The sequence below is a fragment of the Cydia strobilella genome, chromosome 14 (genome assembly GCF_947568885.1).
Source record: "Cydia strobilella chromosome 14, ilCydStro3.1, whole genome shotgun sequence".
Lineage (NCBI taxonomy): Eukaryota > Metazoa > Arthropoda > Insecta > Lepidoptera > Tortricidae > Cydia > Cydia strobilella.
The window spans coordinates 3,780,429-3,852,517 of record NC_086054.1 but is presented as its reverse complement, the minus strand read 5'-3'; the positions used below and the strand labels follow the sequence as shown (position 1 = coordinate 3,852,517).

Here is a 72,089-nt window from a genome sequence, read left to right as displayed (position 1 = left end):
TTAATCTTAAGTAGGGAGTATTTAGCGTCAAGAAAGGGAGTAAGACAAGGAGACCCCTTATCACCTAAACTTTTCATAGCCGTACTTGAAGAAATCTTCAAAAAAAAAATCAACTGGAGTAACCAAAGATTATGGATAAGTGGCAAATATCTCGGTCATCTCAGATTTGCAGATGACATTGTCATCTTTGCCGAGTCATGAAGGAAACTGGAAGAAATGATGCTATCTCTGGCAAATGAGAGCATGCGCGTCCGACTGTACATGAACATAGACAAGACTAAAGTGATGCCCAACTCTAGAGCTTGGCTAATAAAAGTTGATGGAAACAAAGTGGAGTATGTAAATGACCCTATTTACCTAGGTAAACAAGTGTAGTTCCATAAAAAACATAACGAAGAAGTTGACAGACAAATAAACAACGCGTCGTCGCGGGCGTCGTTTGCGAGAGAGGGGCTGCGATCCTCGCTCTGGGTCGTATCTGGTTCAGCAGGTATCCATTGCAGTTCAGCGGGGAAACGCAGCGGGAATAATGGGGACCTTTGAGCCAGGTACGATCCAGGGCGGATTATTTTAGATTTAATTGTATAATATTAATTATTGAAATTGTATATAGATTATTTTTATATTTTTGAATCAATTGCTATTTTTTATTTCTTAAAAGTTGATTTAATTGATGACTGTTATTTTAAATAAAAGGAGATTCACCAGTTCAAACACCTCAAAAAAAAAACAACATGGAGAAAATACTGGTCTCAAAACGAAGTACGTACTTAAAGGTGACTATCATCCAAAGTTAAAAAAAGATAATAATAGACACTAGCATATTACCTTGCCTGGCATATGGTTTTCAAACTTGAACATTGTACAAGTACTTACAATCAAAAATAAAGATACTTTTCTGTTAAGTAACTGTCATTGTTCACAATTTTTACGTAGCTTGCACATGTTTTGTAAAGTCAGTTGCTTCTTGCGCACAACGTGTCTTAACCGTCGCAATCATGGTTCACGGCAATTTGTCATCTGGTGCGAAACCGATTAATAACTTTAAGAAACGAAGGATATAAATATTAGTGAAATCTCGGAAGAATTACAGATTACGGTAAGTGAATATATGTTTTATTAATATAGCCAACTACGCGGTGCAAAGTTAAATACTTACGTATAAAAGAGGGTTGCAAGCAACATATTTTGATCATAAGTGATTATTGCATTTTTGTTAGATAGCTTCAGCACGCCGCTGGCTTAGTCGTCACGACGAAGAAGGAAGTTTGGAGAATCAACCCCGTCCGCAACCGCCACGCGTTATTGATGGCCAGCGTTTGGAGCAAATGAACGCCACATATGAAGAGCATCCATTAAAGCCTATTCGGCAGTTTGCGGCGGCATTCGATTGTTCTCCGCAAACCGTGCGAAACGCTCTTCATAGGCACGGCATTCGTCACCACCGAAAGCCGGCAAAAAAAATTGTTTTTACAGCAGTACAAAGACAGCACGCGTCAATTTCGCTCGAGCTATGAGGGATTTTGATTTTACACATGCCATATTTTCCGACGAGAAGTCCTTTAAGTCGAGCCAGGTGGGTTGCCCGAATTTATGGCCTGGGCCGGGAGAGCTCGTATATTTACCCGAGGGGACCAATAGCGCGAGTTATCTGGAGGTTCTGCAGGACACAATAGTGCCGTCAGTGAGGACAGTGTATCGGGAAGAAGACGTGCCTGAAGTAATGTTCATACACGACACCTGCCCTATACACAAATGTCACCTGATGCAAAATGGGCTTGAACAGAAACCCAGTAGCATAAAAGCAATACTATTGCCCTTGCGCTCTCCCGGATCTTAATCCCATTGAAAATTTTTGGTCCGTAATGGGGGGATACGAGATGCGAAAAGACCAAAAACGCACACGTCGCACATGTTAACGAGGTGTGGGACTCGTTGCGCGGATCAAATTTGTGCGAATGAAAATGAAAATATTTTATTTCATTAATAAAATGTTACATTACAAGGTAGTAGGTTGGGACTTCCTTTTAAGTATATTATACCTGTATTAGGAAGCCCCGCTCCTCCGTAGCAACAAGTAATTTTTAGTTTAACAAAAGCAGAAAGAAAACTTAAGCTAATACAATTTTATCTACATTAAATGTGTGTGTGTGTGTGTGTGTGTGTGTGTGTGTGTGTGTGTGTGTGTGTGTGAGAGTGAGTGTGTATGTGTGTGTAGGTGTATGAGATCGTGTGAGTGCAGGTGGTGAGGTGATGTACTAATCGGCACTTCTTATATATAGGTACTGTAAAGCATAGAACTATGTATCGTACTTTTCTTACACAATAGGTATTTTCTTATACAATAGGTACTGTAAAATGTCATATTTTCTTACTTATTATATTAAAACTGATAAGTAGGTACTTTAGAGTTTGAGTTAATATCAACTTAATTTAATATATCAGAGCCTCTGTCTCCTCGTAGTTAAGTATTTTAAGCCACTCGGTTAATATTTTTTTACATTTAAATAGTTGTAAATTGTATATATTTAGTATTTTGTTTATTTTATTGTACACATATGCAGATTGCGCTCCAAATTGTCTCTTAGCAAATACAGATTTTGTAGTTGATATGGGGGCAACATTATGTTTTCTTCTACGATTTAGCAGCTGTGGGTTAAATGGTAATGTTTTATGTAGTCTCGTTGTTAGACTCAGTACATACAGCTTCCTCATTGTTAGTAAGTCACTTAGGTAGTAGAGGTCTTTCGTTGGGAATCTGTATGGGTTAGAGTACATAACCTTTAGTAAACAACGTTGCCCCCTTTCAACTTCCAGAAACTTGGTTTTTGCTGAGCCACCCCACACTGATATGCAGTAAGACATTACTGATTGAGCTAAAGTTATATATAACTGATTTAATAGATTTTTTGTTGTAATGTGTCTTAACTTTTTGAATAGCCATATCAGTTTTCGTATTCTCATATTTACATATTCAGTATGAGTATACCACGACATGCGCTGGTCCAGCATTACACCTAGATATTTCGTGGAGTTTACTTTATCAATTCCCATACAGTTACATGAAGGAAGATTAGAATTATTACAAGTATGAATTTTTAAGTTAAGATTATTATTAGGTTGTGAGCTGATATATTTAGTAAAACATATGTAATTTGTTTTATTAACATTAAGAGTTAGAAGGTTCGTTTTTAGCCAAGAAGCCACTTTACTGAGTCCTATCTCAGCCCTTTCAAACACAGACTCCCAGGATGGACCTTCAAATACTATGGCAGTGTCATCGGCGTAAGACAAGATGTGCCCACATTGTATTCCGAGGTTTGTCAGGTCATTAATATAGAGTAGAAATAATGTAGGCCCAAGGACAGAACCCTGGGGGACGCCGAATGTTATGTCTGCCTCCTGGCTTATAAAGTCACCTATCATAACTCTCTGGGTTCGCCCCTGTAAATAGTCACTTAGCAAATTTAGTGGAGTACCTCTTATGCCAGCTCTCTCCATCTTGTGAATAAGAGTGGGGAGAGAGACGGTGTCAAATGCCTTCTGCAGGTCTAAGAAAACAGCAAGACACTTGTTTCCCTTATCGGTCTTATCAGCTATTAGTGTAGTGAGTTCCAATATTGCATCTTCCGTAGATTTTGATTTGCGAAAACCAAATTGTTGATTCGATAAAACGTTGTATTTGTTTAGGTATGACATAAGGCGGTTGTTAATTAATTTCTCAATAACTTTAGAAATAGCTGGTAAGACCGATATGGGCCTGTAATTATTAACGTCATCAATCTCTCCACTCTTATGTACCGGTGTAACTAAAGATCTCTTAAGCGGTGTGGGAAAAACTCCATCCTTAAAACAGAGGTTAGTAAGGTGACTAATTACAGGGGCAACCAATTTAACAGCTAGTTTAAGAAATTTGGTTGTGATGCCGTCCCATCCAGGGGCACTGTCCGGTCTCAAGCCCATGACAATGCTGCATACCTCCTGCGGGTCTGTGTCTATAAGGGCAAATGAAGACGTTGTCCAGGTGGGGGTATTGTCTATCAAAAGATCTTGGGTTACACCTGGGTCATTATTAATAATGTTCTAAGCCAAAGACCTACCCACATTAGCAAAAAAATTATTAGCGAAATTAACTGAGTCTACAGGACATGAATTAATGGTTAATAAATCTAGGTTTGAAGTTTTAGTAGATTTATAGTGAGTAATTTCTTTAATTTTTCCACAATTTTTTTGAATTTTTACAAGCATTTGTTAACTGTGTTCTTTCATACGTTTAATCTTTTTTAATAGGTTATTGCAGTAATTGCGATACCTTTTATATGTGACCTTAAGGATCTCGTTAAATGGTTCCATCCGTGTTTGTTGTTGTAGCCTATTCCGGTTTCTGATACATCGTAGTAGGCCAGGAGTCATCCATGGTTTTATTATGCGCTGTGTTCTAAACATAGATTTTGTAGTTTTACTCATCTCAAGAGCATGTCTTAACTTTAGAATTAATTGGTCGGCCACAAATCTTGGGTCATTACTAGAAAGAAGGGATTCAATGTTTTCGTTCGATAGGTTTTTGATTGCAGTTTCATAATTTACAGATATAATTTTTTTCATTATTTGTTCGTTTTGTTTATTGTTTGTTAATGTTAAAAAGGTTGTTAAGTGATCTGTTATTGATGTGTTTAGAACAGCGCAGTAAGCCGAGTATTTGTAATTATTAATTTTGATCATGAAGTGATCTAGGCAGTTAGTTAGCCTAGTTGGGAACGTGTGACCAGCTAGGATACCATGAAAAGAGAGCATATTTAGGTATTGTTGTCTATTTAGATTTTCATATGTCGACTCGCTCTGCCTAGGGATCAGGTTGATATTTATGTCACCAGTTATTATTATATTAGATGATTGATAATTGTTAAGAAAGCTATTTAAGGAGTTAATAAAGTTTGAAGCGTTGAGGTTAGATGGTGACCGGTAAATACCTAAGATAGTACAATCATTTATTATGATTTGGATACAGGTGGAGTTTTCAATTTTTATTTCTTTTAGTTTAGCTTTTAAATTATTTTTTATGTATACTACTACTCCATCGTTCTGGTTTTGATTAAATTTAGTTGCCAAGCTATCGTAATTGTTAAGAGGGGGTAAGGGTATATTGGGGTTAATACGACACTCAGATAAAATTAAAATATCAACCTCAAATTCCAGTTCAGAGAGAGTCAACATTAAGTCGTCAAAATTTCCATATACACTCCTTATATTTTGGGACACTAATGTTAAATTTGAAATCCTCACGGGTACATATTTTTTGAGGTCCCTAAGGTCACATTGTACAGATGTCGCAACCTCGGAGTCGTCAATTTCATTTAAAATATTATTATCACAGTTCATAAAAAATAACTATAAAGTTCGATGGGTTTGCTGTAGTGGTAGGCTTGTAGGTATATCTTGTAGAAAAGAAATTACGACCAATTAGCAGGCTATTATAATTGTTATTACTACAACCATAGGCCCAGACTGGGGCCGCGAGCGAAACCCTTGTACCTTCGATGCGGAGGAGATGCGATGCAGTCATAGACGCTGACGGGGCACTAACAAAATATTAACCGTGCCTTGCACGGTGTATCAGTCGTGTTTTATAACTCCAGAGGGCCATCCCTCCATATCTCTCCAAACTCCTGCATTGCAGCTTGAGGAACGCTATTTTGGAATAATACACTGAATGTTGGATGGTGTATCAGTCGTGTTTTATAACTCCAGAGGGCCATCCCTCCATATCTCTCCAAACTCCGGCATTGGACCTTGGGGAGCGTTATTTTGGAATAATACACTAAATGTTGACATGTCATTTTCTTGAAAAACACTTTTGAAAAATAAGTCACACCAAATACGAGTAGGCCCCAGCAACGCCCGTACTATAAACGCATATTGCTTGTGTCAGCGCAACTTAACATTGTATAAAAGGTTAGGCATTATCAAATAAAGGTTCTGTTACTACTTGAGACTCCATCCATACGTGTGTGTAAATCCTAATTATGAAACTGTGGATTGAAGGCAGGCTGTTGAACGTGGTAGGACCGGTTAATGTGGTCCGAAGTTTTTTTATAGCCGTAGACACAGCAACGGGCAATAGATCGGTCATGGCCACTTCAAACATGACGATGACCGTTGCAGTCCCGCTGCATCCGACCCACGAAGTTGCAGTCGAGCAGGCCCCAGCAACGTCGGGACCACCATCGCCACCGCCACCATACTCGCCCCCCACCCCCAGGTCGCCTCCGTACCCGCCGACTTCACCCATGCCCGTCCATGGTACTGCCATGCGCTCCAATAACCATCATCAATAATAATTTAACGTTAATGTAGAATTGCTTATCTGAGTGGGGCGGAGGCGGCGGACTGATACTGGCTGCGAATAAAAGGGAGGGAGAGCCAGTTAACCCTTTAATTCGCAATGCCAAGAATACTTTACACCAGAATCAAAAAAATATTGCAACGTAATTTTCACTTAAACCCAGTACTTTTTTTAATAAAATGATAGATTGAAACCTAACGCATCTTTGACGACTGAAGTCATTGCCAAGGCACACGTATTTTGACAATTAGTGGCAAGATTGTGCAGCGACAGCAATCGACCGTAGGACGTAAGATAATTATAAAATATTTAAAAATATTTATACCTATAATATCTATTGAAATACTATTACAACGTGTTATTGAGGGTATGTGCTTTATGTTTTTATGTTTTTCTAACGAAATGGAAACTTAACTAAGACAGGACCGGGTTACCATTATGCGTGTTAAGAATGCTTAGCTTCGCGAGATTCTTAGAAATATACTTAGTGTAACGCATGTTAAGCATTCTTAGCACTGCGCCGCTATTAATAAAGTACATTATTGTTGGGCTGTTAAGTAATTTTAACATTGCGAAGATAAGGTTAATGTGAGAGAAGAAGCAACATACACGGCTTGATGGATTCAAAGGTGGTAGGCCGCCAAAATGGCCGTTTCGCAGCGAGCTCCTCCCAACCCAACGTGCAGGATCGATAGCACACGCGTTTAGGTGACGCTTGCACAATTGCACATCCTTATAATCAGAGGTACTGACCACCGTGCTTCCGCTTACCCTCTGCTAATTCTGAGTAGAATATAGGTTTAGGTAAGCGGCGATCGTCCATTCGGAGAACATGCCCACACCACCTGACCTGACGCTGCATGAATAGTGTCTCCATGCCGTACATCCCGGGAACGATGCAGGACCTCGTAGTATGGAACCTGCCATTAAATCCTAAATATAGATCTTAGGCATCTTAGGTGGTACGTGTCTAGTCTTTTGATATCTGGCTTTTACAGGCACCATGTCTCTGCGCCATACAGGAGGACTGGAATTATTAGGGTTAGGTGGGAGTTTGATATTATGGGATCAGTTAGTCGCCGGAAATTGGCAGCGCCGTTGGCAATGCGAGATGGTATTTCTGAAGCCAGTGTTGTCTTGTCGTATTATATAGTGCTCCCAAGATGATCTAGTGGTTTCCCATCTAGATTCAGCGGTGTTGAATCAGATTCAACTCCCCGGGGTAGTTGTTTTAGGATTTGCGTCTTGGAAGCACTTTTTACCAGGCCGAATTGTTGCCAAGAGCGATTTAATGCGTCCACGTAGCTTTGGAGATGCGCCATACTGTCAGACATAAGGCATACGTCGTCAGCGTATAGTATCTCTAATATGGAGACTTATCGCACTTTAGACTTCGCCCTGAACCTCGATATGTCAAAGACACCTTTCTCAGTCCACACATTTGGTTGCTACAGACTTTAAAGCGTCTCTCATCACCACTGAGAAGTATATGGCAAAGAGTGTATTTTAGGTCCCATGACACATCCCTGCGTCACTTCGCCTGTAACCTGGATCTCCTCAGACAGTTCGTTTTCATGTTGAACCTGTGCATTCATACCATCGTGGAATTGGCGAATGAGGTTTACGAACTTCTTTGGATTTCCAGATTTTCGTAGAACAAGCCATAAGGCTGCGAGTGGGAGACTACATACGACGATACTTAAAAGTCGAAAAAGCCCGAGTCAACGTAGACTACCCCCAGACCGTAAAACAGTATACAACGCTCATATGGAAGTAGATGTTGATTTAGCTGATATGTTGGTGGCCCTATATCGGTCAAATTTCAAAACCAAGCGCTACTATATGGCTATGTTTTCTCAAGGTCCTGGACGTATATGTAAATAATGTCTGGTTGTTGTATCGGCGACAAGTAGGAGCTACTGAAAAGACTATGCCACTAAAGTACAACTACCATTGGAGCTTCTACAAAAACAGGGCTGGGCCGTCCAATGGGATTGTACCTGTCAGAAAAGCAACAGTAGTTCCAAGACCTCTACCTGTAGTTCAGTATAGGTAATAATACACGACACTTGCCAGTGTACACCTCATACGGAAGATGTAGGTATTGCAAAAAAGGATACACGAACATTGCTTAAAATGCAAATTGAGATTATGCAGTAGGAAAAAGAAATTGTTTCTACTCTTTTCATGCTGCACAATAAAAACTTTTTATATAAAAAGTATAAATCTGTTATTTATTTATTATCTCTAAACCATGCGCAATGTCAAGAATACTGGACATTGGTGGCAAATGGTCATATGGTGAAAGTCGGGCAACGTCAAGTATTCTTAGCATATGTTTTCTAGAAGAACATATACAAAATATTTTTATTTTTATTTTTCTGTAGTTTATATTACCTCTAAGAACTCATTTAAGTGCTTGAAACCAGAAAATAATAGAAAAAAAAACTTTGAGCATTAAAGGGTTAAAGAATCATTCAGCGGCGAGACTCGGGCGAGTGAACATACGTAATCAAATAGTGACGTCACGTAAAACTTGAATACCTAAAAACGTTAGTGTTTAAGTCACGTGATGGCAAACAACATGTTTTCGACACAAAAAAGGACTCAGAACTATGCGAGGGCCCGCTAACATTGTCGGACGAAGAGGAACCCTGTATGGATGGGTCACAAGAACCCCAGGAGGAACATCAGGTGGAAATGATGGCGAATACCCAAGCAGTGCTGGAGAAACCGAAGAAGATGTTTCAAACAGCGATAGCGAAGAATCAAACATCGAAAAAGAAGGGCAAGAAAACAACAGAGGGTGTTCAAGCGACGACAGCGAAGAAAGTAAAGACAGTGAAGCAGAGTCAACTGTACGGTTGGTTGAAACAATTCTGGCACAGCCAATTGATGATTGTAGTGATGAACGAATTCCTGAAAAACGCCAGAAAATGGGCAATGGAGAATCAACGAAGCGATATATACAAAATTACGCAATGCCTAACGAAACAAATGAAAGCATTTATAATATATCTCCAGGACAGGGACCTGATCCAAGACGGCGGTTTAATGACAGTGTCATTCGAGATATACGACGAGTGGGCTTTAAACGTCGAATTATCCATGACATATTCGAGTCTCCTGGAGATGGATACGGTGACAGATTTAGACGAGGTGTACTTCTCCCTCTTCAGCAAGACTGTGATGGAATTCGAAGAAGCACAAAAGGACCAAGACGAGGAATCGTGCTCATCGCAGAACATGAAACCCACATGCATGTCGTCCACGATTGCGCCTGGGTATGGCCACCAAAAATTGTACATTTGGAAAACAGTCAATGTCCCTCTTAGTTAAATAATTATAACTTTCATGTATTTCTGTTTTATAATAACTTGTAAATACAGCAAAATGTTTTATGCATATATAAATGGAATTTAAGTTAGTTAACGTTTGCTGTAATTAATTATTAATTTTTTTTAAAGGTTAATTTTTGCGTTCATACAAAAATTCTGTGTCCCACAACGACATCTCGCAGATTGAAGTTAGAAAAAATATAAAATTTGTTTCTTACCCTCTATAGGTTCGCATTGGCTAACGTTGTTCACTAAATTTGCTACTTTTCTATTGATTTATTTTAATAAAATAACGCAATAAAGTGTATCAAAAGTAATTTCAAACATGTGTCTCACTTTTCGTTCTTGAATGATACTTCACGTAAGTTATCATGTTACTATTAAACTAACAAGAATCCAGGGCCGCCAACACCTTTATTGAGGCATGGCAACACCACACTACAGGTTGTCCAACCTACGGAATCACATCCGCCATTTTGTTCACGACGGAATGTCAACAACAAGTTGCCGGTGTGTTTGTCCCGTTAGTATTTTACGTTTTGTAAAGTGAATATCCAAGGTAAGAACACAAGTTTATGCATAATAATAAATTGTAGATGTAGGTAGACTATTAGATTAACGAATAAATGTATCCAGTGCTTTCTAACTTCAAAACTATCCGAATGTATAATTTTTAAGGTTATGTCTACAGCATTTTCGATTCACGAATGATACCGTGTGTTACTATATGTGTTACGTAACATTCGTGATCTGTTGTTAAGCTGAGTGTGCACAATAGAAACGTAGGGACTCGCTACTAATAGGGTATGTGACAACAGTGGAAATAAATTGTTTTTTCATTAGCAACTGGTAAACATTACGAATATACTTGGAAAGTATCAGTCTTTCATTTATATTTGCATTTCTTATATTTTTAAATTCGTAAAAACTAACAATAAGTCGCTGTTTTGTTGTGACATCACGATACAAATCCCCTACAAATTCCATACTAACTGAGCGTTTTGACGTTTCATAAAAAGAAGCTGATTTGATTTTTGTCGAATACCGTAGGTATTGGTATGACTACATTTTGTTAGATGATTCTGTGACAATTTTTTTAGTTTTATTAACCTTTTGACCGCCAAAGACGGTAAATCACGTCGTCGACATTTTGTGCCACTCACGCCGCCGACGTCATTTGCCGTCCAAACTTAATTTATCAAAGACTCTTTAATAAATAACTATATTTCTTTGTTTGTATTTGCATTATTTTATTTTGCCCTTCTACTTTATTGTATAACTTTATTACAATTCAACTATGAATAGAAGGTTAAAAAAAAACAACATTATGTTATAATACGACTTACCCAGTAAATAGCATAGCTAGCCACGCCAAAAACGGCACTTGACGTCGCCTAGTGATGTGACCGAGTCATGGAGGAATAATATTATTATATGAAAGTAACAATCTCCTAATAGAAATCGTTTCGCGCAGTTCCGACAAACACGCTAGCGCCATCAATAATAGATATGGCTTAATCCCATACATTTTGTAATAGGAGTTGTTTTTGCTAAAATAACTGCTATTTGTGCTGTTACGGTACTTGTTTTCGTGCTTAATTTAAACAACTTGGTTTGAAAGACGGTACTGACCTTTTGTGATAATGTAACCCCTTATGCATTTATTTTATTGTAACGATACTGCAGTTTGCTAATTAGTAGGTAATAATAATCGACAACGGGTTTGCACATCTCTGAGTAACGCGCGCTTATCAGTGTTCCGTGCGCCCATGACGGCACTTCACGTCCGATGCCTGACGTCACCACCAAGTAGTGATGTGGCATTATTGAGAGATTTGAGTGGAAGTTACAAGTACATTTTGATATTTAAATACGTTATTTAAAGGTTTTTAGTAGAGCTAAAAGCCAGAATTATCTAATATTATATTGTAAAACACCTGTGTAGTGGTTCTTCTAATCTAAGTATGTCAAAAACGAAATCAGTGAAAATATCGATATCCTGTTTTGTAATCACTATTGTTCTCTAAGGTTTTATTTTGCTTCATTGCGGTGTCACGTCGAGTTACGTCAATGCTTGGCGTTCAAAAGGTTAAGCCTAGCTTGACAATGAATATAATTATGAAACGTCACTTTTTATTCGTAACCGACTTCAAAAAAAGGAGTGCTCTGTTTGACCCATATATGTTAGCGATTATCTCAAAAACTACTGGTACGATTTCAACGATTTTTTCACAAATATAATCTATATAGGTACACACTTTCTCCTATAAGTATATACATATTTATTTTAAAATTTATCGTTTATTATATGTTTCCTTTTATTTGTTTCTTTTGTGATGCAATAAAGAAAATTTACTTACCTACTTTACTAAACCTCAGAAAAATGTTAAACATCCAAACCTAATACTGTACTGCAAAAATGCAATCCCTGATATTGTAGTAGTTTTGTTAAAGGGTAGAGTATTTATTTAGGTCAAGACTTCTTAGCTCAATAAAAAAAAATATCATGCAGTGCATACTTTCAATTTAACTTAAACTTTTAGATGCCGTTCACGTCGGCGGAGAAACAAAAACGATATAGAGAGCGAATGCGAGAAAATAACCCCCAAAAGTTTGAAGAAGCTAAAGCTAAAAATGCAGCGCAGAATAAAAACAGAAAAAAAAATTATGAATGCACGGAAAATGAAAAAGAAATTCTAAGGAAACAATGGCGAAAAAGAAAAAATGCACAAAAGAATAATAAAAATGGAGATAGTAGAAAATCTCAAAGTGATAGTCACACTGATAATGCGGAAATTGATACAAGTAAATCTATTATTAAAGCAAAACTAGCAGAAAGAAAAAAGTTCATGAGACATTTGGCTATTGTGGAATCAGACTATCAAAGCAAAGTCACCGATATGAGAAAAGAGTTGAAGAAACTAAAAAAGAAATGTAACCGTGTACTGAAAAAGCAAAATGAATTAATTGAATGCATAGAAGAACTGAAGGTGAAAAACCTGGAATTACAAGCAAATCAAGATCCTACAAATACAATGCTAGATGAAAATGAAATGACACCATTGACTAAGACAGATAACTTTATAAATACGACCATACCCAATATTTCTACTCCAGAAAAACAAAAAGTGAAAAAGAAGATTTTTAGCTATAACGTTTTAACTAAAGCTATACAAAACACTTACGAAAATTTAACAAATAATAAAGAAAGAAATATTCTTAAAAGGGTTGTTGATAACGAAATCACAGTAAAGTACAAAGCCAAAAGTGCAACTACGACTGCTTTAGGATTAAAAGGAACAGCTCGTCACAGAAAATACATTTTGAGAAAAAATAGGACGATTGTAGCAGAAATAAAACAGTTCTATGAAAGAGACGATGTTACTCGGGCAACAGCAGGAAAGAATGAAGTTAAGACTGTCAAGAAAAACAAGCAACCGCGACGCTATTTATTAAAATCGCTGAAGGACCTCTATAAAAAGTATAGAGCGGAAGGTGGCAAAGCAAAATATTCTTCATTTAAACAGCACAGACCGTTCTACGTTTTGCCTCCTAAACTGTCAAATAGAGAAACGTGCGGGTGTATAAAGCACGAAAATATAATGAGAAAAACTGATAAGTTAAAAAGTTTAGGAATGATTCATACCAAAGATATAGATGAAATCTTGATGAAAGTACAATGCGACTTAAATTCTAAAGAATGTGCTTACGAAAACTGCATCACATGTAAGAATAAGTCTATTGATTTTAACTGGGATACTCACTTGTTACTTATGAAGAATTTAAATTGGAAAACCATGAATATTTTAATAAAAAAGATAATAGAAAGACAACCACTAAGAAGATGGCAAAGAAAGAAATAAGTGAAACGTTGGAATCATTAACAGAAAAATTTAACAAAGATCTTGACATCATTAGAAAACATATTTACAACATTAAACACCAGTATATCCAATACACATCGTGCATCAAAAATTTAAGGAACAATGAAGTCGCTATACACATTGATTTTAGTGAAAATTATATGTGTAAGCTCTCAACGGAAGTTCAGTCTATGCACTTTGGTGGATCAAAAGCCCAAATAACTCTGCATACTGGAGTCTTGTACACCAATGAAACTAAACAAGCCTTTGCAACCGTTTCGCCCATAAATGAACATGGTCCAGAGGCGATATGGGCTCATCTAGAACCTATTCTCAACCATGTCAGAACAGAGTTTCCAGCTGTTACCGCTGTACATTTCTTTTCAGATGGGCCGTGTACCCAGTATCGACAAAAAAAGAATTTTTTCTTGTTTTCCAAATATACAAAAGCACTGGGATTTCCACATTCAACGTGGAACTTTAGTGAAGCTTCCCACGGCAAAGGTGCTGCCGATGGGGTCGGTGGTGCTATAAAACGTAGACTTGATAACTGTGTTGCCCAGGGCACAGATATACCAAATGCCGAAATAGCATATAATATCCTCAAGGACTCAGACAGTTTGATAATGACCTTTTATATTTCAGAGACAGATATAGCTAAATACTTAATATTGGATGCCTTGTTGCCAGTACCACAAACAATGGCTCTACATCAAGTAGCTAACATGACGCTGCCAAATGCTATAAAATATAGATGTCTGAGCTGTTTTTGTACAAATTTACTGTCACCTAGGGGTTATTGTGAATGCTTGGATGTTAAACACCATTTTCTTGTACAGACAGAAAACCCTGAAAAAGAAGTTGAGATCATAAATAGCTCAAATCAAAATAATAAAGGAAAAGAAATCATTACAAGAAAAAGGCGAATTTCAGAACTAAGTGAAAAGACAGATTCAGAGCAGGAGGAAAAAGAAAACACGAATCAGACAAATAAAACACAAAAAAGTAGTAGAAACAAAAAGAAGACCAAAGTAACAATATAATCTTGCGTTCTATGGGAATTTGCAAAATAGTTTATTGAAAGCCAAGACAATCGACAAATCATTTGATTTGCTGGACATGAGTACAGACCATCCTATGCCATCTACGTCAGGACTATGTGAAAGTCGTAAAAATACTACAAATACAAAAAAAATATCTCGTAAAACTCAATCAAGAATTGACTCTGATGCAAGCAGCACAGAAAATGACGAAGACTATTCAGTTCATGATTCCTCGGAAGATGGGGTATTTATACATACTGATGACGAGAATTCCTTTTTAATCAATATGAAAAAAGATATCAGTGGTGATAGCACATTTAAAAGAGTTAAGGAAATTTCCGAAAATTACAGCAAAGTACAACTCGAAAAGACTGAAAAAGAAAATAGCAAGATTGTGGAAATTATGAACACTGAACTCCCGAACACCGAAGAAGAAAACGACTGTGTACTACCAAACACCGAAGAAGGTAACTGTCAATTTCCGGGCACCAAAGGAGGAAAAGTCTGTGAACTCTCGAACATCGAAAAAGGAAAAGACTGTGTACCAAACACCGAAGAAGGTAACTGTCAATTTCCGGGCACCAAAGAAGGAAAAGTCTGTGAACTCTCGAACATCGAAAAAGGAAAAGACTGTGTACTACCAAACACCGAAGAAGGTATCTGTCAATTTCCGGGCACCAAAACAGGAAAAGTATGTGAACTCTCGATCATCGAAAAAGGCAAAGACTATGTACTCCCGAACACCGAAGAAGATAAAGACTGTCAACTCTCGGGCACCAAAGAAGGAAAAGTCTGTGAACTCTCGAACACCGAAGAAGAAAAAGACTGTAAAATCCTGAACACTGAAGAACGCAAACTGTTTAATGTAGGTGACAGCGTAATTGTTAGGTATTTCCAACGACAGTCTTGGAAATACTATATAGGGTTTATTGAAAGCCTACTGGTTGATGACGGAGTTAGATATTCTATTCTGTTTTTAAAAACAATTCATAAACCGACGCTAAAATTTGTTATTACAAAAAAAGACCGAGATATTGTGCCCGATATTTGTGTCGTAAAAAAGATAGATTTAGATTTTTTTGATAAAAAGTATTCACTTAAAAATTTAACAAGTGACCAAGTGTATTTTGTTTAATATTTTTAAGTATTATTTACTCAGTCTTGGGCCTACGTGTTACAATGCATATTTTAATTCAATCGCGTGGTAAGTATTGTCTGTCTATGATTTTTGTAACTGTGAAGACGATGCACTTATGTCTTGAGACTAACCTACATTTTTTCATAATTTTGCTAAGCTTTAAAAAAATATTAAGTTTACGTTATTTTTGGTTTAGTTTGATAACATAATTTCTAACAGGGATTGTAACCGGCTTTTTGCAAAAACCTTGAAATAACCACATAGGTATCCCGAACTATTTTATACTTCAAATGTAGGACTCAGTTGTGTTTTGAGGTAACGACCGTCATTAGATTGCCCAATTAAAAATTAAATAATTAACAAAGGAACGAAAAAACAACGGTTTGGTTCCCATACAAAAAAAACTGGTTACAATCCCTGAATTTTACTACAGACTTGATATTAGTTTTTGTTACTTGAAACTATAATACACAAAAAAATAGAGCGAGTACAAAGTTTCTACATAGAACCCATTACGTCAAATAACAAAAACTAACCCCCAGCCTAGATTTGTATGCAAAGTTTCATACAAATCATTAAGAACTAAACTAGGTTTATACGGAGACTTGAGTTAAGTTGAGCAATACATGTACTCGCGACTCTTAATATGTAACAGTGTTTGTCTATACTTAATTTTTATACGGGTAATTTGAGACTGCTGATGGTGATAGATAATTTGAGATAGTTCCTTATAATTTGCTAAGCTAATTACAAACCAATTTCTAAATATAACCATTTTTTTTAATGTCAAGGAGTAAGGCTAAAATATTGCCTTATTAACCTTACAAATTCTTCGACAACTCAGATACGAGTATTAGAAATTATATCAACAGTAGTTGCTTAAGATTTTTAAAAAAACTTTATAATTCCTTAAATGTTTAAAAAGTTGTTTCATTGATTCACCTATATTTTTAAAGAATTTATGCAAAGATTTGATTGTGTTCATTATTATTAAGTACCTAATTTACTTACAATTTGATTTAAAAAATGTTGTTTTTCTTAATTTTTTATGTTTCAAATGTTAAATAGTTAACATTTAGGAAGGTTTTCATTATTTTAAATAATACAGTTTTTGTTGAAACTTGTTTGGTTTGAATTTATGTAAAATACCTAGAATATTACCTACTATTCTCCAACGGGTCTCCACTCCAAGTGAACTCCAACCCACATTGCGCCAGCGTGGAGCTGAAGAGTATAGCCCGTGTCGTCTCGTCCATGAGAGGAGGCCTGAGCCCAACAGTGAGACAAATAGGTACATATAGGCTGATGATGATGACGAGAACGTCGGGGTCACCAGATATAGGGGTCCAGGCAGGAGGAGTTAAGGCCCCTCAGTTAGTGGCCATGAGATCTAGTGGTGTCAGTCCAGCCATGGAGACTCTGTTCTCCAACACGGGACATGAGAAATTCTTAGAAAGAGGAACTATCAAGGATAGTATTGCTGACATATCTGTATTATCGGATGCCAATGCATATGCAAAAGATGAATTTAAAAATTGTGGTGCTGTCCAAATGGATTCGAAGATTAGCTTCACTCATTGTCCAGGTGCTTTAGTTGTGGTCACAATTGCTGGAACAATGAAGATGACATGTGGTGAAATAGAAAAAAGATCATTTTATGGCCCTATTGTACTAAAAAATGCTAAGTGTCAGCAAGGCTTAATCTTTGAGAGAACATGCGAAGATTTAAATTCCTTTAAATTCCGATCAACAAGGTGTGAGGTCTCAGAAAACAACACATTGATAATTGTACAATCAGTGATCATTGCCGTGTTGATCATTGGAGCTATTGTGATTGTATCATGGATTGTGAAAAAGAATAAAGGGCTGAAGATCTCTGGGGGTTATACTCCTCTTAAAAGATCAGGACTTAATTACACTGCAGAGCTTGTAGAATACACTAATGACATTGGTTACACAGTTATAGCGACTCCTAATTCTGGATCTTTCGTGAACGGGAAAAGACGCTCTTACAAAATCAGCTTTATTAAGTTCCTAGTATTCACGATTTTCTGTATGACCCCATCTGCAATAAGCTTCAAGGTGGTCAATACATATGATGCCACTTTACTCAAATTTGTGTATAAAGTTAGGATGGGAGATAGTGAGGTGATTAATTTGGGGCCTGTCAACTTAGCTCGATCCACTGTTATCCACACTGCACAACACTATCTAAAGTCTTTGACACCTATGAATGGGATATCAAACATCATGAACAAGCTTATTGCCAGTGGGGAACATGTGATGCTATTGCCAAATGCACCATTTCTCCTCTCCCATTTATTGAAGTTTCTGAGAGTGTCATGGAAATCTTTGGCCTTTCTACCAAAGCCAACTCTTACCATTCTTGTGTCAGATATGCCAATGCCTGTGTCTTTGGGGCAGGCTGTTCTATATTTGGGTTCACAGTCAATGAAGTCAAGAACTCTAGATATGCTGTATACACTGTGGGATCAGGTGGTGCACATGGAGGAGATATAACAAGTCCTCCAGGTTGTTTAGTCGACAATGTTATGGATAAATCTTCTGGGTCAAAATATGCAATAATATTGCATATTTGACCCCCCTTTTCATTTCCAAATTAAGCCAATATAATAAAAATAAAAATCCGGATGCAAAAAAATAATCGAAAATGAAAAAACAAATTCTACAGTTGTTTTTTCCTTTTCGATTACCTTTCCGCTTTTTTATTTGTAATTAAATACTTAATTTAGTTTATTTCAAACTTTTTAGTTGATTATCAGTTTAAATTATTTACATTATTATGGTTTCCACGGGCTATAACTAACGACATCATGTGAGTCTACATGACACCGGAAAACATAATCCTCCTTTCTGCGGCAGTCGGATAAAAATAGAAAAATCCCTCATGTAGTCTAGGCTTTACAAATTTCACGTGTGTTACCTTAATTCTCGTATGTTACCGTGAGTTACCAGTTCACGACCGTTATTGTACAATTTTTGGTGGCCATACCCGCCTACTCATCTAATACGTGCAGATGTAGAGTCATCGAGTACCTCAAAAGTTATGAACAAAGAGAAAAAGAGTCAATTAAACAGGGTAGCCAGCACATCTTGTCAGGAGAAATACACCTCGAACAAGAAGGAACAGAATATGAAGCGGAGACACTCGGAATCGGAGAGCGACAGCGAGCAAGTGGAACATGCGACCAAGAAAGTCACATTCCAGCAGCAGGAGAACAACTCGGACGACGAGTCTATGACACAGGACGACGAAGAGAAGGCTTACAATTGCTTGCTCGACGACATTGTCCAAGCAGCCTCTTTTACGAAGGGTACATCACGGATCTCGTCATCTATAACTTGTCAGGATCAAGACGAATGCATTATCTTGAAATCGCGGGGGACATCTGGCAAATTTGTGATGAAATTCGAAGTCTACCCTTACAAGTATTGCGCAAGGAATGCGAAAAACTTATGGTGGCAAGAAGCACAAATTCGGTCTACGATAGTTGTCTCTGGGAAGGACTCGCCTGTGGGAAGGTTGATGGAGAAGATGAAGAGAGCGGTAATAGAACAGGTAAAGGATCAAAAAGGGACCGAAATCGAGAGAAAACCTCGAACTTCGAAAGGTGGTTATCGCAATTCATAATTTGTCCAACAGCTAATATAATTTTTACAGGCTATTGGGTCAACGGTCCATTTAAGTACATGAATAGAACCCAATCTGTTTTCAAAAATGTACTACATAACATGAATCAAAAGTTAGTAGACATGACTTATAATGAGCTTTTTTTAAAAACCAGAATGATTTCGATGACAAAATTAATTTATGACAACACATTCACAAAGATTAACACTGGGTTAACTATGTTTAGGGAGAGCTCATCGTTATGTTTAAGATATGATGATGGTAGTGAGGAATCTATCACCTTTATGAGAACAACTTTAGTTGAGCCATGGAACTGTGTAAGTTCGTATTATTATAATATTGAAAATTCTGTGGCCGTGTTAGATTCTTTGATGAAATTTCAATTTGACAATAATAAGAATGAAATAGCAATTTTTTTGCAACGTGTATATGAAATTGTAGACAAGAAACGGCCCAAAAAGAACACTTTATTAATCGAAGGGCCACCCAATAGCGGTAAAACTTATTTTACTGATGCTATCTTACATAGCTGCATTAACTTTGGACAAATTGCGAATTTTAATAAGTACTCCAACTTTCCACTTCAAGACTGTGTACAACGGCGATGTCTCTTATGGAACGAACCGAATTGGGAACCAGGAGCTGAAGAAACTTTATTAATGTAGAATTGCTTATCTGAGTGGGGCGGAGGCGGCGGACTGATACTGGCTGCGAATAAAAGGGAGGGAGAGCCAGTTAATAATAATCATTCGTGTTTTATAACTCCAGAGGGCCATCCCTCCATATCTCTCCAAACTCCTGCATTGGACCTTGGGGAGCGCTATTTTGTGAGTTTGGCTTGACACGGCAGACGTGTTTCTCTATCTCCGATCCGAACTATAGTTTGCAACCTTTAATATAGACATTTATGTTGTGTGGGTATTCATACAAATAGGTACTAGCGGGTAGATTCAATAAAAATCAGTTGCTATGGATTACGCCTTTCATTTACATCATGGTGACAGCGGTCACAATAGAGACGGATCACAAACCTCTGGAAGCATTGTTTTCAAAACCTTTAGATTCTGTGCCAGCGCGTTTGCAGAGGATGATGCTTCGCATACAGGGTTATGATTTCAAGGTCGTGTATAAGCCAGGTAAATATATGTATGTTGCAGATACGTTGTCTCGAGCACCCCTTCCGGATAACATTAGTGACAAGGTATCCGAGGAAATAAACGACCAGTCATGTTTCCTATTGGAAAATGTCAGATTCAGTGACGGTAAGTTGCGTACAATAAGAGAGGTAACTGCAGAGGATGAAGAGTGTCAGTTAATAATTAAATATATACATTCAGGTTGGCCGCACAGTAAATATGAAGTCAACGAAAAAGTGCGAGGACACTGGTCGTTGCGAGATAGTTTCGAATATGTAGATGGTATAATTTTCAAAGACAATTTAGTATATATCCCTAAAGCGTTGAGGTCAGAAATGATAAGTCGCGTGCACGACGGACACATGGGCATCGATCGTTGTAAACGGCACGCGCGTGACGTCATGTTCTGGCCGGGAATGAGTCGAGACGTGGAGCGCCGCGTGCGCCGCTGTGGGGCATGCGCCGCGCGCGCGCCGAGGGCCCAGCGGGAACCCATGCTGCCACATGATCAGTGATAGGATTAGGTAGTGCTATTTGGGGCGAATGACCTTAAATCTGTTGCGACTTCGTGGAGAAAGATTAATATGGATATGACTTACTCCCGGGATTTTTATGATTATAAAAGTAAGTGGTTATAAAAAAGTATACAGGTGCTTTTATAGCATGCAATTTAATGAAAATGTTTAGTCGATAATATACCTATAAATTAAATATGCAACGTTTACGTAAACAATAATTCATTATATACTTTATATGTTTCTGTGCTCTCACATGGACTCATCTACGTGTTATTATTTTTATTTACACGTGTTATTTATTAAACTGAAGTCAGCATTCAACCCTTTACCTGACTCCAGGTCGCTTTTCTATTGTTTACAACAATTACCATGTAAGGTGCGAAAGAGACGGAAGACGTAAGTATTTACTGTCTTTTTATGCTATCTCTTTTTGATTGAATGATAGATAGTAGATTTGCAACAAACCATTTTAAAAAAAATTGGTTACTTGTGTTCTGCAATTTGTTAAGTTCGCACGTTAGTACATACTACATACATTGACTGATTTTTAAACCTACGACTCTGGCTTGTTTTATGGACTTGAGTGATTTTCTCATTGTGGTTTGGTTCTCTGTTACCGGACTTTGAAGAGCTTTTCACTAGTATCAGTGCATTGTTGGTGTCCTTGGATTAGAGCAGTGTCAGACCCCTTGGATACGGAGATTCTCGCCAAGTTGCACTCAATATGGCGTGGCAACCCAAAGAAGAAACTATTCAAGGTTGGATTGAATCTTATCCTGATTTAATGTACGAATCAACGAAACGTTCCATATATTGCACGAAATGTGAAGTGAATATAGGCTGTAAAAAAAGTACAGTTACAAGACATATCGCGGGAGCAGTACACCAAGGATCGCTTCCACCGAAGGATGAAGATTTTTACTTGGATTTAGTTGAGTTCTTCATACTTTGTAACATCCCATGGCTACAAATTGAAAATGCAGCTTTTTTATCGTTCTTCAGCAAGTACTTACCGACCCGAAAATTACCCAGCCAATCAACTTTAAGAAAAAACTATCTCGATAAATTTTATCGTCAAAAGATGTCTGCTATATATCAAGAACTGGCAAATGAAAAAATATGGATCTCACTGGATGAAACAACGGATTTTTTGGGTAGATACGTAGTTCACTTCTTGGTGAAGCCTTTAAATTCGAATGTATCTGAAAAGACTTATTTAATCGCGTGTAAAGTATTGGAAGTTGTGAATGGGGAAACAATAGCGAATTTTGTTGAAGATTGTCTAAAAAATATGTGGGGAGAATCGTACGTCAACAAACTTGATAATGTACTTTTATTGTGTTCAGATAGCGTTGCATACATGTTGAAAGCGGGGCGAATATTAAAGACAATCTTACCAAAAATGAAACATGTTACTTGTTTAGCTCATGCTTTGCATCGTGTCGCGGAAACAATTCGATCGAAATATCCGGATGTCGATAGTTTAATTGCTAATTTAAAAAAAGTGTTTTTAAAATCTCCCAGTAGAGTAAAAGTACTTAAAGAAATGTATCCCAATTTACCTTTACCTCCGAAACCTGTGATTACAAGGTGGGGCACCTGGCTTTCCGCAGTGTCCTATTACGTAAAATATTTTAATGAAATAAATACGGTATTGTCATCTTTAAGAGCTACAGATGCAGTCTCAATTAAAAAAGCCAAACTAGTTTTACAGAAACCTAACATTCGAAATGATTTACATTTTATAAACGAAAATTTTAATATTATCGAAGTGATTTTGACTCGCCTCCAGGAACGTCACACATCAATAATTGATACTTTAGTGGATTTTGACCAAGTTAGAGTAGTCATCAGTTGGTGTTCAACTTCAATAGAATCTAAATTAGAAGCGGTCATGGCTCGAAATCCTGATTTAGATACGATCAGAGCATACGCAGAGCAAATTTCAGATGAATCTTCAACCGAGGAAATTTCTTTGTACAAATTCGCTCCGCTTACATCAGTAGAAGTTGAAAGATCTTTTTCCACATACAAATGGATTTTGGATGTAAAAAGAAATCGTTTAACTGTAGAAAATATTGAAAAATTGATGACTTGTTACTTTAATTCTACATATTCAAATAAATAATGAAAGTTATATGTATATGTGTACATTGATACCTATATCTTCTGATACTGTTATTTTTGTATGTTGATTGTTTTTATTACTCAATTCAAACATTTATTACTACCTAAATTACCAAAATGTTGCCTATTGTTATCGACTCGTACTTATTGTATTACATGTTTTGTAAAATTTATATTTATCATTTACATGAAGAAATATACATTTTTTTATGATAATTGTTTATTTTTATGTATATGAAGACTACCAGTAAATAATGTATCCTTATATATTTAAAAAAAGTTCTTGGTAGCTTTTGTTTGGTTCTTACTTTAAATAAACGTTGTACAATAATAATAACTATTGATTATTTTATAATTATTTCCCATTATTTTATAAACCCCATTAATATTTACATTACTTACGTATTATACTATTAATATTACGTATAATTATCAACCGTCAGTAAAAACCGAGTCCGGTATTTCCGGGAATCCTCACGGCATATCCATATTATGGATAGCGTTTAAGGTCATTCACCCCAAATAGCACTACCTAATCCTATCACTGCACATGATATACCCGAGTTACCATGGATAAAGGTAGGTTCAGATATTTTCCAATATGGCTCGAAATATTTTCTTATACTGGTTGATTATTTTTCTAATTTTATCGAAGTAAGTCAACTCAAAAACATAGGAAGTAGGGCAGTCATAGAAGCCATGAAGGATCAGTTCGCAAGACACGGCATTCCTTGGGTATTAATTACGGATAACGGACCTGCTTACGCATCCAAAGAGTTCGCGGGTTTTAAAAAAGAATGGGAGTTTGACCATATTACGACATCTCCCCATTATGCACAATCGAACGGTCGTAGTGAAAAAAGCGTGCGAACTATTAAGGATATTCTCATAAAATCAATAAATTCTGGTACTGATTTCCACTTAGGACTTTTAAACTTCCGAACTACACCCCGCGATAACCTAAGCTCGCCATCTCAATTACTAATGGGACGCACACTCAATACAAGACTACCGTCTCACGAGAGCAAACTTCGACCGAGCCGTGATAACCGCCGTGACTACGAGAGAATGGTATGTAACCAACAAACTAGTAAGCAGCACTACGACCAACGAGCACGGGCACTGCCGGAGCTACAGCCGGGCGACCCGGTGCTGGTGGTGGACGGGCAGCGCAGGAGACAAGCCCGTGTCGAGTCACGAGCAGATCAACCTCGTTCCTATTTCGTGACTGATCGCTCCGACAAGCGGATCAGACGAAACAGGCGCCATTTAATAAAACTTGAGCCATGTTCACCCGTCAATGACAGCAACGTTGCTGACAAATTGCCGAGTGACGACGAAGCCTGGTCGAGTGCCGACAGCGACAGGTCGCCGTCGCCCGACGGAGCTGGTGCAGCTCCTGATCTCGCGCCAAACTCACAACCACATACGGAAAAATCTCGCGAACCTAGACAGGCGGCGGTTAATGCACGCATTAATATAAAAAACTATATTTAAATCATTAAATTGTCCAGGCCCGTGAAAGAAGTTCCCCTTATTGTAAATTACAATTAAAAATAATGTAAAAAAAAAGGAGAATAGGTAAGAGATCTAAGGGTCATACTTACCTATGTACTTAAGTTACGTGCATGCAGATGTGTATATTACTGATTAATGATAGATAGATTAGATATGAAATATATGGTTGTTTTGATAGATAGTAATGTGCATGTTTAAAAAATTATAATAATAACTCCAAAAACAAACGCATTATTGTCACTGTGTCAACTGTTACAATTACATTATTACATAATAAATATAAACGCATGGCATCTTGTTTACTATTTTGGTAAGATAGTAAGTGATAATAAGTGATATACTTGCAGTAGCATAAATGTATTATTATTAATTTGTAACAACCATGTTACATGTTACGTCATCAATTTAAACAATTATTAATCCAATAATTATAACTATTATACAACAATATATAATTTACTTAACTTTATACTTATGTAAAGTTAGCTTCTATTTCCACTGCAATTTTAATAATGTACTTTAGGCATTAGTACTTATGGCTTATTTTTATAACGGGGAAGATGTTGTGTGGGTATTCATACAAATAGGTACTAGCGGGTAGATTCAATAAAAATCAGTTGCTATGGATTACGCCTTTCATTTACATCAATTTATATACGTACTTAGTACTCAGTACGTACACGACCTTGCTTGCATGAACTTGCGAATTTCGTTTTAGGGCACTAGCATAACTACACTGGTCACACTTGTAAGGCTTTTCGCCAGTATGTTTTCTTACATGTACCTTCAAATTACTTTTTCTGCTGCTAGCATAACCACACTGGCCACATTTCTCTCCAAACTCCTGCATTGGACCTTGGGGAGCGCTATTTAGGAATAATACACTAAATGTTGACGTGTCATTTTCTTGAAAGACACTTTTGAAAAATAAGTCACACCAATACGAGCAGGCCCCAGCAACGCCCGTACTATAAACGCATATTGCTTGTGTCAGCGCAACCTAACATTGTATAAGGTTAGGCATTATCAAATAAAGGTTCTATTACTACTTGAGACTCCATCCATACGAGTGTGTGTAAATCCTAATTATGTAACTGTGGATTGAAGGCAGGCTGTTGAACGTGGTAGGACCGGTTAATGTGGTCCGAAGTTTTTTTATAACCGTAGACACCAGCAACGGGCAATAGATCGGTCATGGCCACTTCAAGCATGACGATGACCGTTCAGTCCCGCTGCATCCGACCCACGAAGTTGCAGACGGATCCGGGAATGTGGACGTTTCCTATAACGGACTCTCAGCGGCATGACATAGTGCCAAGCGGCCCGTCATTGCAACTCAATAGAAATGATGACGATTATCCGAAAAATGCCGATCAAAGACACTTTTCGAATTTTTATTTTGCGAGAAAATTAACTAATGGAGAAATTCATCATCGTCGCTGGTTGGTGTACTCCGAAACGCGAAATAAAGTTTTCTGTTTTCCGTGTCGACCGTTTGGCTCAAATGGCACAGGGAGGAGGATGTTGCGATTGGAAACATTTAGGTAATATTTTACATAGGCACGAAAATACAAACGAACATATGTTCTACATGTTCCAGTGGAAAACATTAGAAAAAGCATTAAAACACGGAAAGACCATCGATCAGGAAAACGAAAGGCTGATACGTGAATCTCAAAAACATTGGCTTGAATTGTTTGAGAGATTAATCGACATCATTAATTTCTTAGCCTCTCATAATCTGGCATTTAGAGGTCACAGAGAATCTCTTAAGTTAGACGGCAATAATAAAAATTCTGGTAACTTCATAGATTTAGTGAAATTAATATCCAAATTTGATCCTACTTTACGGGAGCACATGAATCGCATTAACGATAAACAACTTTCACACCACTATCTAAGCCACAATATTCAAAACGAACTGATCACATTAATGTCAAAAGCAGTTATCGAAGAAGTGATTCGTAGGGTAAAAGAGGTAAAATATTACTCTTTTATGCTCGACTGCACAAGAGACTGTAGTAAAGTTGAATAAATGTCAGTTATTCTAAGATTTTGTAATACAGCAACGGGCACAATAGAAGATTACTTTATCGGATTTCTTGCTGTCTCTGAGACAACTGGAGAGTATTTAACTAATGCAATACTGGGAGAGCTAGAGAAAAATGGCTTAGATATTCAAAATTGTCGTGGCCAAGTTTACGACAATGGTGCGAATATGGTTGGCATCAGTAGTGGAGTTAAAACTCGGATATTAAATATTAATCCCAGGGCATTTTTTACACCTCGCGGTTGTCACAGCTGGAATCTGTTGTTGGTAGACACAGATTTTATCCAGAAAATGTATGTGCTGTTTTCAAGTTCCAGTAAACGCTGTGAATTAATAAAGTCCAAATTAAAGCGGACTATTAAGCCTTTATCGGACACAAGGTGGGAAAGCAGAATCGAGGCCGTGAAGGCCATATTACTGCAATTCGTTGATGCTGTAATTGTATTGAAAGCTTAAAAAATCAAACAGAACAACCAGACACTCGGTGATTGTGATTCGATTTTAAACGAAATGCTCAGTTTAAAATTTATCTTATCATTGCACGTATGGTATGATATATTATCGCGTGTGAATCTTATAAGCAAATTATGGCAGTCTGTACAATGAACTTTTGCGTACATTTTTTTTATTTTTTTATTTAGGCAACAAACAGTCATATACAAAAATGATGTAATAATAAGCAATGTGTTATAGCTTGACCACAACCGCTGTGCCGCTCCTTAGGTATGCGAGCGGCGAGACGGGGGGGCAGAGCAGCCACTGCGCTCTGTCATTCCGCCGTCGTCGCTCGTGGCGGCGTGTAGTGTTATCTGTTGCGGGCTGTCTATGTCAGACGCACATGAGATAGAATATCCAAAGATGGGTCGTGCTTTATCTCGAGATGTTAAAGCTGTCATTTTCAAAGTGGCCGAATATTTTAGGAAAAGAAAAGCAGACAAAGATAGTTTCGAACATGAAAGTGACGCAAATATCGCCAAACTTGTGGCCGAAGCTACTGGGTACTGCCAAAGAACCGTAAGAAAAGAAAATAAAAAATAATATCTGTAGGAAATTCATCAATTGAAAATGAGGGCCAACCGAAATTTAATTCGCCCAAAAAACCGAGTTATAAAGAAAAAATATGTAATTGATGATTTTGACTTGGGAGTGATCAGGAGAAAGATTCATCAGTTTTATGAGATCGAAAAAACAGTGCCAAGTATTCGTAAGTTACTGTCAAGTTTGAGACAAGATGGTGTTTTGAATTGTGGACGAGAATATTTGAGAAAACTTTTACACACAATGGGTTACCGGTTCAAAAAATGTAGATCGAAAAGACATCTTCTTATAGAGCAGCCTAATATTACAGAGTGGCGGAGGAAATATTTGACAGAAATAAAAAAATATAGAAGTGAAAACCGCAACATATATTTCCTAGATGAGACATATATTAACGCCAGTCACAATGTTAGCAAATGTTGGCAATCATCGTCGGAACTTGGAATTCACACTGACATCGGAAAAGGACGACGCTTGGTAATCGTTCACGCTGGAAGTCGAAATGGCTTGGTCGAAGGTGCATTGACTATATTTAAATCCGATGCTAAGACTGGCGACTACCATGGAGACATGAACGGGCCTACTTTTTATAAGTGGGTGGATGAAAAGTTGAAAGATAAACTGCTGCCGAATTCTGTAATTGTGATGGACAACGCGTCTTACCACAGCGTTCAAGTTGATAAGAAACCGACCATGACAAACCTCAAAAGTGAAATGCAGAACTGGCTGCGGCGTCACAATGTTGAATTTCCGGAAAAAATGAAAATAAAATCAACTGCAGATTCTTATAAATGCCACTCAAAAAGAGCCTGTTTACAGAATCGATGACCTCTTAAAAGCTCATGGGCACACAGTCCTGCGTTTACCTCCATACCATCCAGATCTGAACCCCATCGAATTGGTATGGGCTGATGTTAAAAACAATATAGCGCAAAACCATATTCATTCTTCTCTAGATGAAAAGATAAACGCACTGAATTTATTATTTTCGGAGTTCACGGCAGAAAAATGGCAGAGGTGTGATGACCATGTCCAAAAAAATGAAAACGATTACTGGGATCGCGACAACCGTTTCGACAATATTTCTGACCCCATAATAATAAATTTGCAGGATGACAATGATTCAAGTTCCGGTAGCGAAATGGAAGATGAAGATAAAAGTGAATCTATGTCAGAATAGTCACTGTATTCATTAACTAGAAGCTTATGTTTTTTTGTTTTTCGAACTGATTCTGTTTTAACTCTCGAAACTATTTATTTTTCCGATAATTACACATTAATTTGACTTATATTGGTTTTTTTTATTTGTGCTTACCTAAAAATCGTATTGTACCATAATAAAAATTGGATATAATAAGTATGTACCTATACAGAGCCAAAATATTGTACTTCGGTATCTTCAGATCTATCCGACACGACGACAGACTCTTGTGTGTCCGTGATCTTTCCTGCCCGCACCCCGCCTCCCCGCGCATACCTAAGGAGCGGCACAGCGGTTGTGGTCAAGCTATAATAGACCTTGAGTGCCCTACCTTAATTCCGATCATAGTATAATATAGCGAAACGGACACTACACTCGAAAGAATATGGCCACGTCAGTTCCAAAAGTGATTCTCTTAACCACGCTCTATCGCTCGAAGGAGAGCAAAGAAGAGCAAATGATATTAGTAACTAGTTACAAAACTGATCCTCGCGGGGAGGAGTACCTTGCCTCTTTCCAACTTCATAAGAAATTCGAGCTTTCAGCGACTCTAGTGAACAGAGTTGTCTTTTATCAAGGTTCCGGCAACTTCATCCCTCTGATTAACTCGTGGGTACTTTTCGACAGGGCCAATGACAGTACTGTTTATGCGGGTGTTTTCACGCCCCACCCGTTCAGCAATGACTACAAAAACCCTTACACTGGAGGCACTCCCAGTAATGAGGTAATTAGAAGGATTAGTGTCAGTAACGTCGAAACCGTCTCTGCACCCGTTGGGTACAGGGTCGCGGCCGAAGAGGACATCGGTGTTTTGAGGGATTTGTTCAATGCCGAGCCAGAGAAGCTGGCCCGCAGAATCAAGAATCCAACCCCTCGGGAGGAAAAGACCGCTAGCATCAAGCGAAAAGACGCTAAAAACAAGGAGCCTAGAAATGAGAAGCTTAGGCCGTTGATCACTGATACTACAGATTTAGGCAGCAAGATGCCCATGAAAGAAAGGATTGATAACTCGATTACAGAGAGACGCAGTACTACTGCGTCAACAATGAAGTTCAGTACGGAGCGAGAGTTCTTCGATTGCAGGTAAAATCGATAGGTTGGTGAGCCACTGCAAGGCCTTGTGTCTGCAGCAGAGTGCGATTTACGACGTGACAGATGCAGCAATAGAAAAAGATGTGAATGCAGCGAATGATCTGCTCTCTGAAGCAGCTAGTGCAATGAGTGATAAGTATATGGCAGAACTGACAGGAGAGATGGTTGGCGGTGCAAAGGCCGTCGCTATGTCTAAGGACAAGAATGTTATCGGATATGTAGCAAGGATGCCACGCAACTATGGTGTAATGATAGGTGAAGATCTGGCTATGGCTTTCTTTGAGGGCTCTGAATCAAAGAATATCGACAAACTGGATTTGAAAAATGCTTGTCTGACTCTCGTAAATTTATTGAGACAAGCAGGTACGATCTGCCAGAAGACTAAAAATAAAAGGGTAGCCAGAAAGAAAAGGATGTTTCATTATGAAAGCAGGGATCAGCCTATACAGTTTCCTAAAAGGCAATATGAGTCAGATTTTTTTAACACAATGGGTGATTGTATAATAAGCAATATAGATTCAAGATTCATGTCGTTAAATTAACATTTTAAAATTTTTGGTTTTCTCTACGATCTGAGAAAATTGAAAAATATAGGTACCTAAAGAACAATTGTTAGAAAACTGTCCTGCGAGTGGGTGAAAGTATTGACTTACAACCTTACGAATTATTCTTAAATACATAGTAGAAAATAACTTAAAAGAAATTTACCCAAATATTTTCATTGTGTATAGAATTTTGCTAACGATACCGGTAAGTACAGCCTCCGCTGAAAGATTTTCAGCTTTGACAGTTTTATCCATTGAAGCGGACATAGCATCTAAGTTGAATTACGGTACGATCATTAAGGAGTTTAGTAAGGCTAAAGGCAGGAAATTTTTGTTTCTAAAATGTTAGTCTAAGAAAATGGTTTGGATTGCATTGTCGTTATTATAATAAAGTATAGTGTTCAAATTTTTATTTTTATTTATAACATTGCTCCTATCGCCGCCTCTAGAGGGCCTCGCTAATGTACCTTGCCCACATCAAATTTTGGTCTTGCCCCGTCACTGCACTACTCGAAAAAGGTTTTGGAGTGGTATGCTTCAAATAATGTCGATTTTATACCCCGATCAATGAACCCTCCAAACTGTCCTGAGTTCCGCCCAATCGAGAACTACTGGGCAATAATGAAAGGTAAATTGCATAAAACTGGCAAAACAGGACATCAATTCTCTGCGTTCTAGGTGGAATCAACAGGCTAAGAAAGTAGAAAAAAACCTTGTCCAGAAGATGATGAGCTCAATCAAGAAAAATAAATATAATATTAGTTTTATTGTAAGATTGTTAGCAGAGAAAAGCGCTATATTAGTGTTATTTCGAGAAAATACTAACACGTATGTAAGCATTCGGTGACTGTGGTAGCATCTATGAAGTATCCCCGGCAAATCTTGCAAGTTATGTGGCTGTTAAGGGTTTTCAGCTTTATCCTCCTTTCCATGGTCATCCTAAGACTACTACTGTGCTAAAAACATTTATTAAACTTACTTAAATTAATTGAAAATAAAAAAATTCGAACATAAATGCGAATCTCTCGATCAGTCAACTCAACACTTCAAATTACGTTTTGTTCACTGTTATATAGTGTTTCAGATAAAACGCAAATCATTACCAAAACTATATAGCATTTTTAAAAAGTAATAAAAAAATAAATCATATAAAAAACATAATTGTTATTATTGTACTTTCGTTATTTATTTTTTTGTTCAGATGAATTGAAAATTTTAATTAGGTATGATAGTGAGCTACACTACATAAATTTGCAGCGTTGAATGCGTTGATAACTAAACGCCGTAACGCATCTAGTGATGTCCTAGATATTTTGAAAATATTTATTATCGATTGTTTAAAGATACATTTAATCGATAAATATTTTTGTTGCCGTAATAACCAGATATAATATGAATAGGTAGTTTATATTATAGTATGAGTTTACAATAGGCATGATGACAGTAAGTAAAAGTCACTAAAATACATGTTATTTTATATGTATTTGCGAAGCCCGTTAGTTTTAGTGACGGGAAAACCGTGTGGAACATGAGCTCGCCTCAGTACGCTTGGATAAGTAGGCTTCCTACACATATACAAGGAAATTTAATTTCCCATCCCTCAACAATGTCGTTGGACGACCTTTGATATTTAACTGACAAATTGTATGGCATAACACCGAATAACCACCACCATCTAGTACAACAAGACAACTCGCCGATGCAAACACAATGCAATTGTATTGCAAACAACGCAGACTCTACGTGCGCCGACCAGATACCAGACCAGAGACCAGTTACATACAATCAGAGTTCCGCAAGCGCTTTTCCTACAACCTGTTGATATGCAAAATATGCAGATGAAAATCAATGAATCTTACACGAATGGTTGCTGCTCTCGGACAAACACAACGAAACTAATCGTTGGTACTCGCGTAATAGAAACAGATTCAGGTCCCGCGCCCGCTACGCTAGCAACGACATATGTTGGTACCATACTAACTTTGGTGCCAATGCACGCAGGTGCGAGCAGCCGTGTAAATTATTTAAGGAAAACCAGCAGTAGTCCCGATTTAGCTCCTTGTGATTTCTTTCTCTTCCCGAAAATCAAACTTGGACTTCGTGACACGCGATTCAACAGCCCTGAGGATGCTCGGAATGCCTATATGCGGAATAATATTATTTATATATTAAGCCGTAGAAGACCTTCCTAAAGAAGAGTACCGGGAATGCTACATATCATGGTTTAGGCGGATGAACCGATGCATTAAAGCTAAAGGAGAATATTTCGAGAAACTGTAATATAAATTATTTGAATAACTTCAGTAGTTTTTTTGTATCTCAAAACTTTCGTAGTTACCTAAGGTACCCCAGCGATAATTTTATTCATATCAAAATCGAAAATATGACATGTTACATTCTCTTAATGTATTTTTTTTTTATAAGTGATAACATATTGTGGTATGCCCCAAAATAATATTTATCGTATCAATACTGAATATTGACTGCTGACAGAACAGCGTTTTCATAAGACCTCTCCCGTATTGATTTATTTAACAACACCCCCATTTTTTTAGACAAAAATTGGATCTTTTGACTGATGATCGACACTTATTTTTTCTTATAGTGGTATGATTCACGATATAAAGATTGGACTTGACTGCTGACAGAACAGCTTTATCTTATACAATTTTGAACAATGACAGACAAAACAAACCCGTTTCCTTTATTGTCTTAATTTTCTAGTTTTTCTTTTATATTACTTCATTCTCTTAATGTTTTTGTTTTTTTTGGAATAAGTGATATTTGTAACAATTATTGTGGTATGCCCCAAAATAATATTTATCGTATCAATACTGAATATTGACTGCTGACAGAACAGCGTTTTCATAAGACCTCTCCCGTATTGATTTATTTAACAACACACCCATTTTTTTAGACAAAAATTGGATCTTTTGACTGATGATCGACACTTATTTTTTCTTATAGTGGTATGATTCACGATATAAAGATTGGACTTGACTGCTGACAGAACAGCTTTATCTTATACAATTTTGAACAATGACAGACAAAACAAACCCATTTCCTTTATTGTCTTAATTTTCTAGATTTTCTTTTATATTACTTCATTCTCTTAATGTTTTTGTTTTTTTTGGAATAAGTGATATTTGTAACAATTATTGTGGTATGCCCCAAAATAATATTTATCGTATCAATACTGAATATTGACTGCTGACAGAACAGCGTTTTCATAAGACCTCTCCCGTATTGATTTATTTAACAACACCCCCATTTTTTTAGACAAAAATTGGATCTTTTGACTGATGATCGACACTTATTTTTTCTTATAGTGGTATGATTCACGATATAAAGATTGGACTTGACTGCTGACAGAACAGCTTTATCTTATACAATTTTGAACAATGACAGACAAAACAAACCCGTTTCCTTTATTGTCTTAATTTTCTAGTTTTTCTTTTATATTACTTCATTCTCTTAATGTTTTTGTTTTTTTTGGAATAAGTGATATTTGTAACAATTATTGTGGTATGCCCCAAAATAATATTTATCGTATCAATACTGAATATTGACTGCTGACAGAACAGCGTTTTCATAAGACCTCTCCCGTATTGATTTATTTAACAACACACCCATTTTTTTAGACAAAAATTGGATCTTTTGACTGATGATCGACACTTATTTTTTCTTATAGTGGTATGATTCACGATATAAAGATTGGACTTGACTGCTGACAGAACAGCTTTATCTTATACAATTTTGAACAATGACAGACAAAACAAACCCATTTCCTTTATTGTCTTAATTTTCTAGATTTTCTTTTATATTACTTCATTCTCTTAATGTTTTTGTTTTTTTTGGAATAAGTGATATTTGTAACAATTATTGTGGTATGCCCCAAAATAATATTTATCGTATCAATACTGAATATTGACTGCTGACAGAACAGCGTTTTCATAAGACCTCTCCCGCATTGTATTATTTAACAACACCCCCATTTTATTTTTGGCAAAAATTGTAACTTTTGACTGATGATCGACACTTGTTTTTTCTTATAGTGGTATGATTCACGATATAAAGATTGGACTTGACTGCTGACAGAACAGCTTTATCTTATACAATTTTGAACAATGACAGACAAAACAAACCCATTTCCTTTCTTGTCTTAGTTCTCTAGTTTTTTCATATTAGTATTGAAATAATTTGACGACTGACAGAACAGTCATTCCTTGTAGGTATCATCATAAAAGTACACAACACAAAATATGATGATGACACAGTATTATCAAAAGTGAATGTTAACTGCTGACTAACTTTATCTTCCAAAATTTCAATAAAGACAGTCAAACCCATTTCCCTTATTCTGATAATACCCCAGCGATAATTTTATTCATATCAAAATTGAAAATATGACGTCACATACTCTTAATGTTTTTGTTTTTTTTTGGAATAAGTAATATAGCATATTGTGATAAGGCTGCGTTTCGACCAGAGATGTGCGAGGATGCGTTGCGAGGGATGTGTTTGTCATTAACCAATAGAAACGCTTCATTTACCTATCCTCGCTTAGCTTAGCTCTGGTGGAAACAGCTCAGAGAAGCGAGGTTTTTGTACATACAAACGAAGGGAAAGATGTGTGCGAGGAATGTGTTGCGAGGCGGCGTCGTGCGAGGTAGCTAAGCGGTGCGAGGATGCGTAGCGAGGATTCCGGGCGAGCGGGGTGCGGTGAGGCGAGAGCGGAGCGCACGCGATACTGGCCGCTGAGTTCAGTTGGCTCCCGGTTTCCATCATCGATCGGTGTGCGTAATCAGCGTAGTTATGGACGAGAAATTAATTGAAGCGGTTAAAAATTATCCATGTTTATGGGACATTTCTTCAAAATATTACAAATGTAACGAAACAAAGGATGCTGCATGGGGTGAAATTGTGGAACAAATAAAGTTTAAAGACGGTAAGTAGAAAAACTGTTTTTTTTTCAAAGAATATCTTATTGTACACGTGCCGGATGAATTCGTGACGAAATACGAGTATCTTGCCACGACACTTTTCCTTCATTATTAAAATAGGAACAGTATTTTTCTCTAACTTGATTACCATCACTTGTCTCAACGATGATTGGATTGTCAGTAATGGGTCTAAGAGTACCCGTTGGAATTGTTGTTTCGATGGTAGAGAAATAATCGGGCTGTCTTTCTATTAAAAAATTATGCAACACACAAGTGGCTTTTACGACTTTGTCTACTGTTTTTACGTTGCATTCAAAGTCTTTACGGTAAACATACCATTTTCGAGCCAATACTCCAAAAGTGGTTTCCACAATGCGACGTGCCCTCGACAGTCTATAGTTAAATATACGTTTTTGTTCATTTAACTGAACCCGCGGGTATGGGCGCATAAAATTTTCCAATAAAGGGAAAGCCTCATCTCCAACAAACACAAACGGTACTGGTTCTCCTCCTTCATATAAGGGTTCAGGTTGCGGAATATTTAATTGTTTCTCTCTTAACAATCTTCCGAAAACACTATCATCGAAAATTCCAGCATCACTGAATCTTCCCTGGGATCCTACATCAACCATTATAATCTTTCTTTTTGCATCAGCTAAGCACATTAACACTATAGAAAATCGATGTTTATAATTAAAAAAACATGATCCAGAATTTGCAGGACACTTGACATAAACATGTTTACCATCTAGAGCTCCCAAACAGTTTTTAAACTGCCATAGCTCTCCAAACTCTTTTGCAATTCGTTTCCAATCATCTTCAGTGGGTTTTGGTATGACAAGAGGTTGTAGTACCAGCCAAAGGGCATCACAAACTTCGACTACAATCCTCGACACAGTTGAGACTCCAATTCTAAAATTTTCTGCCAATCTATGAAATGACAGACCCGTTGATAAATACCTGAAAAAAAAACGAACGTGTTAAAAATATAGGTGATAATCAGGGTTCCGATAAAATTGCGACATTGCTATCAATAATATGGACATGACTCCAAATTTGAATAAATAAATTAATCATTCAATCATAATTTAAAAAAACCTGTTTTAATTAATTTTCAAGTCGAGGGTAATAAAGCTACTTGTGTTAGTATTTATTATAATCTGTTGCAGTTTTTTTTAAATTTTGATTGATCGATTAATTAATTTATTCATATTTGGACTTATGTCCATATTATTGATAGCAATGTCGCAATTTTATCCGATTTCTGGTGATAATGATAAAATATGTGTTTATAACAAGTCAATACACGTATTGATTACCAATCATACGTTTTGTTGTTTCAGTTCAAAGCGCAAAATCTCGTTGGAAACAGCTACGGGACAGCCATCGCGACGCCCTTAAGAGGCAGAAAACAAAAAAAAGCGGACAGTCTCCACGAAAAATACGTGAATGGAAGTATCAAAAGATCATGGAATACCTTTTGCCGTACATGTCAAATAGAGAGAGGGACTCAAGTTTGGAGAATACTATTCTATCACAAAAAACAGATGATTCAAGTTCTCAAACTTCCAATAAAAGCAACGATGATTTAAGTCTGCGAAGTGAAATAGCGTCTCAAAATTCCAATAAAAGCAACGATGATTTAAGTCTGCGAACTAAAATAGCGTCAACGTCCGATGTTTCATCCTCATCAAAGAAGAAAAAAGAAGATGATTTATCATGCATATTGAATAGACATCTAGAAAATCAGGAAAATTTTCGAAAAGAAAGACAAGAATTAAAAGAATTCTTAAAACCAACGGATCACGATGATATTGATTTGTTCTTTCTTTCAATGGCAAAAACATATAAAAAACTACCTGATTATCTACAAGTTCCTTTAAAAAGGAAACTTTTTAATATTATATCCGAAACTGAGGAATCTTACGTAATGTCATGGTATAATCCAAATGGTGGTTATAATGGTGGTTATTCTACTTGCTCTGGTAGCGATACAAATAACATGATAGGCCGGATGGAAACACCGTCGTTACAACTGGAATCTGAATTGACTAATAACGTGGTAGGCCAGATGGAAACACCGTCGGAATCTGAAGCTACTAGCATGCTGCCAAAACCAACACCACTGGGATCAGAAAAAAACCATTTCCCGTGAAGAATATAATTGATTACATCTTCTATTATAATAAATGATTATTTTTTGTACTAATTACTACGATTTAATAAAAACAAACGAATTTAAAAATAAAACGTTTTTACTTACTTCAAACATATTGCTATCCTTTCCTTAGCTGATATACAGTCTCTGAAGTGGGTGTCATTCTTCTTGATAATATTCTCAATTAAATTGAATAATATTTCAAAGGTATTTCTAGACACCCGATAAGAATTTTCGAATGTTTCATCATCAGCCGTGGCGAAAAAAGTAAAAAATTCTCCATGTTGTCGATGAAATTTTATATGGTTTCGTATCCAAAATCTGTGACGTCTTCTGTGTGTCAAAAGAGTAGAAATAAATTCTGTATTCTCTGCCTCCATTTCTTCATCGCAAATTGATAAATATAAAAGTATTTTTCTCCGCTGATCCATGCTACACATCTATCTACCTCTGAGACTGTCCAGTGACTACGCTCGTGTCCGTCGGCCAACACATCCTCGCACCGCTCGTAGCCTCTGTCACCTCCTCGTTACACAGCCTCGCGCCGCTCAGCCGCCTCGCACATCTTTGATGGAAACACTCACACCGTTACACCTCCTCGTTACACAGCCTCGCGCCGCTTAGCTACCTCGCACATCTCTGGTCGAAACGCAGCCTAATGCCCAAAAATAATATTTATAATTTCGATACTGAAAATTGACTACTGACAGAACAGCTTTTTGAAGACCTCACCCGACTGTACTACCAACACCCCAGTATTGTTTTTCAAACTAAAATTAGATCTTTTGACTACTGATAGAACATAGAACACGTTTTTCTTGTAGAATCACAACATTGACAAACAAACCCAAACTAGCATAATGAAATCCAGGTCACCAGACCCATAATAAGAAAAAATTGATGAAAAAAGACAGTCTGAAACATATGAAATGTCGTCCACAATGTAATTTCCACCCATATTGGAACAACAATCCCAGCAAGCAGCTTTCTCTGATGACAGAACAATTAATTTCCCTTGTGATGGATCAATGTTTCATTTTCCAATTTTTGTCAATAAGTATTACATTTTTTTGGGCTGACAGAACAGCTCCTTCAATGCAACCCTCCCAAGTTTTCTCAAGTTGGGTCCAGTCATACTAAATACTGCTGCTTTGATATTTTCAAATATCTTCTCAGATGTTAACCACATGTAGCTGAAGGCTTCTGCATGTATTTTTCTTAATTTACTTGCAGAGGGTTGACGCTTAATAGTATTTGAGTAGATTCACTACTGTAGTTAGGGCAGGCAATCGATACAGTGTGTCTTCATCAAATATGTTAATTCTTCTTTTTCTAGCTAGCTCTTATTCAACTTGCTAGTTTTTCAGATCTGCAGCTGTTAATATTTCCTAGGCCACTTAGAATGAATCTGAAACAAAAGAATAAATTATTAGTTGTAAGTTTTTTGTAACTTCATTTAAAAATGTTGCTGTTTAGTGCTATTTTACTACACTGGCTCTGTGACCCAAAATAGGATCTTGGCCTTGGACACAACAGGCCCCCGGTGATAAGACACAGTTAACCTCTATGCATATGTATGTAGTACAGTCAGCAAAATTATTAGCTTGGCACCCCTGCATACATATATCTATGCAGGGATGCTAAGCTAATAGTTTGGCTGGCTGTATATGCTGTCGCTGTAACTAGTCCTGATATAATATTCATAAAACATAACTATACCAAAAATGCTTTAAGTACATCCTTTTGGAAAAGAGCTACTCTTTAAACTGATGCGATGGATTTATATCAAACACAGCTAAATTAAATTAAATTATCATTTATTCCAGGCCTAATACACCCATATGAAAACATACATAGCTAATAAAAATAATGTTAGTGCAATTACAAAACAAATTAATATGCAAATTAGCTAATAACCACTGCAAGGAAACTCGCTTTGACGGAAAACAGACCACATCAATATTCGTTTATGTTTTTTCTGTAAGTACACCTTAAGGGCTCTTTCAAGTCAATACAAGATTTACAGTGACATAAAAAATATAGGAACTCCTCATTGCGCCGAAAAAATCAAAATCTGTTTACTTGTATAGATAAAAAGTACTTACTTGTCATTAATCCATTTTCCGTCGTTTTCTATAGTATGACTTCATCACTAATGTTTCAACTTTCATCTTAAGTTTCTGCTGTTCACAGTTGTAACAATACCATAGGATGAGTCTTGAAGCATCACCTTTTGATTAAAATGCCATACGATAAATAAATATATAATCACCATACAAAAATCTTCAGGTATCTACAAATAAAACACAATTATGAGTATGATTCAATCCCAACAAATTAAATATGCGATAACTGAAGAAAACATAACTATACTTACTCTTAAAGCGCTTTTTATATTGTTGAATAGCAAAAAAAAGGATATGCATGGTTCGGCCATTTTGTGTATCTCGGTGCACATAATCACATATGCTACTGCACAGTTTGTTTTTTCAGACACTGATGTTGGTAGAGCGAAATGTAGACCCATTTTACAAACACTTTTCTCGTTAATGTGCCTGCGGTAGAACATTATTATATAGCACTATGTAATTGCAATTTGAAATCTGTTAACTAATGTTTACCACATGGCAGTCACGAACAAAATGGAACCGTGCCGCCGCCGCCGTGAATCTGAATGCATTGTGCTGATTGTGCATTATGTGTGCGTCACACCGGTCACAGACCAGACCACCCCAGGGGGTTTTCTGTGGTGTGTGTGATCAAACACAAACAAAACGAGAATAAATGGCGCTGGCGTCTCAAGAATTCCAAAGCCAAACAGTCCAAGCCATAGACCTAGCATTAGATTCATGGTCCAAGCTTATAGATTCATGTCCAAACTGTTTTATTTCAATTGTATAGCGGGTGTAGGTATAATAATAACCGGCACTGAAGTTAAACAGTTTATTATACTTAAAGAACACGGTTTATGATACAATACAGTCCACTATACGTTAAAATTACTAAAACTATTACAATTCAATGCTATGATACTCGTGATCGGTCGTAGGGTCGGATACGCGCACACGTCTATACACAAAGGTACCGGCTACCAAACTGAACTCGCGCGCAGCGCTGTTGCCTTCCGCGCGATACTCAAACATGGCCGCGCACGCGACTACTATAAATTGACCCGCGGCTTAGTCTGTTAATACGCGAGCCGGGGTCTACTTAGATTAGCTCTATTGGGAAGATGCCCACTAGGCGTGCTATCTCGTACTAACGCACGCTTAGGCATCCCGTCTCTGTCACACGCTATAGACTCCCCCTCGAGTTCATGAAGACGCCCACGTCCATGGACTCGCACAACACCCTGGTCTCGGTTACGTGGACTACCTCTATTTCGTTTAGGCACTACGGGAGAAGGAAGCACATCATCTCTACTATTAAAACGAACGAGCTGAGAGGAGTGATACTTGCCCAGAACCTCACCGGGTGAGTTAGGATCAGCGACCAGGTAAGTTTTCGGACTAACCTTCTTAACAACCTGGTAAGGACCACCTCTTTTCGGCACAAACTTGGCCGAGACGTTCTTTGCTGCATTGCTAAGAACAAGTGACTTAATGAGAACACTGTCCCCGAAGTCAAATACGTCACCTGGCTGACGAGACTCGTCAGCATGTTCCTTACGCCTGTTCTGCTCTTCTACCCGATCTCGTACCGCTGATAGGGAACTAATAAGCGAACGAAGATATGGCGTAACCTGAGGAACAATGCTTTCCTTGTCGAGGATCGCTCTCAAATCATAACTAACCTTTATAATATCCGCCAGCATCTTCTCTATTTCCGCTTGCATCACCTCCTTCGCAGGCGTGACACGGTAAGGCGGCGCCGCGATAGGCGCATGGTCGCCCGTGTCGATCCTGTGCTTAGCAAAAGGAGTTGGCCCTCCCCCTGGCTCAAACAGGTCCTTGTTTCCAGGGAGCAACTGGGCAAGCAACTCGTGTTGTTGCGCGTTGAGCAAAGTGGCTTCATTCTCCCGAAGCACCTCTAAAGCAGCAACACACAGAGCTGGAGGTGACGCGCTTTCAAACTGTAACCCATACTTTTGTTTACTATTCTCAGCGAAATACCAGAAATCGTCGCGAAAATCAATGATTAAACCGAAATCCTTAAGGAAATCTATTCCTAGGAGAGACTCGTTACTAACGGCATCAGGAAAAATCACAAAACTAGTTTTTCTTGTCTTGTGTTTCAGTGTCACCTCCACCTCCGCGGTGAGTACAGTCATATTCCTACTAACACCGTCTGCCAACCTAACACTCATTGTTGACGACACTAACGGGTGTCCTTTACTTCGCAGGAAAGCGTATAACGTGTGACCGGCAACACTAGCCTTAGCCGCAGGATCAACAAGCGCAGAGCCGCGCGCCCCAAGAATATTTAAAATCATAATAGGGCGGGGAGAAGCCTTGACATTGACCTGACAAACATCAATTTTATCACCACAAACTTGATTTTTATTACAAAATAAAGTTTGACTAACATTATTACAAGACAGACTTTGACTATCGTCATTACAAAACAAACTTTGATTTTCATCATTACAAAATAAAGCCTGTACGTAACTAAAATCACCCACGGCATGCGTAGGGTTACCTCCTCCACAGTGCGCAGGCGAAGGGTTAGCGGGCGGCGCGGCGGCGGTTGTCCCTGGCACGGGCGCATCGCCCGCTCCGTGCGCCGCTGTACCGTCGCCGGCGGCGTAAGTATCGCTCTCTCGCGAACACTCGTGAGCGCGCGCAGGACCTTCGCTGAGCCGTATGGCGGGAGTTTCGCCGTGCCGTACACGCACCTTCGTGGCGTCGGGCGGCGGTGGTGATGCATGTTGCGACGAGTCGTGTCCGCTCGACCCGCCCTGGCGCGGGTTAGCGGCGACGTCGACGTGACAGGATACTACGTCGAGCGAATAAAACGACAGCCCCGATTTAGAGTTACAATTAGGACACTTAGACCGAATAACATTAGGGGCACCGCAACCGTAACACTTAACTTGATTAACTTCCTTAACGACTTTATTTTCTACGCACTTATCACTTCTCTCTAACCTTTCACAATTGTCTTTACTGTGCCCGCCGCGACGACAGTAAACGCAATATAAACGACGAGGTTTGACGTCAGCTTGATCGGAAGAACGCGGCGACGACGCACGCGACGTTGAAGCGCTGGCTTCGTCGGCGGCGCGTTGCGTAGCAACGCCGCTTGCACCGCTGGCGCGCGACCTTGCGCGATTCGGCGAAACGCTCGCTGCCGTAGTACTTTGACGATCGCTCGACTTCTTTGCCGCAACGGGTACATGATTCTCTTTGCGTGAATCTTCAATACTTTGACAATGTTTCAATAATGTATCAAACGTATCTATGTTTTCTCTTTTTAACCTTTTACGTATGCGGCGGTCTAAGAGCCCGAATACCATATCTATTTGGACTCGCTCGCTTAAGTCTTCTGGTGGCAACTTAGCTAACAATGCTCTGGCTTTTGAAACAAAAATCTCTGTATTTTGTTCACCTTGAACCAAAGAGAAAAGCTCTGTGTATATTACAAAAGGAGGGCGGCGCTCGCCGAAAGCACTTCGCAGCTTGTCGAGCGCATCTTCCCACGTCCTTACTTGTGATTTTACACCTTGCCACCAAACTCCTGCATCCTTAGTGAGTAGCAGCGACAGACCGCGTACAGCATTTTCGTCCGTAATATGCATGCATGACTTGTAACTTTCCATGTTATCAATGAAACTTTCTAGATGCTCTTCTTTGCTGCCGCTGTAACGAGCCGTACATTGAGCAAAGTTACCATTAACTGAAGCGAATGTAGCAGCCGCAGCGATGGCAGCAGCCGTGGCGTCGGCCTGTGACGGAGTTGAAGACCTCACCTCGCGAAGCAGTTGCTGACAAAACTCGTTTTGAGATTGTTGCAAGGTGGTCAACATCGTCGTCAGGGTTTCCTGGTTCATTGTGATGTTCTCGTTGACTGACTCGGTGCTCCCGTGTGAACCCAACGAGAGTCTACCACCACGACGCCGACTTTTTGGAGGCATTTTCTAGACAAGTCACGGCCGGTAGGTACTCTTGGTGAACGCGCGATCGAACGTTCCAGACCCAAAAACGTTGGGCGGCCAGAATATAGCGGGTGTAGGTATAATAATAACCGGCACTGAAGTTAAACAATTTATTATACTTAAAGAACACGGTTTATGATACAATACAGTCCACTATACGTTAAAATTACTAAAACTATTACAATTCAATGCTATGATACTCGTGATCGGTCGTAGGGTCGGATACGCGCACACGTCTATACACAAAGGTACCGGCTACCAAACTGAACTCGCGCGCAGCGCTGTTGCCTTCCGCGCGATACTCAAACATGGCCGCGCACGCGACTACTATAAATTGACCCGCGGCTTAGTCTGTTAATACGCGAGCCGGGGTCTACTTAGATTAGCTCTATTGGGAAGATGCCCACTAGGCGTGCTATCTCGTACTAACGCACGCTTAGGCATCTCGTCTCTGTCACACGCTATAATTGTGATTACTCATAGAGTACGTCTGAATGTCTGCCAAATTAAACCAGTTCGACAGCACTGGCTTCCCTCGAATGCGGCTGACCCTTCATGTCCAAACTTAAGCCAGTGTTGCCGACTCGGATTTTGAAAAAGCTACTAGACCTTCACACCATCGCACAATGACCTTGGTGTGGTGCGATGGTGTGGTTAGACTGCTAAGCGTCCTCCACACTCGTGCGTGATTCGCGGCGCGAAGCCGCGAACGCGAGTGTGGAGTCGATTTCGCAGATCTGCGAAGCTCGCTCTACACTAGCGTTCGCGGCTTCGCGCCGCGATTCGCGCACGAGTATGGAACGGGCTTTACGTGTCTGCTGTTGTTTGCAAAATATTTGATGGAATTTCATTTAAAGGTTTATTATAGGTCAGATTACAATTTTTTATCAATCTATCGATCAGTTTTGTTTACGGGTTCAAATGTCTGGGGCCCATTGCATTTAAGCAATACAAAAGACAGAAATTATATTCAAATAGCGACCCGCCCCGGCTTCGCACGGATGCAATGCTGATGTATTATACATATAAACCTTCCTCTTGAATCACTCTATCTATTAAAAAAATCCGCATCAAAATCCGTTGCGTAATTTTAAAGATCTAAGCATAGCTCCCTGTCACACGTACATACGAATTTACAAGTGCGACAGAGAGGCAACACGTCGAACGTGGTTCGCGGTAGGCCCTCAGCTATAAAGGTCCCTCCACACTGATGCGCGAATCACGGCGCGAAGCCGCGAGCGCGAGTGTGGAGTCTAGTTCGCTAATCAGCGAAATCGACTCCACACTCGCGTTCGCGGCTTCGCGCCGCGTAGTCTGGAGCGAGCTTAACATTCTTATCCTACGACTGGCAATAATATTCAGCAAGATAATTGCGTCCGTTTAGAATGTAACCACCCATAAGAGATCTTTTTCTCGCTCTCACTTATGGTTGCAGCGCACCAAAGTCGCGGTGCGGTGCGGTAGTTTGTTATGGCTTTATCGTTGGCTGCAGGTACGTAATAAATAAAAGTAGACCAAGCTAAGTTGGCTGCGATTTTGATACCCCGTGGATACCCCAGACTGTGCAAGTGTTATTTTAAACGTCAAACTTCTATGAAATGATGACGATTACTTAACACTTGTATAGTCTATGCTATAAAAATCGCTTAGCTTGGTCTGACTCTACATCATTCAGGAAAAAAATTACATTCCTTGTTACTCAGGCAGAGCCACAGACACATCATTCTTGCTTTCGCACCGCACCTCCATTTTATCATTATTCTGATATTTTATCGGTGAGGTGGCCTAGCCAAGTTGCAATCGCTTTCGCTTCACCATCAAATCGTTTTGTGTCTCTCTATCACTCTTCCAGGTTAGTGTAACTGTGACAGTAGCATTAGCGATTGGCATGTTGTCTACCTGTCGTTTATTGCTTTTAAGCTCTCTAGACTACGTGGCGTGAAGCCGCAAACGCGAGTGTGGAGTCGATTTAGCTGATTAGTGAACTAGACTCCACACTCGCGTTCACGGCTTCGCGCCGCGATTCGCGCACGAGTGTGGAGGGACCTTTATAGGTATAATCATACAATCGCATTAAGTAGAAATATAAAATATTAAATATTTTTGCACTAATGAAGTATTCAATGTTTATTATAATAGTTCAATATTTATGTAAAGAGTGCGCTAAACATACTTTTAAGTATACAGATACCAACACTATTCCACAAAAAAATAAAACCTGAAAATTTGCGAAAGTGACGCCATCTAGCGGGGTTTAAGTTTTGGGTAACCTAGTCGAACCACCTTAAGCGAAACATCGCAGTCCGGTTTATCCGTCTGTTACACCTTACAAAACGTAGTGGTTATATACTCTTTGCACCTTACAGCTTTATGGTTACGGTAGGCTGGTAATACTAGACACGCCCCCCCATCCTCAAACCGTGAACCATGACCGTGGCAGTTGTGGCATGACATGACGCTCCTTGAAAACGAACGGTATCGTGTCATTGTCACATTGGATGGGATAGTAGTTTTTAGTAAGAGTACAAACAAATTAACAGTAATTTTTATATATTCTATATTTATTGTTGTTTGGTAATTGCTGTAAAATCTGTCTAGTCTAGTGTCTGTGATCTTTTGTTTGGCATCGAAAGGACTTGTTGATTAAGTTTGCTGTATGCAATTTTTTTCGTTAAATAGCTCTGTTCTTACTTTCGCAGGTCGTGATAGTTTCTAAATCTCTTGGTTACTCAGTCTCTTTGTTTTCAAATCAGTCAATTCGCTGACAAACAATAAACCAACAATGGTAATTAATATTTCGATCGGAATCAATCCCCTCGCTGCCATTTTTACAATTGTCTTCTTTATGCCGGAACCTCCCGGGGTCTGACCTGACTTACTGTCTGTGAGTGGGAGGTGGCCACTAGTTTTCTGCCGCTTCTTCAGAACTCCTTTTACGTTCAATGAATGAAAACTTTCTCGAGGTCCTCTCTTTGACAAGGGCCCTGCCTTATCTCCTTCTCTACTCTAGTCCTGGGCCTTACCCATTTTTAGAGAGGCTGGATATGTGCAGGGTCTGTAGAACTTATATTGCCTGACGGGCCACCTGCCACCTCGCAGCTCTGACGGGACAAATACTTGTTCTCATATCTTAACAGGCACTCTGTTGTTTTTTTTTGTGATTGTATTCTAATGACACTAAATAGTATAGGTGTAAATAGTATTAGTTCTCGGGAAAGAAACAAATCAAACTATGGTTTTTGTTAAATAAAATATGAATCCAATAATTACTAAAAATGTTTTAATAACTGCAAAATCCTATTAATTTTATATTAGGATTTTGCAATTAAATAAAATAATAATTACAAAATATGTACAAAAATTGAATATTATAAATTTTAAGGAGAAGTCATTTATAAGCGCACAGCTGTTAGCCAAATAGATTGGCTTCAGACTTGAATGCCTAAGGTTTAACGAAGTGGGGTCCTGTTGTTGATGGACATCCGGGCGTCAGCTACTAGTATACTATGTATTTGTAGCTAATAAAATTATGCTTTTGTCTTTGACATACACTTTGTTTGGTAATATTTATATTATATTGTCTCTTGGTTGTATAAAATAAATGGATACTTGCAAGCTCATGTGCAGTTTCTATCTAAGTAGCTCTTGATAAGGTGTTTTCCAGTCTTTGTTGTGAATGTTTTATTTTAATATATAAAATATTTCTACATTTCTTCTTTGACATATCCTCATGGCTGAGGGATTTGACGACTGTGGACAGTCTTCACCACTGCTGTCCAAGCCGCTCTATCTTGGGCCTGTTTAAGCTAGTCTGTAATATGGCGGTTGTTGTGTAAACTACTGCATAGTTAACCTAAGATCTAACACAAGAAGGGGAAGAAACAATTATTATGTTTGTTGTAGTCTGCGGAGCTTTTAGGAACTGCTCGGGTTGCGGGTTGGCAGTGATGTTAAAACTTCCGGAGAGTCGTAGTAAAATGTTTATTGTCTGTTCAATGTTAAAGTTAAAATGTTCAGTAAATTAAGTCTAAAATGTTAGTTAAAATAGTAAATGTTAAGGTTTATCGAGTGACCCGGTTGCGATGGCCCAGAAAAGTACACTGAATATTGCTGACAGGGCGCGACGCGCGGCACGAGGCATAAAACGTGTTAAGGTGCATTGCACCGAACAGGAACTGTCTCCTCTTCTATCTGGTTGGGACTCAAATGAGCTGTCCAGGTCCTCATGATGGGCTACTTTGGGTGTCTGGTTGTTAGTAGTGCCTTGGATCAGCCTTTTGATATTCTCATTTTCTTCAGCTTGCATGTTGATCATTTTATTGAAGAGCTCGGTATGCTGACCTAGTAAGACCAGTAGATGTGTGCTGCCTTCAGTAATGTTGGTTCTTATAAAAAAAAATTGTTTATTTCAAATAGTAATAGCATTACAACTTCTTTAACCAACTTACAATATTTAAGATTTTATTAACTAGGCAGTGCGGGTGCGGGGGACTTATTCCCTAGTGTGGTCTTCTATCCCTCCTGGTCTGGTGTTCGCTTGCTTTTGCCAGTTTTCTTCTTATTGGTGCCAAAATCTAAATCTAATAATATTCTGATACTAAAAACAATTAGTGCTTATTTCTGATGTTATTTCTTATACCTTAATAGGTTAATAGTATATTCATGTGGGTATTTAATATAAAAATAAATTTGTATAAGTTACATTACCTACTCTAGTCCACACTCACAGTTAGCTACACGAGGCTATTGTTGTGATATAATAATTCTTCAGTTTGTTTGCTGCTTGTCCACAAAAGCTACATCTGGTACTATTTTTACTAGCGCTAAAACTTCTCTGGTCAAACTTGTCGGATTAGATTTTTTATTGAAACCATGTTTTCAAATAGGTAATTAATTTTGATGGATGTAAATATCCTGAAAATTTGTTATTTCTGTAACTTTGTTCTATAATAGATCTTACACTTTTGGAAAACATTAAGTTTTGAAACAATCTATTAGTAGCAATATCTAGGTGTGGCGTATCTCCCCGCCACCACTACGCAACATATGTATCCATACAGTTTAGAGCCGGCTGCGCCCGGCGCGTAAGTTTAGTCCTTTTTCTGACAACCTAGTAAGAGCTGGTACCCCAGCGCAAAGTCTGGCATCGAAAACTCAGTGCTGACTACACACCTCATAATTCGCTGGCCTACCAGTACCATAGTAACTACACGCTGATTCAGTAGAGTGCAACTGGTGTGGCAGTTACGCCAATGAGCCAATGACTCATCTTGCACCGCTCTAAATCTAATTTTCAAATCACGCAAATATTTATATAAAACAATCAATTTCTGACGGTAACGAGATTAAAAGCGGTTGATAGCTATCCCAATTACAGCTAAGCTCGCGTTCGCGCACTTAGATTTGATAGAAAAAATGCCAACATTCATAGAAACTTCATCGCTGGATGAGCTAACTCTACGATGTCATTGAGATTGGGGTGATGGTCTGTCTAGTTATGAAGATGTGTTGTATTTGTTTAGGATCTCTTGAAATGCTTCCATGGGTGCCCTTCCTCTCTTCTTCAATTCCTTGAACTCACTCACAATCAGTGTGGGATCTATGTTGATGACTCTCCCTAAATTTAACCCTTTGGATGCAAACACTCCCATTTGATTGTATGTGCTCTCTTCTTTTGATGAGGCTGACTCCCCAATATCTAAGTTCTATTTGTCATCATAGTATAAGAATGAGAGATTGCCATAGTGGATGGGTTCGGGTTCGTTGTTTACTGCGTCTTGGACATTAAACTCCACATGTTTTTTTGTCACTTTGGCTACTTGCTGATTACTGTTAAAGGCCTCCATAACCTCCTTAAGCTGTGCTTCTAATTTTGAAGCATAAACTGCAATTGTGTCGGACTGCTGCCTCCAATTTTTGCTTGCTTCTTCTTGAGCCTGATTTAAATCAGAAATATAGGACCTGGAGAGGTCTAAATCAGCAGAGACCATGGCCATCTTTGACATTAGACTGTCCACAGTCATCTGTCACGTCACGTTTCGAGCACGTACACATTGGCATTATCAGTCCACTGCCACACTAACGATTTTGATATAGTAGTTCTCATAACAAAAATAGTATCTTCAAACACAAAGATTCAAATTCTTGTTCGTTGTATTTATGCGAAATGAAGCATGGAAGTCCTAGTACCTGCGTACGACGCACCATTCCAAGTTTTATCTCGCCACCCAAAGTTCTTTGTTATTATAGTCAACAATAAACATGTCACTGTGTCACTTGACCGTCTCAAGCCTGCTTATCTTTTAACGACTGACGGTATGACGATTACAAGCCCCACTCAACGAAGTTAGATTTATTCAATTATATTTTTAACTGACAAATTAATCTACTATAGTCTGCTCACCATTGTGGTAGTTCATACAACAGGAAATGCGTTATCAATTTGGTATGGTTTGCGATACATTACCACAATATTTTGTAATAATAAAAAAATATATTTATGTACTCTACTTCTGTTGAGAACTTAACTACGTATTCTTATCATGTAATGTAAGTTTATTTGAGAAACGATGGCTGTACGAGGGCTGCTACTTATGTATCCGGAATAGAAAAAAATAACAAACGTATATGACTAAAAATGGTTTTATTGTTTTTCAAAATATTCTCCGTCATGATACTGATAAGATTTGCATACGTGCAAACCAATTTTTAAAGCACTTTTGCCACTCTAACTGAGGTATCTCCAAAACGTGTTGTTTGGGTCTTCACGGGTCAAAAATCGTTGGCCACGTAATTTATTTTTCACATTTGGGAACAAATAAAAATCGTTAGGTGCCAAATCGGGGATACGGTGGATGACCTGTTAATTCTATATTTTGACCTTTCAAAAATTGAGTTGTTTCGCGTGACGTATGACAGCTAGCATTGTCATGGTGAAGAATTATTCTACGTTGCTGGTTGTTTTTGCGAATTTTTTGAAACACTTCCGGCAAACAAATGGTAGTGTACAACTCCGAATTAACCGTTTTACGATTTTCTGGTGGCACTGTAGCCACATGTCCATTAATACCAAAAAAGCAGGCCACCATTTGCTTCAACTTGCTTTTTGCACGAGTTACTTTCGTAGGGTTTGGCTCATTTTGAAACACCCACACCGTTGACTGTTGTTTAGTTTCGGGATCGGGGCTTCGCATTGATCCAGGATTCGTCACCTGTGATGATATTATAAACAGCCTTTGAGTCTCCGCGGTTATATTTTTTCAACACCATTCAACGCGAGCCTCCTTTTGATCCTTAGTTAAGTTGTGCGGTATCCAACGCGAACAAAATTATTTTACAGGTAAATGTTCATGTAAAATCTTATTAATACTCGTCATACTTATGCCCAGAGTCGCCTCTATCTCGCGATATGTAACATGACGGTCATGCATAATACATGATAGATAGATAGATAAGCCATTTATTCGTTTGCCACAATACACACATATTAAAACAGAAGAAACACAGGAGATACAAAAAAGCAACATTAAGATAAAAAACAAAACTTAAAAAAATAAACCGTAGAATTACTGTGTGCGTTGCTGCAGCAAAACAAAAGGGTTCTGGCTCAGTTCAGTTATACACTCCGCTCTTTCGAGCGAAGCACTGGTAATTCTGCTAGAACCCAGGTCACTAACAGACTATAAATGTAGAAATTATAATGTTATAATAGTAATGAATAATTGGCCTATTTCTAATAAACATTCTTGCACTTCTTCTAATACACATTTTTGCACAGCCTCAATATTTTGTGGTACAACGGCCGATTTTGGGCCACCTTCCTTAAATTCGTCCGTTAGCGTACTAAGTCCACGATTGAACTCACTAAACCAGTGATACACAGTGGGTTTTGATGGAGCTTCCTCACCAAAAGTTGAAGTTAATTGATCTATACACTGTTGATAATATTGTCTTCGGTTACCGCGATAGTTACTCATGAAATAAAACTATGAAAACGGATTATATCGCGTATATTGAATTTATAATACATCCCGACGTTTCGAACTCTTTACAGCGTTGGTGGTCAACGGGTGACTGAAGAAAAATTACAAAGTGCAAAAATACCCACATACTAAAATAATGAACAATCATAGACTACAAACTTTAAGGCTGGTTGTACATGCAAAATCGGTTCATAAGGCTAGTTATACACTAGAATTATTTTTAAGTAAAGATATATATATATATATATACGCGATAAAAACTACGCCGGCCTATACACTGTTGTTGCGTTAAACCACGCCGAAAGTCATAAGAAATCATAGCACGAATATTTTCAAGTGAGTTCCATTCTTGCAGCGAGATGACATTTTAAACCCGCCAAAGAAAAAAGACCATCAAGAGAAAAAGAAAACAAAAATTAGCGGCCAGTATTTAAAAAAGTTCAAATTTTACTAAGGAGGTCAGATATAGTGTTTAAATAGGTTTAAATCCCTGATACCGGTTACATAAATAGCAGCCCTCGTAGATTAGTAGTAGTATGCATTTCTTCATCAGCTCACCGCCGCATGTGTTCCAACATATAATATACCTACTTACTTACACTGCGGACAGTCTAGCTAGAAGTTGGTGTTGTCGTGGTTCTAGATGGTAGAATGGTGGTGGTAGCAATGTAGTCGCTTTGGTTTCCAGTCCTTTATTCTAGATTTAATAAGGATTGCTTTACACTCCCTGTTTCCTAAAAGGGTTACTGCCTTCTATATTTTAACACACTAAAAGTGTGAAACAATAAATAAAACAAATAAATAGCTGTGCTACATTTAATTATTTTAAGGCACGAATTATCTATTTTAAATTAAACAAACATCCATGCTAAATTTCATACATTTATTTGTCTAACTGGTTTTGGCTGTCAGCTTTATATCAGTTTGAGGTGGTTTGAGTACCTGAAAAGGCCTCAAACCGCCTGCCTAATTTAACCAAATGGTCCAAATCTGTCGCGTCGCACACATATGTCAATGAGGCAATGCTCTCTTAAAGGAACTAGTAACCTACCGTTGTCTTAAAAGGTGTAAAGGTTGTACGGATGCCTGCTTGTGTTCCCCAATAGTTTTCTGTATTAAATAGTCACTATTTAAAGGCGTAATTTTTTTTTCCAACTTCTGATTAAGTGCGCTTAGAGTTGTGACAGTATCACGGATCTGCCTATAAAAATCTAGGGCCTTGCCCCCTAATAAGTCCGAGAAACATCTACTCTCTGTAAAGGACAAATATCTGTGCCTTTCAATATTCCAGAATTGCAGCAAAACTGTAATTTTTAAAATTTTATGGTTTTATATAAAAGTGCAATTAATTATGCTGCAATTCCGGCCTTCTTCTTGGAACTTCTCAAGTTTTTTTTACAGCAGAAAAAAAACAAAATTATAAATATATTATAAGTATATATTTATTTCAAATGAATCACATATTAGAATCAAAATTATCTTCCAGAAATTTTTATTTTTATTAATTTTTATTTTTTTTTATTTGTGTAAGACATATGAAATTGTTTTTGTTTTGCTATTATATCGTCGAATGCATGTTCGAGTTGCGACGAAGTAATTTTCAGCAGTGAGAAAAGGTGTTCAATTAGTCGGTTGGTTTCTGATTGAGTATTTTCGTGAGGATGGATCTGACGGGTACGATAATCTTAAATTTTTTAAGGAATTCTCTTTTACTGATCCAACCGTGACAAGAACCTTGTGGCGCGGTTAGATCAGTGAAACGGTTTTTGCATTTGATTTTTTGCAATATTTTCCTGACTACCCATCACGCAGTGATTTCTCGTGAGTGCACATTCAAGCGCTCACGGTAAACCTGTCCTTGCATACCTTCTAAATTGCATTCAATGGTTGTGTTGTCAAGAGGATTACTGGACTGCTTCCTTATATTCTTTAGGCTCGAACATTTTTTTAATATTTATTAATTGAGAACCAGAATCCTCTTCACAGTTACATCCCGCCGAGTGAAATTTATTAAATCTTGTAATCAACATTGATTTATAACGTGTTAATAAAGCTGTGGCAAGTGGAACCATTGTTGCGATAATTGTACGCTCGTACCTGCCCAAAAAAATGTTTAATGGAGTCCGAGTTAAAATACCTTGGCCGCATTATTTAAAAAAATTTTGGTTTTGAAAAACTGCCACAGCCTTATATAACTTTTTAAAGTTATAATCCAGTTTGTCACCAAAAGCACAGATACATCACCTCGTCTTTCATCAATAAACCTTATTGTCTCTAATTTTTTAATAGCTTCACGCCAAAATTCATGGTATTGAGACCCATCTGTCACCGCCTTCTTCAAGAATTTACCACCTGCTTCTTTGTTATTAAGTGTGGCCCCATTGCAGGGATCGAATAGTTCGTCAAAAAATGACACCGCATTTGATGTATTTCTTATCGTGTCACGCTGCTCGCACAACTTGTTCCTAATACACTCGCGGTCAAATGATACGGGTCAGTACGAAAAACTAAAATATCTCCTAAAATAATAATCTGGTCTGGTCTCCCTTGCTAGTGTAGAAAAAGCCCGCGTCCGCTAACTGGGCGGGTGTCTGTTTTATTGCCTTCGGCCATATGTCAAAAAAGGTCGACCAACGGGCGTCTTCGGTGCTATAGTTGGGATATGGATCGGTCGATGTGCGCCCCGTTCGTCTTGCCCGGACACCGTCTAATATGTATGAACAAGGGATGCAAATCCCAGTCCCAGGTTCCTATGAATTCGGTTTCGCAAAAAGCACAACATACCCATTCGCGTTGGCCATTGTAATAAAAGCCCACACGCGCCAAATCCATGGGTGCGATAAAAGATTGGGGCTAAGTGTCGAACGTTGCCAGCCGCGCTGATGCATCCCGCCGCATGTCAGGAGGCGGCAAAGGCGGCGTTGGAGGCGGAATCAGTGGTGAATGTTCCGCTCCGTCTTGCAAGTCTACAGGTGATGCTTCATTCTGCATGACGGCAGCGTGGGATGCGAGACTCCAGACTCTGTATAGGCGATCAAGGATGCTATTATTACTGCGGATCGTATGGCGTACACACTGCTTTATATATGATCCGATAATGTCATCTCGAGATAGGATAAGCCTGGGAGTGGAGCTAGCGCAGGGTTTTTGGTTGATAGGATGTGCCGTGGCATCGAGGTGCATATATGGTAGGGTTGCCAGATGTCAGGAATTTTCGCCTTTTGTCAGGAATGCGGACGGAACACGAAAATATCAGGAAGTTTTGAATGAATAGACTTTTATAAAGTGCCTTTTTATTTAAGTACTTAAACCAAAACAATGTACAAAAAAATGATAAATGAGATCCACACAACTTAACCAATAACTTTGTAATTATTAATTAACAAATCTTGACTCAGGCATACATACATAAATGTTTTAAAAATCGAAATCATGTCTAATATTACGGAACCCTAAAAATTTAAGTAATTCGTCTTGTGAAATAAAACTATCCATCAACGTTCGTGGTCAACGGGTGACCACGAACGCTGTAAAGAGTTCGAAACGTCGGGATGTATTATAAATTCAATATACGCGATATAATCCGTTTTCATAGTTTTATTTCATGAGTAACTATCGCGGTAACCGAAGACAATATAATTCGTCTTGTTTAATCGTTGACATGGTAGTAACATTTACTAATTAAATGGTCTCTTAGCCTAGTTCTCATTAATAATAATCCTTAGTATTCATTAATAATAAATGCGAACGCGCTTATCGATTTTGGACCGGCACACGACGCACTTAGAAATTACCATAGAACATTTGGCGCAAGTAACAATGTGGCCACACGGCACCAGGCACACGTTGAGCTCGTCCTCCATACAAACTTTACAAAATCCATGATGGCTCTCGTTGTATGCCGCGAGTGCAGACGACAGAGAAGGAGGTGACTGTTGGCGCTGCTGCACGGCTGCCGCAGATGTCTCGTCTTTCATGCAGGCCTCGTTTATGATGCGCTGTATATACTGGAGTCCCTTAACCAATAGTAAGTAATAACAATTAGAAAACCACAGGGCGTGTTGCTCCCACGGTACATCCCGTCTTGCAAGTCTACAGGTGATGCTTCATTCTGCATGACGGTCGCGTGGGATGCGAGACTCCAGACTCTGTATAGGCGATCAAGGATGCTATTATAACTGCGGATCGTAGGGCGTACACACTGCTTTATATATGATCCGATAATGTCATTTCGAGATAGGAGAAGCCCGGGAGGGGAGCTAGCGCAGGGTTTTTGGTTGATAGGATGGTTTTATTGCCTTCGGCCATATGTCAAAAAAGGTCGACAAACGGGCGTCTTCGGTGCTATAGTTGGGATATATCGGTGTGGATCGGTCTACGTGCGCCCCGTTCGTCTTGCCCAGACACCGTCTAATATGTATGAACAAGGGATGCAAATCCCAGTCCCAGGCTCCTATGAATTCAGTTTCGCAAAAGGCACAACATACCCATCGGCGTCTCATACCCAGTCACTAGCCGCAATGTACAGAAATCTACTCGAGAGGTTAAAACACAATACATTAGTTTACTAACTTACCAGTTTTGTAGAAAATTCGCTGAATACCATAAGGAATCCACGTCTCATCTGGTGACTTGCATCGCTTTAGAACCCTATCCAGGGATTTACTTTCCTTAACGTTGGGTGGTCAAAGAATTTGTGTCTTCATTGGTGTTAGCCATTTTTTCACAATGACCGAGATTGATCCGCCTTCACTTCGGCTTCAGGTGCCACTCTCAGAGTATAGTGCACTCGGGGTCACAGCGAGCCAGGGAGGCTGGCTGTGGCCGCGAGCCCGACCCTCTGTTTTGGTTTACGCCATGAAACTCGTCGAAATTTCTCCTGGCTGAGTTTTCTGAGCAAGGCATTTCGAGCTTAGCTCTGCCCTGACTCTCGCCAGGTCCTTTTCTACCAGTTCCCTGTCCAAACCTTTCTCTGAGCAGAACCTGAGAGTGAGAATATATTAGATAATAAAGAGAAACCTGGTAAAACTAAAATCCTCTTCAGTCGCGTGTTTCATTCATGTTTTTCATTGAATATTCTAATAATTGAAACTTGAAGCACTTGAGTCCTTGATTTGTTTTAAACACATACATTTTTTTATAATTTTCGGGTTGATCACTTCGACGAACCATATCCCAGCGTTTTTCCACGGAGAGGAATGACTTATATTGTGTTTTCTTAGCACCTCCAGTAGAAATCCCTCCGCATGGCAACCTCTGGACGGGAGGATGGACCTCTCCTCCAGATGTTCCTTTATGACTTTTTCTTAGATCACTCCGGATCGCCTCCCACTTGTAGATGTCTACCTACGTCAGGTGCGAGTGCCTGGATTGATGAGATGAACGCAATATTTGTTTTATCGCTATCTCCTCATTTGTAGTTATATCCCAAATACACTCGGGAGCAAAAAAATCGACTCGTCACATTTTTTAGTTTTTTTTAATTTTTCTGAAAACGTTGAATATTTCAGTGAAAATTAAATTGCAGTATTATTGTTTATTAATTAAGCTATCAAAAACATTAACAACCGTTGAAATCGGTTTGGTAAATTTCAGGTTATTGTTATTTTTGTAGAAAACAACATTTTACCTGCTTTGATTATGCACGAGTTGCGCACCTTTGAGGGCCATAAAAACCGGTGTATCCGTTATTTCTTATCAGTCTCTTATCAGAAGTTGACCTGTGCACATCTCCCGCAATCATTCCCTGGAATTACCTGCAAGAAACTGGACACGACAGAAACTGAAGCCGGCCAAGTTATCGTCTTGCTCAATCAAGGCCTTACGCAGCGTGCAGTTGCTGAACAGCTGAATTTAAGTCAGTCTGCTGTTTCCAGAGTCAACCAAAAGTTCATTCGGACTGGAAACCTTGCTCGCAAACCTGGATCTGGCCGTCCCAGGTGCACATCGAGGAGAGAGGACCACTTCATCGTTACGGCCAGTCTTCGTTATCGACAGCGTACCAGCGTTGACATCCAGCAGCAGCTGATGCAGAACCGAGAGCAACCAGTCAGCAAGTGGACAGTTCGTCGAAGACTTAAGGAAGCCAACCTTACCCCAAAAAGGCCTGCCACAGGGCCCAAACTGACAGGGAGGCACCGGGACGCTCGTATGGATTTCGTAACCACTTAAATTGGACGTACGAACAATGGAGCCGCGTACTCTTCAGCGATGAGTGCAGGGTGTGTCTCCACGGCAGTGACAGAAGAAGATGGGTGTACCGAAGACCTGGAGAACGATTTGCGCAGTGCTGCATCTCCGAGACGGTCGCCTACGGAGGGGGATCCGTCATGATGTGGGCGGGGATATCCATGGAGGGGAGGACCGAGCTGGTTTTCATTCCTGGTGGGGGCCGCGGAGGTGGTTTGAACGCAGATCGTTACATCACAGATATCCTGCAAGATCATGTCGTCCCCTATGCAGGATTTTATGAGGAGGGGTTCCATCTCATGCAAGATAACGCCCCTTGTCATACCGCACGAGTCACGCGGGCGTACCTTGCTGAGGTTGGCATCCCCACCCTTGCATGGCCACCTCTGAGTCCGGACTTGAACCCCATCGAGCACTTGTGGGATTATCTAAAAAGGAAGGTTCGAGCCCGGGATCCCGCTCCTGACACGATTTTGGCCCTGAAAGAGGCTTTGGTCGAGGAATGGGAAGCTTGTCCGCAGGATACCATCAGGAAGCTGATAAGATCCATGAAGAACCGGATTGCATGCGTCAAGAAGGCCCGCGGCGGAAATACAAAATATTAAACAGGAAAAATTAAATGGTTTTCTCTACGAAATTGCTTTTATTCCCATTTTCAGGACGTTAATTGAAAGTGATTTTACCCCATTTTGCTAAAATCGCTCAGATTTCAGTATCTGAAATAATACTTCAGGAATTTTGTGTTTTTTAAAAAGGTAAATTTAGCAGCTTTTTAATGGTACTATTACTTTAGGAATACGCGAATTAGTTTCGGAGATATTTCGTTTTTAAATCCAACACAGATTTGAGTCGATTTTTTTGCTCCAAAGTGTATCCAGTATGAGGTTTTAATGATATTTATTTTCAAAATGCTCACATACCATTATGGGTTCCTCGCTCTCACAACTTATTTTTAATGTCTGTATAAAGATCCAGTGTATAATGTTGGGACCGAACGGAATACAGCGGAATGTAAGCTATGGCATTGTTCTGCCAAAGTGAATTCAAAAAGTATATTCGAGAGACCGATTATGTCACCGTCGTTAACCTTGGCTAATTTGCAGCTAACAAAGTCAAGTAGGTAGGGGCGCCGTCCATCGGGTATCGACGTACTTTTGGCTATATAATGTAGGTACCTACACAGGTCTATGTAAGCTATGGTAAAAACCCCAAAACAGCTTCCTTGAAAATGTTGCTCCTAACAATGTCCGCGATTTAAATATGGCAGGACTAATTATTCGTGAGAAGTTTAAACACTACTTTAACTCTTCAGGAGGGCGTGAAGACTGGCAAAATGATTTAGTAAATCGATGTTAACTATTATGTATACTAATATTGTCTTCGGTTACCGCGATATAATCCGTTTTCATAGTTTTATTTTATTATGTATACTATTGCAAAAAACTTAAATAAACATAATTTCTTACCTGAAATTCCAATTTCTTTACTGATTACCTCCCACGCATTTTGTTTACTTATTTTGTCACTATAGTAGCGAGAATGAATGTCATACGTGTGCTTTTGCATCAAACAAATTCATTTTTCTTTTAAATTTATGGTGCATTATCTATGCAGCGCGTGCACTTCCGAGAATGAGTGATGACTGATGAATAGGCTCGGCCAGTCCGGCGACGAAGTCGACAGCCGAAAGGTTCCGATCACATACGACGACAAGCACACGGCGACGTACGCGTGTTGCAGAATACTTTCGGCACCTTTCGGTGACGTTCACATGCCGCGGAAGACGCCCGCGGTCGAGCTGTTGAGCGCAACTTGGTAATGTACGAGGGGTGATCCAAAAGTGATGATAATCAGTATGAAAGATACATAAAATGTTTAATAAAATAATTTATTTTTCTACGTAATCTCCTTCCAAGTCTACACACTTAGACCAACGTTTCTCCAGACCACGAATTCCTTTTAAAAAAAAATCTTTTTCTTGACCCTCCAAAAATGCTTCCACAGCGGCCATTACCTCGCCATTATTCAAAAATTTGTTGCCTCTAAGATCTTCCTTCAGCCGTGGAAAGAGATAAAAGTCGCTGGGGGCTAGGTCTGGCGAATATGGGGGGTGTTCCAGCAATTCGAACCCTGAATCACGAATGGCAGCAATCGCAACGCCGGCCTTGTGGGGCGGTGCGTTGTCCTGGTGAAACAGGATGCCAGCTCGAAGTTTACCCCGCCGCTTCTCTTTGATTGCCTGTCTCAATCTGCGTATTTGGTCAGCGTAGTAGGAGCCCGTAATAGTGGTTCCCTTTTCCAGGTATTCAATCATTATGACTCCCTCAGCATCCCAAAACACTGAAGCCATGACCTTACCAGCGGAGCTTGCTACCTTGAATTTCTTCGGTGTAGGGGAAGACGCTCGCTTCCAGGTCATGGATTGCTGTTTGGTCTCAGGATCGAAATGGTGGATCTAAGACTCGTCCATGGTTACAAACCGACGCAAAAATATTTCGGGATCAGTTTGATATTTGTCAAGATTGGACTTCGAAATCTCACATCGTATTTTCTTATGTTCAGCCGTTAACATTCTAGGCACCCAACGAGCGGAGACTTTTTTCATGTGTAGTTCATCAGTTAAGATTCTTTGAATGCTGCCATACGAGATGCCTGTGAGCACAACTAGATGCCTGATAGTCATCCTTCTATCTGTTAAAACGAGATCATGAATTTTTTTGACGTTTTCTCCAGTAATGGCGACAGATGGACGGCCTTCGCGATGTTCATCTTGAGTGGATGTCCTTCCCAAGTTAAACTCCTTTGACCACCGTGCCACTGTGGAATACGGCGGAGCGGACTCGCCCAGTGTGCCCACTAATTCAGCGTATATATCTTTAGTACACATTTTTTTCAAACAGAAGTATTTAATAACCGCTCTCACCTCAGTTTTCTCCATTTTTGCGTTATTGTTCCGACTGCTCGTGAAGAAACAACTGCAACTCTCTGACAGATACATATTTTTTAATTTTTATTTTTTTTATTTAATAAGGAGTCTTTATGGCCAGTAACTGCATACCTATTTATTTTAATCCGATTCAATAAGTATTCAGTTATCATTACTTTTGGATCACCCCTCGTAGACTTAAAATCAGTGCATTTATGGTTCAGTATCGTTTAAAGACCACAAATTTCTTTTCGTTCCGTACCGATGCCGACCGCTTGGTGGAAACGTTACTTTACTTCCCAGCTATGGGACAGGCGCATCGGGATAACGGTAAACCGAACCCATAACTGTGCACATGATGTCGGATTCTTGCGTTTCACACGCTGGCTACAAATTACTTTATTATATACTTAAAGCTAACAATTATCGGACACTGACAAAGAAATAAAACAAAGATGGATAAACAAAGGGACAGTGCCGACTAGGAAACAAATCACAGATGGATACAAACAAAGAGCCGGTCCGACAAAGGCAAGGATATTTTACAACACTTTTATCCGTAACGGTTATTATAATAAACAGTTACGTTATACAATTCTAAAATGCACATTGCGCATAACGGGAAATGTTAAAATTTAATATATTTAATTATTAATTAAAAAATATCATCTAAGTTTGGGCGAATGTAGGAAGCAGTCCCTACAGTTTAAATATTTAGGTGTGTTTATTTTCACGTTATTATGCGTTAGTGAAATGGTCGAGATAAGGAGAAGATCGGATCGGAGAAGATAAGCGGTTCGGACAACTTTTTTTTATTTATAAGGATCCATAATTATCCAAAGTTTGTAATACATTTATATAAACTTTAAAAAAAACCGCAAAATTGACTTTATTTTCCTAAAACCTATCTATCCCTTTTATGTTTTTTTTTAATCTTTGCCCATTCGTTAATGGTTCTACTTTAATTCCACGTGTTGTCAAAATATAATCCTTATCTTTGTCGTCTTTGTATTACTCGTTGAATGTTAAAAAAAAATTATATCTGAAGAATAAAGCAACGTAATATAATCTTCCCTTTCCCTTTATGATTTAAGGACAAAGTATTAACCTGTTACTCTTTTTTTTAACGTTTTTATCGGTAAAAAGCTTCATGAATGCGTGGTCATTTGGCTTTGCCTTGCTGTTGTGCCATTTTAATAGCATCCGACAACGCTTCTTCTCGGAATGCCAAACTTAGATTTATTTGTTGACATTGGCGTCGTATAAATAGGTGGGCCATAGTGGAGAAAATGTTGTCCCAACACAAAGGTCTTGACCCACAATCGAACCATGTGGTGTCACATCCGGTATTGAATAATTTCACAGCATATACAAATGCGTCTGTTCTATGGAGACTTGTGCAGATATCGGTTTCCATTATTTCCGTAGCACGTTTTACTAGACAACATAAATTCTTTGAGAGGTATGTTAGGGAATGTTTTTCGCCCCACCACTCATCATTTTTTATGTTGTCTAAATTTGGGATGACAGTCAAAGTGTTACGGCATTGGTCGCATTCGCGCACCTTGGTAATTCGTGACGCTAAATAACCGCTGACATATACAGGTGATCGGTTCTATATAGATACTAATTCGTTTTCGATTTCGGTAGTTTCCGGCCCTTCCGGTAGACATAACACAGGGATATCATCGTCTGAATCAATTCGCTTTAGAACCCTATCCAGGGATTTACTTTCCTTAACTTTGGGTGGCCAAAGAATTTCCGAGCCAAACAATGACCGAGATTGATCCGCCTTCACTTGCCTCAAACTGGACCACACCAAAAGAGCCATCCACACTTATGCGCGAATCACGGCGCGAAGCCGCGAGCGCGAGTGTGGAGGGCCCTATACATTATCACAAATAGGAGTGGTGGCACGTTAGTTTTATCACTATGTATCGCAAATAAAGCAACGTTGACCGATTAAACTGACTACAGCACTGCGCGTGAGCAAGAGCAAATTCCCACGAGTACGAGTCTCACGACAAAAAAAAAATGGCCGCTAAGAGCTGGGCGCTGGGCGCGAGGGCGCGAAACGAACGGACGCTTTTCCATAGACATAATAGATACAACTAGTCCTTAATCGTTGTAAGCGAAAATAAGTATGATCAACTCTAATTTAATCTCAATAAGGTTGACTTTTGTTCAGCATAAGCGGATAGTGCTGGAGCCCACCATACAGGAAATTTGTCACCGAGCCTACCGATTGGCTCCCATTTACAGTATTTTTCACCAGTGATGACTCCTGTGACACTTCAAAATTTTCCAAACTATGCATACTATATTCGCAAAATGTTTGTGAAACATAATTTATGTTTTGAAGCAAAATAATCAAAAATGTAAATACTGTACTTTTTAAAAACATATAGCAATATCAGTGTCCATTAAGTAGATTCCAGTCGAATACGATACAAAAATATTTCTTTTTAAAATGACGCAATCTGTGAAACGGAACTGTGTCCAGTACTCTGTTCCGTGTCAGAAACCTGGTAAAACTAAAATCCTCTTCAGTCGCGTGTTTCATTCATGTTTTTCATTGAATATTCTAATAATTGAAACTTGAAGCACTTGAGTCCTTGATTTGTTTTAAACACATACATTTTTTTATAATTTTCGGGTTGATCACTTCGACGAACCATATCTCAGCGTTTTTCCATATCATCGTTTTCTGCTTATCAGACACGGAGAGGAATGATCTTATATTGTGTTTTCTTAGCACCTCCAGTAGAAATCCCTCCGCATGGCAACCTCTGGACGGGAGGATGGAATGTTTGCATAAAGATCCAGTGTATAATCTTGGGACCGAGTGGAATACAGCGGAATGTAAGCTGTGGCATTGTTCTGCCAAAGTGAATTCAAAAAGTATATTTGAGAGACCGATTATGTCACCGTCGTTAACCTTGGCTAAATTGCAGCTAACAAAGTCAAGTAGGTAGGGGCGCCGTCCATCGGGTATCGACGTACTTTTGGCTATATGATGTAGGTACCTACACAGGTCTATGTAAGCTATTTGGCAGACGGAGTTTGGTATGCGTACTAATGTGTTGAGATTGTTGCAAATAAAAGTACGCGGTAACAATAATTAATCTATAAACCCTTAAATCGACAAGGGGAAAAAAACACAAAAACACTGTGTTGTATAGTTTTTTTGGTGTTATTATGTGGTTGTTTATTGTAGAAAAATCATGAAAAAAAATATTTATAGTTGCGAAAAAAAACATATGTCAAGTATGTTGGACGTAGCCAGGTTCGGCGTAAAGTAATGGAATAGCCGCAAAAGGAAAAGACGTCCAGTATTTTGGACGTTGCCGAGTACACAGCACTTTATATTTATAAGTGCGTCGTCGCCCACCGAGGATTCCGTACTTTTTAGTATTTGTTGTTATAACGGCAACAGAAATACATCATCTGTGAAAATTTGAACTGTCTACGTATCACGGTTCATAAGATACAGCCTGGTGACAGACGGACAGACGGACGGACAGCGGAGTCTAAGTAATAGGTTCCCGTTTACCCTTTGCGTACGGAACCCTAAAAAGACACAGTTACAAAAAAATAATGTTGGGAGCGATCACTAGTATAGGGGAAAAGCATCTAAGTGCTTAGTAAGTAAGGGCTTAGTAAGGGCCAACTGAACCCTAAAAGTACCTTACTCACTTCACTCGCTTCGAAGATAGATGCCGAGATGATTCAAAAGCAAAGTATAGCAACCTTACCAGTTTAGTACCTTTTCATTTTGAGTTTCGGTGTCTGAAAACAAGAAATCTCCGGAGATATTTATTGGTAAGTTTTCTGTTAGACCGGATATGTTTAAAAAAGATGATATCCCAGCTATATCTGGAGTAGATGCTGCTGAATCTTGGTGAAGTTGATTTAATAGTTTAACTTCATCTTCTTTTTTTTCCACCGGGTACTGGTTTTCACAAGTCTGCAAAAAAAAAAACAAATAATGATATCCGATTAAAAACAATAAAATTTGCCAAGATCGTAAACGGTCGGTATGGCTATGGCCCAGTCATTTTAAGCCTAAAAAGGGGGTCAACCTTGGAATGAGAGCTAATAAGCTGAAAACTCTTATACATCTTCGTTATGACGTATTAAAGGTTCTCTTAAAAATCGACGCATAGATCGTGTGCGCGTCAGAAGTTATTCAAGGTCAAATGTCATACAAATCGGTTTTTCGCGGATATCACAATTTCTAATGCTCCAATGTTATTTACATGTAGGTACGAGTTGTAGAGCATAAAATTTGCGATAAGTTAGGTACCAAACATTTTTCATGAGATGAGCCGTTTTCAAGATATAGGGCACAGAAAGCACAGTGATCAGACATGAGGCAAGGTCAATCGTGAATATCGGTGAATAATACCTTCTATACAGTTATTTAATTATCCTTTATCTAAATATATAAAAGAAGAAACTGACTGACTAACTGACTGACATATAAACACACAGCCCAAACCGCTGGTTCTAGAGATTCCAAATTTAGCACGTAGGTTTCTTATAAGGTCTAGGGGTTCACTAAGAAAGGATTTTTCAAAATTCACCTCCCAAGGGGGTGAAATGGGGGTCCAAAGTTTGTATGGGGAAACAAGATTAGTTAAGACTATTTTATTCGAAACTTCACAGGAGTATTCCTAACGATAAATTAATAAACACGTGTTTTTTTTATACTACGTCGGTGGCAAACAAGCATACGGCCCGCCTAATGTTAAGCAGTCTCTCGTGTTTCAGGTTTTATTGAAAATTCAACCCCTAAGAGGGGGAAATATGGTGACAGTCTGAAAATCAACATGGGTATCGTTTCTATGGTTTATCGGGTTCCTGATTACGAAAACAACAACTATGTTAAAATCCAACGTGGCGGACCGGGCGGACGTGAAAAACCATCTCCCCTGTTGCATAGGGGACATGCATCGATTTTGATGCGGTTTTCAGAAAAGTGTTTGTTATTGTTACATTCTGGAGAAGGTTTTAGTATACATGGAGCTGAGCTGATGCTGAACCCTGGCTGTACCAAGTGGAGTCGTCCACACTGTCCACCGACGTAGTACCCAAAACAGTTTTCCAGCTCGGAGGCACTGACCAACCACAATCACGGTTAAAATTCGGATGACGACTAATTTCGATAGCCTCCCGTACTTTTCGCTGAATTACAAATAAATCAAATCATAGTGAGTGTTGTGTGCAACCCATCATTTGACAATAATGCCGTAAACGAGGGTAGTTTCTCGCCACAAGAAGGCGTATATGCATTGCGCTAGTTTCATTGCGTCATCTTGTGTCATGATTAGTCTGCCTGTTGCTACGTTGGGTAAGTTCAGTTGTTGAGCTGGCTGAATCTGCTGAACTGGTGGAGTAATTTCTGCCGAAACAGTCTCCCTTATTGATTCCTGTCTGGGTAGTGGTGCGGATCCATTGGCCCTATCAGCGAACGAGATTCCAGGACGAGTGTAACAATTAGCAACTCGTTCGATCTTCCTTGCTTCATTTTCTGCCTGTTTTTGTAATCTCAAAGGGCAAATAATGTTATTAGCTCCGTGGTCACTCTCTTATCGACACGCCCTACATACTGTCACTTCTCGCCCTTCACTTGTAATTTAGTCAGTTAAATGGTCCAACGATCTCCGCAGTTTTTTTTATAATCTTATGTCAGCTTTAATATTTTTAGTAACACTTTTGACTGACAGTCCTTGCCAAGTTTTTTTTTAAATAGTTTAGATGCACGTAAGTCACTTCTAAGTATATGATGGGTTTTCCTTCTTGTCTCTTGGTATAAATCGACCTTAAGTACTTTTCACGCCATTGTGATATTTCTATCCTCTCTTGATCCTCTATTTTGGATCGATTATGATTAAATACAAATTCATTTTTGTGTAGAATTCGACGCAGTGTCTCAGGGGAACCCGTGAATCCGATGGCTTCTCTTAATTCGGGTAACAAAGTACGGTGTAACGTTGGCACTTGTTTTTTCACCGTGTAAAATTCATTAATTTTGTTTTTTTTATTGCAGTAATATCAAAACTGACTAAATTTGAAATAATGCATTGTTTTACTAGCACTAGATCCGCAGGCGATCAGTGGCTTCTTCATTGGGTTCTTCACTGGGACATCTACACATGCAGCCGGAGGTACTTAAAATATATTATTTAGCATAATGTCTACCACCTAGTCAGCGTGATGGATATATATATATTATAAGGTTTTGCAAATAAAATAAAGGGGAGGTCAAAGTTATGATTAAGGGGTTATATATATTACCTCATTGTGATCTTTGTGTGGCGCAGAAATCCCCTCTCCCAAATCTTGTAAAAGAGCGCCAATCTAAAAAGAGATTAATACTAGTTGATTGAATGAAAATAAAAGGGGAATTATGAAAAATTAAAAATACCTCATCATCTTCAAATTCTATTGGCGCTACTTGAGGTGGTGCGGGGTCCCCAGGAATAATATTTATGTGATAACCCTGGGCAGATCATCCTCCTCATCCAAATAAAATCTTGCGTGTTCGGATCACGTCGGGTCACCAATTTGGCAGTCGGGGTTTGGTAATATGTTGGGATTGTTACAAATAAAAGTTCATACGCGGTAACAATGATTAATCTATATTAAAAACTCAAAACTAAACTTACACAAATAACAATGCTAGTAGCATTTAACACTTATATCTAAAACCTACTAATTTACGTGATGGCGGCGGCTCCACGGCGGCGGTAGTCTGTAATAACAAAACAAATAAGGTGCCATTGGCATTTAAGACGCATAGAAGCATTGCGGCTCGTTACAAAAACGATCAAAAATATCAACATACCCTAGTAGGGTTTCCTGCAAAGCATGCACCCTGGCGCCGCGCAGGGTACTGCTGCGGTCGGCGGCCGGGTGCTTCGGTCTTGACGCCCCGGAATAGCAACCGGCCGCGACCTGGCCCGCCCCGAGCCCGGCCTTGCGGGTGGAATACGGCGCGCAACCCCAACCGGGGTCGGCAGTATTGAAGCCGCCGAGGGTTCCATCTGAGGCCCTCTAACAAAATGAGAATTTCAACGATAAAGTCACACAAGGGGAAACTAAGACTTAGTACTGAAGGTTTATCTAAGCCAAAGGTGCAGGGGCACGCCACACCCCCAGCATGTATCAATTCAATTCAATTATTTATTTCGAATTATTTTGATCCGCCGACCCGACCCGATCGATCCGTCGCCGATCGGCGACGACGCCGGCTGCTCTGCTGCTTGTGTCTCTGCGCCCTCCGCCTCGTCCTCCGCACCCTCTCGCTGCCTTCGTGTCCTGAGGCTTCAAAGAAACATATCCCATTATGAATTTGTAACTTTAACTCGAGTATGTATTAGTTTCAGAACTTATCTAAGGCATTGAAAAATGGTTCTCAAAAAATCCATTTTTTTTTATTTGTCGTCGTCAGAACTTACTTCTTCTTCGTTACACAGTCTCAAGCCAAAAGATTTCGGGTCAAAATTGGTGGCACGGTATTCGAGCTTCGATTGTATCGACGTACCGTCTGCATACGCTCGTGATTCTTTGATTCTTAAGCACGCTGGATCCATCTGGCTAACATTGGATTCCATTCCATACCACCCACAGAAATCTCTTGTATTAAGCCGCTGTTTCCTGCACCATGTTTCCTTACCGCATTTGGCGACGGTGCCCACAGTGTTTGTTGACAATATCTCTAACTCTGTTATCCTAAAAACACCTCCCGTCGAATAGGCATCTTGGCCCACTCTAACTATATGTTCTTCGATACGCCCGTCGATGTTGTACTCTGTTTGTATTTCTCTATCGCCTTGTGTGCTTGGGCTGTCGAAGAGGTTGCATGTTTCGGGCGCATGGAAACATATCTCCTCATACAACGAGCCTGTTCCTTCACACTTTGCACACTGGAGTGGGGACCAGACACAGCTGTTGTACATCGTCATCGCAGAGCATCGCTGATAAGCTAATGCTGTGCACTGCGCTGTGCATTTGTTGATGCAGTTGGGTGCGGTGTCGGTGCAGTCCCAATTCTTACATAATGTTTGCATTGTGACTACTCTTGGTAGTGTGTAGGTGTAGTCATATTCCCTGCGCTGCCTTATCTTGATGAGTTTGAATGAAACATTGCCCATTTTTATAAGGTCGTCTGTGTGCATGTTTAGGCTGGTCTCGTATGTTACTTTATTAGTGCCCTTTACGCCATTGATCTCGAAAGTCATACCGTCGTAGGCGCTAGCGGTGTACAACCAGCCGAGCATAGCGAACCACACTAGTCCGGCTACACCCCTGCTAGCGGTCATCGACGCAGAGCATCCGATCAGCACGATAAACATGGCATAATTTCTGGTAGCCCAGACGCTGCTTATTAGTGCATTGTCCAGCACTACGATGAATCCTATGAAGCCCGCTGCGAAGATCTCAACGCCTGCAACCCACGATTGATACAGTGTTTCTAAAGCTACGGTGCCAAGAAAAGCTAGTGTCGATATAGTGTAATGAAATTGGTTATTGTTTCTCGAAGCCGGGGGGTCATCGCTAGTATTATTGCATGCTAGGAAAATTGGTTTGTATTTACTAACCGCTTTCAGTGTGTACGTCCTACCCTCATCGGCGAAATCACACACGTCAGCAGTCAGCTTATTCTTGAAGTCGATCCGTGTGTCGTCCAGCATCATATACTTGTCCATTAGTTTAGCAATCGTCACATTGGCTAAATCGATCATTGTGCCGGCGAGTATTGATAGGGCGCATCCGTCTCGCATTTCCGATTGTTTGCACGTTAACCTCTCCTTCCGCACCACTGATCCCTTCTCAATATCTACTTCCACTAAGCAGTAGGTCGATTCCTCCGGCTTAGCCGCTCGTGTCTTGTTGAAATGTATTTCGATGTTGCAGAGCTTCATAACACCGTTAGTGCAACTGCACCATCTCGTGGCATCCTGTGAGATCGCAAATTCATTTGTGCCTAGCTTGATCTTCAACATCTTGGGTGGGCTAGCAGCTTTCCTAGATTGAGGTTTTTCTGAAGTGGTTTTAGGGAGCTCAGATGGAAACTGCTGCTCAACCATCTTGTTTATTTGATCGTCCAACACGTACCGATCGACGGGAATAGGAGTCTCCTCACGCTTACGTCTTATTTTAGGTCCCAGTTCTGCCGCATGCACACCATATTCGACGTCCACCATTGGCTGATTCACCATATAATTATTGACGGCGTCTAAGACAAGATGTTGCATTTCCTCGCGCACTGAGTCGATCCCCAGTTCCGCGAATGAAAGTCGCGCGTTCAGTTCTACGTTTAGTTTTTCTCATTTGTTCCAGCTCATTTTTTGTGTTCGTTAAACTATCATTTAGCCTGGCGTTCTGTATACGCAGTTCGCTTATTGAATTCTCAGCATTACCGCTGCTCTCGTAGAGATAATGTAGCAGAGTTCCTTGCTTAAAAGGTGCTATTTTACTTATTGAAAGCCAGTCGTTGCTCACCGCTTTGGTAGTCATGTTTATATACAAAAGAGTGTCTTTGGTGTTGCCAGAGTAGCCAGTTGCGCTTATGATTATATGTTTGTGATTGTCAACGTAGGGACATTTCTGACACGGTTTAGGTGTGTTCCAACCGTACGTCAGCCACCAACATTGAGTGTCATCACCAAAACATCCTGGATTAGTAGATATTTTGTAGTGGATTTGGCCAGCGACCTTGTCTAACAGGATTGACAATTGTTATTCAGTTATAGCCTCGTCACTGAACTGAACGAGAGAATCGTAGAGATCGAGAACTTACAGTTTACCAATTATCCTTTTGTACATTATATCATATTTCTCAAAGAGTTGTTTTGGGAACACTTAACTCTCAACACCGCCGAATAACGAAATAGAAACCCTTTAAGGTCCGCCACACCGCCATCTAATACTTACAAAAACATAAGGGTCAGCATAAATTATAATCAAACTAGCTTTTTCCTGCGACTCGTCTGCGTGGAATAACCCTTTAAAAGCTTCCAACTTTTCTGGGATAAAAAACTGTGCAAAGTCCATTCCCGGGACTCCAACTGTATACGAAATTTCAACTTAATCGGTTTAGCGAGCGCTAGCGCGGCCGAGTCAAACAGACATTCAGTAATTAGAGTTATTACTTAACTTACTAATAAAACTTAAGCCTAAATGGGTCAAAGGCGCGGGCTCTGTATCCTAGAACACATTATGGCTTGTATAAAAAAAGCTTCCAAGTGTGGTCGAACAATTGTTTAACGGCCACCGGTGTATCTTTCTATCATAGAATGCCTTTTACCTGACCCATAATTATTATTTGCAAACAGTTATTTTTTAACAAAGTCACAAACAGATATGCTCTTCTTAATTATAAGTGTATCCCAAATGTTAAATCCGGAAGGGATTCAACTAACTTTGTCTATGGGAGAGCTGTAAACCTATTATGCCTAACTCCTACCCCATTATATTAGATGTCTCTTTAGATGGATCGGTATCTTGAGAAATTTCTTCCTTGTTGCTACTATTTTTTGCAGTGGAAAGATGACTGATGTTTGTAGTGTAAATAAAACATGGAATGAACTTTTAACACTTGTATTATGTAGAAACACAAATTATTTGCAACCCGTAACAACATGCGATGGCCATGATTGTTTAAGATGAAAGTTGAAGGAAAAAAGTGTTGCCATAACAGTTTGGTCATAGACAACATGAAAATATAATTAACTTTTTGTTCTTGAACATAGTTGGGGCGGCCAGAATATGCCCCAAAAAGAAATCAAAACATAAAAATTGCATAACATATGCCTTAAAAATAACTTAATTAATTGTCATTAATGGGTAAAGGACATAGCTTTCTATAAGAGCGCAGAAATATTTTTCCAGAGCCAGCCATCTTTACCTCTGCCACTCTTACTCTACCATCAGGTCCTGGTATGACCTTTACAATTCTAGCCATCGGCCATTCTAATGGAGCAGTATTATCTGTCCTAACAATGACTAAATCACCCTCCTTTAAATTGGGCTGAAAATGCCTCCATTTAGGGCGGTTTTGAAGTTGGGTAAGGTAATCCTTTGACCATAACTTCCAAAAGTCTTGTTTTAATTTCTCTACAATTTTCCAAAATTTTAATCTATTTACATTTGCATTGGTATGATCAACTTCTGGAAGGCTGGTTAAC

General features: G+C 39.0%; 3 protein-coding genes and 2 long non-coding RNA genes across 6 annotated transcripts; 1 reads left to right on the top strand and 4 right to left on the bottom strand.

The window, feature by feature from the left end:
- Window positions 1–26,541: 26,541 nt before the first annotated feature.
- LOC134747065 (uncharacterized) lies at window positions 26,542–35,071 on the bottom strand. The gene is made up of 2 exons (XR_010128287.1): window positions 29,747–35,071; window positions 26,542–29,513 (listed from the first exon to the last, which is right to left on the bottom strand). It is a non-coding gene; the product is annotated as an uncharacterized LOC134747065 (long non-coding RNA).
- Window positions 35,072–35,179: 108 nt separating this feature from the next.
- Window positions 35,180–38,361, bottom strand: LOC134747062 (uncharacterized). 2 transcript variants are annotated; one of them, XM_063681632.1, is made up of 3 exons: window positions 38,152–38,361; window positions 37,809–38,036; window positions 35,180–36,505 (listed from the first exon to the last, which is right to left on the bottom strand). In XM_063681632.1, exons 1-3 carry the CDS (start codon window positions 38,196–38,198, stop codon window positions 35,587–35,589), a joined length of 1,194 nt encoding a protein of 397 aa, XP_063537702.1. In that variant the 5' UTR covers window positions 38,199–38,361; the 3' UTR covers window positions 35,180–35,586. The 2 variants fall into 2 exon arrangements, with proteins under 2 accessions (XP_063537702.1, XP_063537701.1); XM_063681631.1 differs by having other exon boundaries at window positions 37,809–38,361.
- Window positions 35,220–37,781, top strand: LOC134747063 (uncharacterized). The gene is made up of 2 exons (XM_063681633.1): window positions 35,220–35,550; window positions 36,889–37,781. Exons 1-2 carry the CDS (start codon window positions 35,418–35,420, stop codon window positions 37,698–37,700), a joined length of 945 nt encoding a protein of 314 aa, XP_063537703.1. The 5' UTR covers window positions 35,220–35,417; the 3' UTR covers window positions 37,701–37,781.
- Window positions 38,362–38,365: 4 nt separating the features above from the next.
- Window positions 38,366–40,594, bottom strand: LOC134747064 (uncharacterized). The gene is made up of 3 exons (XR_010128286.1): window positions 40,081–40,594; window positions 39,809–39,996; window positions 38,366–39,111 (listed from the first exon to the last, which is right to left on the bottom strand). It is a non-coding gene; the product is annotated as an uncharacterized LOC134747064 (long non-coding RNA).
- A 14,849-nt stretch (window positions 40,595–55,443) lies between these two features.
- Window positions 55,444–56,832, bottom strand: LOC134747376 (death-associated inhibitor of apoptosis 2-like). Its single transcript, XM_063682002.1, has 2 exons — window positions 56,046–56,832; window positions 55,444–55,871 (listed from the first exon to the last, which is right to left on the bottom strand). Exons 1-2 carry the CDS (start codon window positions 56,279–56,281, stop codon window positions 55,511–55,513), a joined length of 597 nt encoding a protein of 198 aa, XP_063538072.1. The 5' UTR covers window positions 56,282–56,832; the 3' UTR covers window positions 55,444–55,510.
- Window positions 56,833–72,089: the final 15,257 nt, after the last annotated feature.

What these genes read in the sequence shown, in the direction of transcription:
- LOC134747062 (XM_063681631.1), bottom strand. Translation starts at nt 38,143, where the DNA reads ATGTGTAGCATGGATCAGCGGAGAAAAATACTTTTATATTTATCAATT. An exon ending in AGGATAGCAATATGTTTGAA is followed by an intron (nt 36,506 to 37,808) that starts GTAAGTAAAAAC and finishes TTTTTTTTTCAG; the next exon opens with GTATTTATCAACGGGTCTGT.
- LOC134747063 (XM_063681633.1), top strand. Translation starts at nt 35,418, where the DNA reads ATGGACGAGAAATTAATTGAAGCGGTTAAAAATTATCCATGTTTATGG. An exon ending in ACAAATAAAGTTTAAAGACG is followed by an intron (nt 35,551 to 36,888) that starts GTAAGTAGAAAA and finishes TTGTTGTTTCAG; the next exon opens with TTCAAAGCGCAAAATCTCGT.
- LOC134747376 (XM_063682002.1), bottom strand. Translation starts at nt 56,281, where the DNA reads ATGAGACGCCGATGGGTATGTTGTGCCTTTTGCGAAACTGAATTCATA. An exon ending in TCCTATCAACCAAAAACCCT is followed by an intron (nt 55,872 to 56,045) that starts GCGCTAGCTCCC and finishes CATCACCTGTAG; the next exon opens with ACTTGCAAGACGGGATGTAC.